At 44.8% G+C, this 72,089-nt stretch overlaps 1 protein-coding gene and 1 long non-coding RNA gene across 2 annotated transcripts; one reads left to right on the forward strand and one right to left on the reverse strand.

Moving 5' to 3' along the window:
- Window positions 1–2,447: 2,447 nt before the first annotated feature.
- LOC124964983 (uncharacterized) lies at window positions 2,448–8,250 on the reverse strand. Its single transcript, XR_007105050.1, has 3 exons — window positions 6,956–8,250; window positions 4,146–4,269; window positions 2,448–2,500 (listed from the first exon to the last, which is right to left on the reverse strand). It is a non-coding gene; the product is annotated as an uncharacterized LOC124964983 (long non-coding RNA).
- A 2,647-nt stretch (window positions 8,251–10,897) lies between these two features.
- Window positions 10,898–37,495, forward strand: Tnfsf8 (TNF superfamily member 8). Its single transcript, XM_047523676.1, has 4 exons — window positions 10,898–11,359; window positions 20,622–20,664; window positions 32,526–32,597; window positions 34,068–37,495. Exons 1-4 carry the CDS (start codon window positions 11,165–11,167, stop codon window positions 34,460–34,462), a joined length of 705 nt encoding a protein of 234 aa, XP_047379632.1. The 5' UTR covers window positions 10,898–11,164; the 3' UTR covers window positions 34,463–37,495.
- The last annotated feature ends 34,594 nt before the right edge of the window (window positions 37,496–72,089 follow it).

Raw genomic sequence — 72,089 nt, forward strand, 5'->3', positions numbered from 1 at the left:
CTGATAGTTGACAAAGGTGCCAAAAACACATGCTTGAGGAAAGAGCCTTTTTAACAAATGGTGCTGGGAAAACTGGATATCCAAATGTAGAAGAACGAAACTAGGTCCCTCCCTTTCATCCTGCATTAAAAAGACAACACAAAGTGGCTCAAAGACCTAGAATTAGACCAGAAACTTTGCAACTTCTAGAAGAAAACAGAAGGTCAACACTCCAACACACTGGCTCAGGGGCCAGCTTCCCTAACAAGACTGCTATGGCAAGGGAAACCGAGAAGAGCATGCAGAGACCTACAGAGTGGGAGAAGGTCATTGCCAGCTACTTCTCCTGCAGGGGATTCATATCCGGAATATATAAAAATGACTCAAAACACTTAATACACAAAAAAACAACTCTGTCAATAAATGGGCAAAAGAACCAAACAGACATTTCTCAAAAGAAGAAATATGAATTGACAATAAAAATATGAAAAATGTCCAATGTCACTACAATCAGGGAAATGCAAATCAAAGCTACATTGAAATATCACCTCACAAGTTAAAATGGCAACTGTCAAGGATGCAAATAATAACGAATGCAGGCAAGGATGTGGGGGAAAGGTACCCTCATATATTGTTGTAGGACTGCAAATTAACAACTTTGGGAAAGCAGTATAGAGATTCCTAAAGAGACTGGAGATGGAGCCACCTGTGACCCAGCTATCCCACTCCTCAGTATTAGTGGAAAGAACTAAAATCAGCATACTGCACAAGCACATCAATATTGATAGCAGTGTAATTCACAGGAGCCATGTTGTGGAACCAGCCCTGGTACCTATCAACAGAGTTGTGGAACCAGCCCTGGTACGTATCAACAGATGAATGGATAAAGAAAATGCGGTCTGTATACACAATGGAATCTTACTCCGTCATAAAGAGGAATGAAATTGCAGTATGTGTTTGGAAGTGGAGACCATCATAAGTGAAATGAGCCAGACTCAGAAACTCAAGGGTCAGATGCTTTCTGTCATCCATGGAGGATAGAGCAAAATGAGGAGAAGGTGGAGGCTTCTCTGAAAATAGAAGGGAGATCAGTGGAGTAAAGGAAGAGGATGGGGAGGAGGGAAAAGGGAGGAACTGTGGAATGGAATATCAAAATCATGGTATGTACATATATGAACATACCACAGTGCTCTTCGCCTTTATGATGTATATCTATAAAGCGTCAATCAAGAAAACAATAACAGAAGAAAGACCAGAAGAGTAGAGGAAGGGGAAGCAGGGGGTAGGAGAGGGAGTACGGGGAGAGGGGGAGGCAGAGAGGAAGCCCTGGAGACTGAAATGGAGCAAATTCTCTTCCACGCATGTATGATTATGTCAGAATGAACCTCGGTGTTATGTATAACCCTAATGCAATCCTAAAACATTTTTTTAAAAAAGAAGTTATGCTGAGAAGTGACTCACAGTCCCCATCACATGCCATTGCCTCAAACTCACTACCTGGCTCTTTCCTAATGATAAAGGAGACCAGTGAACGTAGACTTCCTGGTGCTAGTGTGTGCTCAGGAACGAAAACCACATTGGTAGCTCTGAGGAAAGTCTTAGCGAAATGCTTTCTCCTTCTCTAGGAGAAAGAGACTGTGGGTCAACCATTGCCTGAGAGTTATGGATTGAACTCGGGTGTTTAAACAACCCGAGCTCTTTTTATTTTATTTTATTTTTTTATGTTGAGACGGTCTCTATAAATTGCTTAGAGCCTGGTTAAGATGCTGAGGCTGGCTTTGAACTCAGGATCCTGCTGCCTCAGCCTCCGGAGCCTCTGGGATTACAGGCAGGCATGCGCCAACATGCTCAGCCTGGAATGGCATTGTAAATGGCAAAAACGACCTCTGAGTGATACGCTGTGAATGAACTGTGAATACCCAGGGGGAAGGAGTAGCTTCGAGCTTCCCACAGTGCAGGACCCGACCCGGAAGCTGTGACAAGGCACACTCGTTCCTGAGTGAAGCCAACTGCGGCGTGAGTTGGAGTGGCTCTGCTTGCAGCTTCGCCCACTGCAGGTCCCACCCAGACCTTCTGCGTCGAATCTCGGTTTCACCAAGCTCCCCAGGCCATGCCAGGCACAGGCGAGTTTGAGAGGCAGTGGTAGAGATGGATCAGCACCAGAACCTGTGGTCCCATAGAACAGGCACAGCAGTGAGTGAGCCAGTTTCTGATATTCTTAGAAGCTCTTACCCAATGCCAGGCAGGATCAATACGTATGCACACATTTTCTTTTTATCATTTCTAGCATATTTTCACATATCAGTGGGACTTATTGTTAGGCATTCACACATGCACACATATAACAGCATAAAGTAATTTGGCCAACATCGCTCCCAGCATTTCCCCTCCCTCCCGCCTCCCACCCCTTGGTCCCTTCCCTCTACTGATCTCCCTTGGATTTTTAGGGGACCCACCCCATCTTTACCTTCTTTTGTTTCTCTGTCTTAGTCACAGCATTCCTGATGTTCTCCAGAGGAATCTGTAAATAGAAATCAGCTCCTTCTATTTAAACCTATTATTAATTGACTACCTCTCAGTCTCAACGCGGCATGGACGAGTTTCCCCGATGTTTTGAATTTATTCACATCTAGGCTTTATTTTTCTGACCCTAGACGTGCTCATCAAGCTCTACTATGTCGAAGCAAAGCAAGGAGGGAGGAAAGCTGTTGGCCCCAGAGTTGGCAGTTCCCAAGGTCCACTGAGCCAGGAGGGCCTGGCCTTCTGAGGGATGTGCATGGGACTTTGGAAGAGAAGCTGGAGGCCACAGCAGCCCATCCCAGCCATGCCCAGGTACTGCTCTCCGAGGACAGAGGAACCCACTGGACAGCTGGGCCCAACTGACAGAATGAGCCCCTTGGACTGATGGCTTCTTCTCTCTCAGGCCCGTGGAGGGTTTTCAGCCACACTGACATCTGAGCTGAGTGACATAGAAATCAGCCGGGAAATCAGCTTTACAGAGAAAGCAGAAAAGGATACCCAGAGCTGAGTCCACCACACCATGGGCTGGTTTCAGAAGGAGAAACTTAATTTTATTTTTTATTTAGTCTACATTCCCTGGAAAGAGGTAGTGAAAGGTATGCAAACAAGGAAACACTAGGTTTTCCTATGACACATGGGAAACTACGTCTATTTAAAAAGAAAAACAGTCTAGCCTAGATTCATGGGTAGGGATCCTGGGCTGTAGTCCCTTCTATAACAAGGAACACTGTCATTAGAAAGAACCTGCGACTGACACAGTGGTGGAATGCAGAAAGAAAAGGAGCTCAGTGCACTTGGTAGAATTGGAACTGGGGAGTCAGCAGAAGGGGCACCGGACCCGGGGAGGGGGACAAGGTCAAGTGAGAAAACAAGGAGGGAAGAGCCTGGAAGCCTGGGAGGGAGGGAGGAAGGGGCTCAGGGCATCTTCGGAGCCGTGATTGGGGAGGTAGGTGAGGGGGATGTGTCCTCTGGCTCTGCAGCCCTGTGGCTCATTTGGTAGCTCGGTCTCTAACACGTCACATGGATGAAAGCAAGGCTGGAATTCTTTCAACAAATGTAAACCAAGGGTCTCTGGGCACCAGGAGGGGTCCCAAGGTGTTTAACATCCATCTCTTAGCCACAGGAAAGGGGAAAATGATTGTCGCCATATTACCAATGAACTCTACTGAGACTCCAGGTGACTAAGCAGACCCCCACCCCAGTGTGCAAACCCCCACCCTACTGTAGACACTCACCCAATGCCTGATGTGAAACAGAAGGAAGGGGGTTTGCACTTCCCAGATACTTCTCTGAACTCTCCTCCAAATAGCCACTGTCTTCTAGAGCTTCATTGAGGACACATTCCCTAGGGAGGCGCTCCACCCCCAGCTTGTCCTTTTCCGCCACCCCGTGGTCCCCCACATTGGCTGTCCCATCTCTCCCCACTCACTGCCCATGGACATCAAGGAAATGCTCGTATGTGGGCATTTTTGGTCTGCCAATCTCCACCTCCATCTTTTATTTATTTATTTAATTTTTTGTGCCCCTGAAAGTTTGATGTTCAGCAGGTAAAGTTAGGTCAGGACTTTTTTGTTCTTCTTCCCAGTAAAAACAACTACTATGAAAAATGAACTGGTGTATTCTGTTGGAGTTTCAGCTTTGCTTACCCATCACAACTGAAAATATGTGTCGTTGCACAGTTAATGTAGCTGAGGAGTCGACTCAGTGTCCAAGACATTCAGGAATAAATCAATTTTTACTTCCCATGAAGACTGCTGGACTTACAACTTCCTAGAAATTAAAAAAAAAAAAAAATCAGCCCACTTTAAGGAGAAAAGATCGTTTCCTGATTTTGCTAGCATCAGGAAACAATGCTTTAGGGCATCTTCTAGCGCCAGTCTCCACCTTCAGTAAAGTTCCTAAATGTAGCACAACCAGAATATTCAGGCCTGGTCCTACATGTAAAAAGTTCTGTTGGACACCTGTTGCACAGGAGGATCGGGAGCTCAAAGCCAGCCTCAGCAACAGTGAGGTTCTAAGCAACTCAGTGAGACCCTGTCTCTACATAAAATGCCAAATAGGGCTGAGAATGTGGCTCAGTGATCGAGTGCCCCTGAGTTCAGTCCCCAGTACCCCCCCAAAAAAAGAGTTCTATTGAGCAATTCATAAATGAGACAATCTTCTTTTCAAAAAGTCTCGGATCCAGAACTTCTGAAATATACTCTGATCTTTCTCCTCCACTTCTCTCTTTCTCCTTTTTTCAAGGTAACACTTGTTCATCCAAACCTTTTGCACACCACTTATGCACCAGGGACCATTCCCAGGAGGTGTCAATTCCCTTAGACAGTTGTGTGCCGTGGTTTCTGTCTGTTTCTATCTTGAAGACATACCCGTGTGCGTATATGTAAAAACAAGGACTGGGATGGGGAGAAAGAGGAATTTTGAGGCTAAATGGCGCTTATGGGATGATTGCAAATTGAGTGAAGCAATGAATGTCATAGGGTTGCCACGTAATACGAGTCACAAAATGTAGGCAGTGGTCGAAACCACACAATAATTATTATTATGGATGGGAGGTCGAAGCGTGCTGTGAAACCCAACAGAGAAGAATCTATTTCTTCCCAGAAGCTTGAGATGGGAAGGCAGAGAAGAGACAATAGTTGAACAGCAACTTGTAAAACATATGAGTTGAACTGCAAGCATGCTCTGTGAGAGAGGGCAGAAGATGCGAAGGTAAGACTGCGGCGGAGCCAGGGAGGGATCTGCAGGCTGGTGACCAGGGGAGAGCAGTGGACCTGGAGCAGAGAGTGGACCGGAGCAGAGAGTGAGGCTGAAGAGGAGCTCGGAGGGAGGCCAGGGAAGCTTTGCAAAGAAACAAGACCAAGCTTCTGCGGGCAAGATGAGAGTTTGAAAGATTTGGAACTAAAAGGGAATAAATGATCTAAGAATTTGTGGTGGATTTAAACTGGCTCAACTAGTGTAGCTGTCAAAGAGCTGCTTTCAAGGAGCCCAGAGAGAATGAGGATCAGCTGAGGGTCCCCACTGTGTGCATGTAACACTGAAGCATCTGCCTTCCTAGCGATCACTTTACATGACAGTGACTTATTTAACTGCCCCTCTGTCCACAAGCCTCAGGAGACCAAGGGTGTTGTTTGTGTTATCTCAGCAGGGGCCAGCACACAGTAGGCTCTCAGACATCCAGGGGTGATGCCTTTCCCTGTAACAATTGTTTATCGGTTATCAGTGTGTAAGGACCTTTCCTCTGCTTTGCAAAAAAAAAACCAACAAAAACTCACTTCCCTCTCTTTTCTTGGAACAACAATGGGGTTCTTAAGGACCATCTCAGTATTTGAGTTTTCTAGTTCTTCAATTGTATTGCAAGCCCCTGGAGGACAGAAAAGTAATTCTATTTTTTGTTTGTTTGTTTAATCTTCCACTTCCATCATAAGTTCTGCATGATTGAAAATCATAAATCTGCTCTTTTTAAATGGGTCAGCATTTTCACTTGTTAAAATTAGATTTTAACCTAATTCATTGCTATGGCATGATTTATATTCATAGATTACAATTGGCATTTCGAAATATATATTTCAATATATTATTGAAATATATATATTTCAAAGCAGCAAAGTATTTATTTTTTCCTTTGAACTCATCTGCTTTTTATGATGAAAGAGTTATGCAATCCCATGTATATCCTTTTTTGCTCTGGTTACCAGGAAGCTCATATGTGCACATGTTTTGCTTGAACCCCATAACTATCTTCAGCCAGGATTTCTTAGCACGTTCATTTTACTCTCTGCATTTTTATCTGGGTTCCTTTCCGTTACCTTATGCTAATGGTTTTCATTGTAATACCTGTACATTTATTTTTAATTGTCTCAAAACCTTTATAAAGTGTTATGTGTAACTTATAAACACATGCACACATATACCCAATATTTAAAATATATCTCTATCTCCCAGAGATTTCTGCCCCACCTCCCTTTCAGCTCCTATGTTCTCTCCAACAGTCTATTTTTATCATGCATCAACTAATACATATAATTTTTCTACAATTAGTAAATAAAAAAAATATTTTTACACTAAAGCAATGAGCTAACCATGTAGGCACTGGTGAAGATTCTTTAGAGCATTCTTCAGAAACACATTCTGTTATTTCCCCAAATCCCTTTGGTTATCTTGCCTTGAGTTTCTTGAGTACTCTAAATCAGGGGTCTGCAAACTTCTGTAAAGAGCTGAATAGAAAATATTTTAGACTTTATAGGCCCATTGCAACAACTCATCTCTGCCACTGTAGTGAAAAGCAGAACAAAATGTTCATTACTGTGTTTCAATAAAATTTTACTTACAAAAATTGGTGACTCCCAGATTTAGGCCACGAGCCATAGTTTACTGACCCTGCTCCAAACTGCCCCCCTTCTTTCTCCACCCCCTCTTTCCTGGGGCCTCTCAGAAAAGTGTCATGGAAACTCACCTCCAAAGTCCATTCTCCTTGAGTCAGTCCCAGCAGGACTGAGGGCTCTCCCACCTCAAAAGTCATTTTGGTTGCGTGTTTTGTTGCTTAAACACACCCTGGGTGAGTAGGACCTTCTCTCATAGGCACCAACAGTGTTTTTAAATATTTCTTTCTGCCACATACAGTGATTGCCACAAGGGAAGTGTTGATGCATAAAATCACCTCCATCTTATTCCAGATGCATCTCCATCTTCTTAAGCACCAGCACTCTTAGAGCCCACAGCCATATCTGAAGTTAGAAAGATGACTCGGTCGAGGAACAGAAAAGCCCGTCTTCATACCAACATTGCCCAGCCACGCGACCCTGGAGCGTAACTGTATTGTGCCTCGGCTTTCTCATCTCCACAACGGTGGGGTAGTCTACCTGACGAAGACCAGAGTCTAGATGAGAAGATCTCTGGGAATAACGTTCTGAAATTCAAACAGGCTATTTCCCTAAATCAGCATTTTTCAAGTGGTTTCAGAATTCCTGAGGTTCTTGTTAGGATTCCTTGACCTCAGCCTAAGTTGCTAATTCGGTATTTCTAATAGGTCTTGAAGTTCCTTCAAGTTCCCAGCTGATGCTGTTGATGATGCTGCAGGCCCAGGGCCCACGCTTTGGGAAACACTGGTCAGGATGATGGACATCTCACAGCCCACTCTATGCAGAAGCTACAAAAGGGGGTCCAGAACTGGTTTCTCTGCAGTGTTTCAAAACAGGGTTCCCTGGTGAGGAGATGAGAGATCAATTTGGTTTGTCCCCTAAGTGTCGGGTGCTGGCACCACGGCTTAGCCACAGATTGCAGGCTGAAAGGAGGTGGGTGGTCAACCCCACAAGGGCATGCTGGAACTGAAAGGCTGGTGGCAGCCAGGTAAGCCATCTGGGGAAGGACAGGGAAGAAGGGGAAGTGGAGAAGTGAGAGGTAAAAATGCCATCACACAATTAATTCCTTTGTATCCACTCTTCTAGAACTTTCCCCTTCCAGAAACACTAAGTCAACACAAGCATTGACTGAGCGTTGGCCCTTCATAGGTTCAGCACCACATAATGCAGAGCGGGATGCAAGGAACGGAAGGCTGAGAAGGTGCAGAATACTTTCGGGGACTTGCGTCCTCTAAGGAAGGCAAAACTCCCGTGCTCACAAAACAGACAGTCCTGTGTTGAGACTAGCGGATAATGAGACCGTGAGGTGATGTGGCATGGAGATGGCGGGCTCCCCAGGGCGTACGGGTGGACTGGAAAGATCTGGGCAGGTCCTCCCGGAGGAGGTGAAGCAGGCGGGTAGGGGCCTGCAAGAATCAAAGCATAGAAAAGTGAGAAAAGCAGGCAAGGAAGTCCAGAGGAGCCTGGGATAGTAGCAGAGAGGCCCGAGAAGGAGCAGGGGGCACCAACTCCCCGCTCTCCATTGCCTTGTGAGCTCCCTCAAGTTACTCCCATTTCTGTGTCTCAGTTTCCTCATTCGAGAGCTGCTATATTTAGTCTAAATTACCAATTTCCAAATTTCATTCATCTTGGAGAGACTCCAGGCCAGGAGAGGATGAATGACCAGACTGTGCCCAGCCCTCCTCCCACACTGCCTCTGCCACAGCCAGACCAGTTCTGCTTTCTTACATTTTTTTACACTCCCTGCCTGGTTTTGCTTCCAGAAAGGATTGGAAAATCACTCAACAAGAAACTCTGTAAACACTCCTTCCATTTGCACATCAGTTGACTTGAGCCCAAAAGGAAAGGAGCCAGTGAGCAATGGGGATGGACTGCCAGATTAGCTGGGCCAGGTTCTGGCTGGACAGAAAGGAGTTTAGAATAGTGGGGGCAGAGAATAGGGAGCCATAGAAGGTTTGTGAGTAGAGGAGGGCCAGTGCAGAAGGAGCAAAATCCGGCCCAGAAACCACCAGAGACTGATCTGAAAATCTCAACTGTTCAGAAGGTTCTGAGTAAAAACAAAGCGTGATTTTCCCCCTCGTCAGCCCTCCCTCCCAGGACGCGGTACTGTATGCAAAATGGGTAACTGTAAGAGAACATATTTTTCCGCTGCCCTTCTCAGCCCCACGGGTCTTCAGGAAGACCTGAACTTCAAGCAAAGCCTCTTTATTTTTCAACACCCACAGCTTCTATTCCACAATCACAAGTTTTCCACTTTGATCAAAGGGGCCAAACAGAGAGGGCCACGGGAGCGGCCTGTTCTCAGCAGCCCCAAGCAGATCACAGAGGCCCAGCTGCCCACTCACTGTCCGCACCCACCAGAGGACACAACCTTCCCCGCAAACCAACCAGGTACACTGGCCTGCCTCATTCCCATCTCGACTACCTGGCGAATGTGGGCACGCACATCTTCCAGGCCAGAGTGGGCTTGAGGGGCCTTGGCTTCCCCGACTACGCGGGGACGTGCTGCTCACCACTCTGTTGAGGCCAGGAAAGCTCTTCGGCAGTTGCCCTCTCAATCCCTCTTCTGTCTCCAGGATTTTTGATGTTATGGCTGCCTAGGGAGAATGTCCACACCAACTCCTAAGTCCAAACTGACTCAGGGGTGTTCAGAGGTTAGGAATCCAGGCAAGGATGGCCAGGGCATTTCCTGAGGGGATTCTGGGATGTCCTCAGGCTCTGGGAGATAGACTGCCACCAAAGACTGACAGAAAGGGCAGGAGCGCCTCAGAGAATGGGCCCCCTCCAGGTTGGGAGCAAATGGAGCTTTCAAAAAGCCACATCGGCAGGCACTGCGATCACATCCATTCCTATCAATGTTTCAAATGGCAGGCTGAAATGGAAATCATTCTCGCCCACAGCTGTGACTCACTGTGTCCCGGGTAGTCTGTCCATCGTATCTGAATTCCAGACTTGGCCCAGGGGACCACCGGAGCTGTTTAACAGGAATTGCCCGACCCTCTGCCAAGCCTGTTCCCATTCACAAAGCTCTTACATCATCTCGCTGGGTCGTCGAGACGGCCGTACTGCAGGGAGGGGAAGGAAGGACCAGGACCCTCGTGATTCACAGGAGGACACAAGGCCAGAAAGAGGAAAGACTCAGATCCGACCACAGGTTTTCAGCCTTCAGGTCGAGTGAACTTGAGGGGTTTGAGGCAGGCTTTGGGACCAGGCAGGCTCTGACAGGCAGCCCACTTCTCTCAGAGATTAGCATTTGCAACTTTGGCTAAGAAAGTTTTCACCCTTGCTGAGCCTCAGTTTTCCCATCTGTAATGAAGGCATATTATCCAAGTCACAGGGCACAGGTGCAGGTGGGGTGAGGCCATATACAAAACTCCAGGGACTGTGCTGGGACAGGAGGTTCAACTACAGTAGACACACACACACACACACACACACACACCAAAAAAAAAAAAAAAAAAACCCATGCAGCAGCACACCCCAACCACATCACACCACAGACCACAAACACACCCGCACCCCACACACCACACACTCCTCCCTTCCCCGCTCTCCTCACTAATTCCTTCCCCTTTCTGCGAGTTTTATGACGGTTCATAAAACAATTTCATCTGCAAGTTTAAAGATCCCAAAACACCCGGAGAGAGTTTTTGCTCAAAAATTCAATGTTTCCAGATTCCCATTCTCTGGATCTATCTGCCCCAAATTTCAGGTTGCCACGAGTTTGTGCCCCTTTGGATAAATCTCTGTGTTGATGGGTTTCTCCTTCCCAGATAATGGGTAGCCTTTCCAGTTTTCAGCAGTAGCAGATACTATCACGCTGCACCCTGTATTGGGCAGAGGAATGCAGCCTCCCTGGGACCCTGCAAAGAAACTCCATCTGAGCCAAAGAGGATGTGCACCCTCCCTGGCAGGAAGGCGTTTGTGGCTAAGTCTAAATGAAACAGAAGTCGCTTCATGCCACACACACACACACACACACACACACACACACACACACATTAGGGGAACCGTCATTTTCCTACGCACCCTCTGACATCAGCCACCTTCTCTGTAGCCACGGTTTCTCTCTGCACTCAAATTAATCCCGGGCCATGAAAAATGAACCTCTCCCCCACCCTTGCTGCCGCCTCTTGCCTCACGCCCCCAGAGAAGAGTTCCTCCGCCAGGAAGCCGGTGAAGGTTTTTTTCCAAGTCACATGATCCAGGATGCAGGGGGAGAATCCTTCTTGGAACAGAGATGGGCCCAGAACCGGATCAGATGAGCAGAGATAAGGTGTGATGCGGGGCAGCCTATATAAAGAATGGACCCAGGGTTACAGCCAGCAAGTGACCCCGGAACCCCTTGCCCAGACCCAGCCATGCATGTGCCGCCAGGACCTGTCGCCGGCCCCTTGGGAACCACGACCCGCGGCTACTTCTGTCTCACCACCGTGGCGCTGGCGCTGTGCCTCATCTTCACTGTGGCGACCATCATGGTGCTGGTGGTTCAGAGGACGGTGAGTGGACTGGCTTCCTTGCTTGCTTCTCCTTCCTGATTGAAGTTCAGCTTCCCCCCAGCCCCAGGAAAAGAACTCTGGGAACAAACTGATACCTTAGCTGGGAGCAAAGAGTTGAAAGGAAAATGCTTAAAAGTAGCCATGTCTTATGTCGCGCAACAAAAGGGAGGGAAAAAAAAAAAAAAAAAAACAGGAACTTAACGCCCTGAAATAATTTGGATTTTGGAGAGAAACATTATTGGACCATCATCTCAAAACTTTCCAGACCTACATGAGCCAAAAGAGTGGAAAGAGCTATTGGCCTTGAGAAGTTAGGATTTAAATCCTGCTGAGCCAGAGACCCATGGTATCAAGGAAGGAAGCATTTGCCTGGCTTGGTACTAGGTGTTCCCAAGGCTCAGTCCTCTCAGTGCAAATATTCCCCAGGTTTCTGAAACCTCATTCATTGCTGGGGTTATTTGTTGCTGTTGTTTTTTGTTTGTTAACAAGGAGCTACATTTAGAGGCCAGAGTCTAGAAGGAAGCAGGACAGGCAAGAAGGCTGAGACGCCGAGAGCGTTGGGCATTTCAGCATTAAAACCACAGAACAAATCGAAAGCTTCCTTGCAAGCCGCTGCTTTGAGGAGCTGAGGGTGTGACCAGAAACAGCAGAGAGGCAGGCAGGAGAGGTGTTTTTAACACCTGTTCCCCTGAGATGCCTCAGAACTGGCCGGGGCACACGCTGGGCAGGGTCCAGCTGTCTCAGGAGATTTACTTTTCTTGGAGTAAGTGGTAAAGATTTGTCCTTGAAAACAGAAGGGATAAGGGAGAAAGCTCCTTTCCATTGTAGAAAATCAGTGTCAACTGAGACTCCATTAGTAGGTAGCATGTAGAACATAACCACACTGATAGTGTATATGGCTCACAGATTTTTTGAAGTAAAGATTTTGTGAACTTGGGTGGTGTAAGAACTGTACCCATGCACATGACATCCTACCGAAGCGAAACTGGGTCTGTTACTTCATAACTCCCACTTTCCATGGTACTACGATCCTGCAGAATTCCTTCTGGCTTTCCTTCAGCCGTCTCAGGCCACATGCTCTGTAACTTATCAGTTGCTAAAAAGAATGGGGCTTTCAAAGGCTTTGGCACTGAGTTCTCAAGTGTCACCGCGTTTTGAGATTTAACTGAAGCTTTGAAGCTCAGATCTCCATAAGAGCAGGAAGAAGGGGCATCGCTCTATTTGATTTGGATGGTGGATTTTGTAAAACTCATCATTTAAGGGACTTGGCCACATCCACTGAGAATAACACTCCTAGAAACATTCTAGGGCAGCCTTTCCTCTGCGTGACTCTACAGTTTCTGCCACTGTCATTTGGAGTAAACCAGAAGTGTGCTGTTTTATAGCAATAGCCAGGGAAAAGAAACTGAAGGGTCCTGGAAGGAGTTCCTTAGGAAAAGATGCTGGTAGAGCTGTCGGGGCGTGGGAGGTGGCCACGGTGGGGTACAGGTGGCAGTGGTGATGTAGGAAGCCAGAGAGCTCCAGAAGAGCCCTCATACCGAAGCCAGCGTGGAGCCAGAGGATTCCTTCTGTGAAAGAACTGGAATGGATCCTTCTGCCTCCTTCCGAAAATCCAGAGAACAGGGAATGGAGAGGGGACAGGGCTTGAGCGGAGCCACCTTAGAGAGCGTGTTCTCCGTGAGAACTGGACCGCGGAAGCTCCTGTCGCGCCCTCCTCTTGGGCGCTCCTTCCTCTCCACACCTCTTTCCTTGGCTTTCCCTCCATGCTCGGGTCTGATGAGGAGGTGCGCTTCGGAACCTGATCTATGCTGTGATTTCCTAACGTGAAACTTCAGTTACTGAATTCCAAGTCAAAGCCGTAGTGCAGCAGCTGTGATGTTAAGTGTTGGTTGCTTTACACATATCATTTCCAATAAATTTCTCAGACATTACCTGCGACGGGAGTTGGAAAACATGATTCCCAGGAGCCTGAACGATCAGGGAGGCATGGATAGTGAGAGGGAAGGTAGGCTGACTAGCGCAGGGGGTAACTGAGAAGAGTGAGGGCCTCAACTGGGTCTCTGGGGAAGAAATCAGAGGAGAAACCCCGGAGCTCAGATCTGCAGTCCTGTTCCCAGCAGAGGAAGGGGCTGGTGGCCGCATGGCACTTGCTAAGTGTGCCAGGGACAGGGGAAGAGAAGGATGAGGATGACTTTATTGCCATAAGAAATCACAGCTCTAGGTCAAAGGGCACATGTATCCAGCACATTTAGAACAGCTAAGTCATAACGTGTAATAAATGATACAAGGGAGGACGTGGATTACCAAAGGACCCCAGGTTAGGGAGAGAGGGTATTTCCCCAGCAGACTTAAGGAAAGCCTCCCTAGAGATGGGAGTTTCAGATCTGCGTGAGAAATGTCAAATGGGTGGAGAAAGGAGAGCCAAGGGCAAGACACTCCTGGCCAGCGAGCGGCACAGGGTGAGGAAAGGGATGGAGGAGAGAAGGTACAGGGCAGGCAGGACATGGTGTGACTTGAAAGAGCTCCAGCGTCAGACTCCATGGGAGAGATGAAGGAGAAATTCAGGTTCAATCGCAAACATTTATTGAGCATCTACTCTCTACGGGACCACCTTCTCATCACTACTCAGTGTAGCTAGCCTTGAACAAAACCAACGAAAGCCCTGTGTTTGCATGGCTTATGAAACTTTCTTTCTAGTGAAGTCTTTAAAACTTCTGTGACTGTTGCAGTTTTGTTTTGCTTATATACACCAGTACATTTATTACAAAAGATTGTGTTTACATCATTTAAGAAAAGTAACCAACAAATAAGGGAAAAGAAAGAAGCACAAGAGCTTCTGACACCCTCCCCAACCAACCACCAATCCCTCTTTGCTTAGATAACCACCATGAGCAGATTCTTATGTGTCCTTCCAAACATCTGTGCACCCACACCCGTTATTCTAACAGACCTTTAACGCTGTACCTGGCCTTATTTACTCGACAGTGCATCTTAGGGAACCTTCCATGTCAGTATGCAGAAGTCCATTTCATTCTGCTCAAGAGTCACGCAGTGTCCTCTTGTACCAATACCTCATCATCTATTTTATCTGTGCCTCTTGAGAGACACTTGTCTTTTTTCCTCTAGAATTTTTGCCTTCTGTGCACAGTTACAACTGTTCGATATATTCCTAGAGGTGGGAATAGAACATGTATTTTCACTTCAATAAATGGTGTCGCTCAGCCTCCACAGAGATTGTATCTGTAAGTTCCCGAGGAAATAGAAGTCTACCACCCAAGAGGCACCTCCTGACATCAAGAGGGAAAGAAAGAAAATTGATATATTACTGAGGAAGCCCAAGTTTTCATGCAGGGAGGCTGCAAAAGACTATAGAGCCTAGATAAAATGTTCACACAATTTATAAAAAGAAAAAAGAAAGTCAAAGAAAAAAGCTTAACATTTCTCTCATTCCCTAAAGAGCCAACAGAATACCATGAGATAGGCTCCGGGATCACAGCAGAGGGAAGTATTTACATCCCAGAGTGTCTTGAGACCCTGCACCTGAGGGACATCTCTGCCCCCAAACCAGGAGACAGGACTAGTCCAGCCCCAGGAGAAAATGTAAATGGCCACATTCCAAATGGAAGAGCAAGGGCTTAGGACTGTTGGATTTTTAAGTACTGTAGACAATTTCTAGAAAGAGAAAGCAGCAGCCTCCTTTCTCTTTATAAGCAAATATATTTGTTTTGAAAAAAAATGTGACCTCACAGTTCCCCCTACCACCCACCAAGAGGGAAGCAGAGCACCTGTTCAAGGGTAGCCAATGTTGGCAGCCACAGTGTGGTTTGGGAGTTGTTTTTAAACTCAGATGCAATCAATGCAGAGGTGAGTTGACCTCCCCACACAGGATGCTTCCCTCTACCTAATAACCTTCATCTGATATCCTAGTCCACTTAAGAATAAAAACACAACATCCTCTGGAAATGTTGTAAGGAGCAAGCCGGGAGCCAGGCTGGGAGGGAAGGAGTTCTGTGGACCAAGCAGCACCCTGACTTCTGGGAACTTTCTGCTAAACTGAGGAAACAAAACCCAGGAACTGGAGTTCGAGGCCAACCAGCAGAGAGGGAGATGATTTCTGTGTGGGATTAGGGAGGTGTTTGTAGGAGAACTAGGCTAGAAGCCAGGTCTCTGAGAATTAGAAAGATCATGTCTTATGCCCAAAGTTCTGTTTGGAAAGCTTTCACCTAGACTGACCAAGAGTCAATGCTTTCTCACATTTGTGCTATTGAAGTACATGAAAGTAAGGTGCAGATGGTGTGACCTCTCCCCCACCCGAGCTCCAGTACCCATCTCCCACGTACCCGTGTCATGACCATGCTCAGAGAGCTCAGGGCGGCTCAGTGGTGTCACCTAAGGGTAACAGGACACAGTCCATGTTCACATTTCCCCTCCTTCCCACAAAGGTCTTCTACAGCTGTTCTGTTCAATTTTGTTGAGGGACCTAGAATCCATTCTAGGGTCACATTGCATTGTAAGCTAGAAGGTCGCCGTTTATGAGTAGTCCCAGGAGTTTGTTGGAAACACAGAATCGCAGGCCCCACCCAGAGCTGCTGAATCGAATCTGCATTTTGACATGTTCTCCAGACAATTGTGCATACAATCATCGTGCCCTTTCTCATTTGTTTTTCATGACACTGATTTTTTTGAAGGGTCCAGGGGCATCTTGTCGTGGCACCGTACATGTTCTGGGTTTGTCCTGGTGTTGATTCATAAGTATGAAATATTTCTGGCAAGAACAGTACTTAGGTAATATTACCTGCTCCTTTTTGTCACGTGGCTAGAAGCACAGGTCAGGATGCCCCACATCTGGAGGTCCCATTGTTGGCGATACATTCAGTTGCTTGATTAAGGCGGCAGTCACCAGTCATCCCTTTTCTAAAACATTATTTTCTTCCTTATTAGTAATCTATGGAGTAATGCTGTGAAGACATGAGATTCCTTCACTTGACCTTTCTTGATATCACTTGTCTGAGTCACTCCGTGGGCTGAGGGTGCAGAGGATGCCCATTCTCCTTCCTTCCACACTTCCTGGCTGTGTTCTTCTGTGAAGTAGAGCTCTCCCTTGGCAGGAGGCTGGTGGGCAGAGGTGGGCAGGGTATTCCAGATGGGACCCATGAGCAGAGGCACAACCAAAGGAAGGCCAAACTGGGTATGAGGAGAGGATCGATGGGGTCAGAACAGGGGTTGGTCCAGACTCAACAGGGAGCAGCAGGAGGAGATGCCAATCAATTAATAATTTTAACAAAATCAAAAGTACCGATAGAAGAGACTGAGAGGAAGCCAACTCTGTCTTCAGCCCAGGAAGGTTTCCTAAACCCATATCCGAATCCAAACCCAAATCCAACTCAATCTCCTAAGGTCATCTCTCAGGACCTCAAGTGTTCTAGCTGTCCCCGGAGTAATGTCTCCAAGCTCTTGCTGCTCCAGGTGGGGTCCGTGGCCCACCAGCATTGCCATGACCTGGAAACTCACCAGAACTTCAAACACCTAAGGCCCCATCCCAGATCTGCTGAACCAGAATCTGCATTTTGTGAAGATTCCCCCAGGTGATGGTAAACCCCTGCAAGCGGAAGAAGCACTTTCAACACACTCTGGCCCAATCCCCACCGTCACAGACCATGGAAAACCAGGGGCTCTCAAGAAAAATGCTCCTCTCCCTAGGGATTTGATGTGATCGCCATTCATTTTCCCAGTGGATCTCAGAAGCTTTCTCCTGCCCTACAGATAACAGAGCAGTGCCCTCAAAGCCAGCATATCTGACTTTGAGTCCATCCTCTCAATTTATCACCGGTGGGACCTTTTGTTATGAGGAAGTCACTTCTCTAAGTCATAGTCAACCCTGAACTCTTGGGGTCAAGGTAAAGGGCAAATAAGATAAAGCGTTTAACTTCAGGAGTAGCCCTCCTTAAGTGCTTAGTCATGTCAGCTTGAAAATGACAGTGATCTTCATGGACCAGGAGCCAGAACCCACCTCACCAGACATACGAGGCCAGGAAGGACGGGAATATAGAATCACCCTTGTCATGTTCCAGACATTAGCTACCTTTGGTCATTTTCAGTCACAGAGGATATTTTGTGTCAAAAGCAAAATCGGGAGCTGATTGCACCTGCACATCATTGCTCTGTGAAAAGAAATGAGCCTTCAAGATATTTGGGAAAATGAAGCACATCAAAAGGCTGTCCCCAAAATAGCCACCATTTTCCAGCAATTGTTAACACTTCATGTACAACAACGTCTCATTACATCTGCAACAACCCCAGTGGAAGGACAGTATATAAGGCACTCCAGGCAGAGAGGATGGCTGGGAAGGGGGTCATTTCACCTGGGTTCAAACAGGCTGTACATGACCATTCTTCCCTCCATACGCAGAGACGTCTTAAGTATTGCCTGGACACCCAGGAGACTTCCACAGAGGCTGGAAAAAAAAGAAAAAGAAGGTATGCTCAAGGAAGCGTAGCAGGTTGGTAACCATGGAGATGGAGTTTCCTGAGCTGCTCACTGGAGCTGAAAATGACCACCTGCGAGGGTCCACTGGTTTGTATCTGGGCCAGACCTATGTACTGTCTCGCTCAACACCATGTTGCTGCGCTGAACAAGATAGTATTTCCCCAGCCAGGGTCCAGGAAAGATGTGGGAGAACACTGGGGACGCCTTGCCGAAGAAGAGTGATAGACAACCCTCGGCATGGTGCCTTGGGCAGAAACAGCCTTCGACAAGTGTCAACAGTCACCATCTCTTTAGACCTATGTCCCCACCCTCGAATGCGAGGAGAGCGCCTATGCAAGGGGAAGAGAGAAAGGAATAAGCGGCCCCATACTTGGTTTCTAAGACAGGGTCTCTCCTGAGGCGGAGGACAATGCATGGGAGAATTGCAGGGCAGGGTCTGCCTGACTCCTGAGTGCCCGGGTCTCCTGCCCTACAAACCAGCTGGACGGTTTGAAGTGTCTAGGTTCCTCTCCAGCTTCGATTCTCTGATCTTGTCTCCTGTGGGCAGCCAGGGGGAGCTGTAGAGATCTTGTGCTCTTTTAAACAGAGTCCCACTTGTGTCTTGGATTCCCTGGGCCCCGGGTGAAGGTTTAAGCAACAGGACCCTCTGCCACACGGAGATGCCTTACCTTTGACATTCACCTTTCTGAAGTTAGGAAACCAGGAAGCACTCAGAGGACAGAGAAGGAGGCCTTCCCTGATGCCTCTTTCCTGATCGAACTTGCTGCTCCCAGTGTTTCATGGGCTAGGAGTATGAGCATCGCCTGGTAGCTTGTCAGAAATACTGAAGCCCAAGCTCTACCCAAACCTGCTGAACCAGAATTTGCCTTTTGACCAGATCCCCAGGTGATGTGTGCACACATTAAAGCTTGAGAAACGGTGTCTTAAAGCACTCTGATTTTTTCTTTCCTAGCTCTTGCCACCAAGTCGTCATTCTAATTATATATCTGTGTATTTTAAATGACTGCTTTAATGATTATATCCATAGCAGGTCCTTCGATGACTAACAGTACCTACCACTGGCCAGGTGTGTGATTCTCTAGTATTCCCCCGCTGGGATGGCTCTGCTGGTTTTGCTATTCTAGCATTCTCTCCTTGTCCTTGGATAGGCCCTGGGTGGCTGATGGATTCAAACCATGTTAGCACCACATTTAAATGTAAATGTTTCTTCTTGGTTCATTTGCATATCATACTAATCCACAGGCCTACTTGGCAGCAAATTAGTTGTGTATCAAATTTTGAAGTGCTAAGTGTTGTCTCACAGAGGCAACACCAAGGGGAATTTTGTTATGTCAGGTTTTCCTATGCTGCATGTGTAATCAAGCGACCACAAACGAATAGCATCGTTGGCTCAATTAAGAGCTTTCATCTAAGGTCAAAAAATGTCATAGAATATTTCAGTGGAGACTAAAAGATCTTTCAGACCAAATTCACTTCCTTTCCCCTGAGAGACTGAGGCACAAAGGTTCAGACTGACTGACTTTCCTCATCTCCAGTTCAGTGTGAGGCCCAGGCTTTGACTCCCGGAGACAGCCTGGGTCAGCAGCAGCGAGAGTCATGAAAAGAGACCCATTTATCACAGAGGCGTCCATGGAAGGCAGAGGACTGCATTCCTGTGACATGGTGGCATAAAACAGCCTAGGCACTGGTAGAGAACATTTAGAGGATCACATGTGGGCAGCTGCTAACCTAACGTCTCGTTTTGGTAGAGGTTGGGAAGTTGGATTTCCTCCAGGTAGGCTTCTCTGTCCTTCTGTAGGTCTTTATTAAGATTTCAATTCAATGCACTGCAGGGGATCCCAATCAACCAGTGCAGGTGTAAAAATGATTAGGATACGTCCGTCCTTCCTGGTAAGACACCTAAGAGGTGTCTCCATGGCTGACAGGGAGGAAGGGAGGCAGAACAGGGGAAAGAGTCTCTGAGAGGTTCACTGGGGACAACAGTGCCTTTCCGTTTCTCTGGACTATTAGCTCAGAGCACCTGAACTCGGTCTTTCTTTTGCCCCAGCCCAGGTTTTCACAAACCTCTTACTTATGTAAGCCGTTATGTATATATTTGTTAAATAGTGAGTAATATATATGTGAGTGCATGAAGTCATATTGATTTCCTGTATTTATAAATATTTGCATGTTATAGTCAGACATAAATGTGTAATAAATCCATGAGGGCAGGGACCCAGTTTATTCATGGTATCTTCCCAACACTTGGCATATAAACACCCAGTTCAGAATTTCCAACCACAGGAGAGAGACATGTGCCTTCCAGGTTCGTTTACAGCACACTTTCACGGATGAATCAAACGTGGAAAATAACCACATTATTTATATACTTCGCTCAATTGTTTTTATGTTAACCACAGGGGAAAAAAATCGGCACACGTGGTGGGGTGAGCACTGGACTGGCAGGCGAGCGCTCCAGCCGTGCTTCCTGAGCCTCACAATCTTACTGGGTGGCCCTCGGCCAGCCGTTCTGCGTCACCCATTCTGTCCCACGCTTCTCGCCTGGAAAGTGTGGATAGCAGTCCCTGTCTTGCATTTCTGACGGGCAGGTGGCTAAGCGAGTGGATAAGAAGCCCATTGTGAACTAAGTCAGCAGACCCATTTCTTAAATGGAAGAGTCAGATGGAGGGGGTTCTAATGGGCACCGTACTTTGACAACCACCAACATGGAAAAGACAAGAAGTTGTTTCAACTGAATGCTGTCCTCATCCGGCGCTTTCCTTTCTTCTCTTCCAGGACTCCGTTCCCAGCCCGCCTGACAACTTCCCCCTTAAAGGAGGTAAGATCTTGGAATTAGGAGTAAAGTTGTAGCAAATCGCCCAGATGACACCATAGGGTGCCATCATCAACCGGAAACGCTGGGACGGTGCGGGACAGGAGATGGGGGGGTGCAGGTGGGGCAGCTCAGGGTTGAGCTCGTGCACCTTGATCACCCAGGCGACCCCATCAGTGGTCGCTCCACTCAAGCTCCCGGTCCCTGCCACACTCCCGCTAGCGAACACTCTACGTCTGCAGAGGCCATGGCACAGATGCCAACAGGCATGCAAAGCAGCACGCTCTCTCCAGCTTGAAACCCTGCTTTGTGCAAATGGGGGTATGACCCTCAGCCCCCGGGAGCCTCTGCGTCTCATCTCTTACTTACGTGGAAATGACAGCGCGTATGTCACTGAGGTACTGGAGAAGCCACTCAGACCCGTCTGTAAATTGCATAGCATAGCAACCGCCACATCGTAATCCTTAGATAACCGGTCATGGCCAAAATGCATAATGAAGTTGAGGATTTGTGTAGACAGACTTTCTTCTCTTCACTCTACATTTCTAGTCCCTGGAGTTATTGCCTCCATCAGCCCCAGAGGGGCAACAGGCAGGGTTCAGTTAACACTGAGGATAAAAATCGTTGAGACCACCTGACTAGTGTTTTCACTGCTCAGAGGAGTAAAACTAAGACGCAGAGAGGGGATGTGAAGTGTCCCTAACTGGCATGTCCATCCTGTAAGCTTAGAGCTGGATAGCAAGCACAGCCACATAACCAGAGAAAAAAGGAAGGGAGAAGGGGTGGCAGTCATCACAGACACCAGGGTAGGGACCCTGGAGCACCTGGGGACCAGAGGTCACAGGTGACCTGACAGAGCTCCTCACCCCACACATCACATGTGGAATTTCCTTCTGGACACCCTTGACCTTGACTTTTCACCTACAGAGTTAGAAAGTAGGGGCAAAGGGTCCCTGGTTCTTTCAGGCAGATGAGTAATAACAGCTTTGTGAACAATGTCTCGCTCGGTCTTGGCTAGAATCACTTAGCATGTGGTCCCAATTCCCATAAAGCCTGTAAATCACTGTAAAGAGGAGCAAGGTAAAAGGCAGAGGTAAGAAACCTCCTTTTAAAAAGGCCCACATAGAAGTGTCTTAGCTGTACGAGCCATCTCCGCACCCAGCTCTGCCGCTCCAGTACTGAGGCAGTGAGATGGGTGTGCACTGAGCAGCATGCTGCGCTCCATAAAACTTGCTTTGCAGGACGAGGCGGTGAGCTGGATTTGGCCCACGGAGCAGAGTTTGCTAACCCCTGTCCTGGAGACGGTGCAGCTTTGGCGTGAGATGTCTCCGTCAAACTGTAACACATGTTCCTATGGAGCTTTGCAAGAAAGAAATGCACTGAGGATGCGTAACCCCCACACCGTGCCCCTGTTCCACCACCGCCGCCACCCAGAATTTCCAGGCAAAACCAGAACTTTCCTTTTTTTTTTTTTTTTTTTTTTTTTTTTTTTGAGAGGAAGCAGAGATCTTTAACCTGGACTGGTCTCAAGGACAAGGGCAGTTTTAATTAGCAATAGGCCTCAGCCAATGCACCACTCAGTTGCCTTACCTGTGGACACTCCAATTGCAACCTGCCAACGCAAGCATGCTGACCAGTGGTTCTGGCCCCATAATGGAGTTTCCCTCAGTCCACAGTGAAAAGGGAAAAAGAAGGACCAGTATCCCCTCTTCACATAGCCAGTGACATTTAATGAAGGGCACACTTCCTCTGAGCATGAATCCTTTCTATGTTTTTTAGGGTTCAAGTGTCCTTTCATTTACAAAACAAGTTGATGCAGGTGCAAGTTAACTTGGTTTGTCTTCTGTCAATCATTTTGTTTTGCTTAAATGATCACAATAGGCAAATTTTTTTTTAAAACTGCCTGTTTCACATTGATCTCTGAATTTTCATTTGTGGCGGAAATTTGTTTGGTTCACAAAATCCAAAATTTTGTGCAGTGTAGACCAGACTCCTTACCTGGGCCATGACTGGTGATATGGGAACAGGTAGTAGTCCAAAGCCAACCTAAGTTTACAATTTGATATTTCTGCAGCCAGATTTTTAAACATCTTAATAACAATTCCCACTGGGGCTGCGACACTTTCTGTACCTCCTCTGTACTAACTTCATCCCCAACCCGAGAGCAAGCAGCATGAGGATTAAAACTCACACGAATATGTCCACATACTGTGAAGAGCTGAGGCCCAAGGAGTCTGGACAGTATTATCAAAAACCATCTGAGGAGTTACTGACAGAGCAGAGGAGGATCCAGGGTGCATCCCTATGCCCCTTGAGATGCCAGGGTGCTCCTGAGTGTGGTCCCTGACTTTCTCCTGCTCTCCATGCAAGTCTACACTTCCCTTAGCTCAGCAAACTAAGTGTCTGTAGCAGGGACAGGTGGAAAGAACATCTCCGTGGGGCAAGTCACAGGTTCCAAAACTGGCCTCCACCCCCGCCGTCTGGGTTCTCTGGACAGGTCTTTTCTACTCTCTAAGCCTTGTCTGTAGCTCAAACACAGTGTACTAAATTAACTGAATGAGTCTCTTCAGCTGGGACACATTCTGAGACTGTGATTCTCTCATCCAACATGTAAAGATTAAAAAATAAAAATAAAAAAGTCTAACAATTACCTAGAGGGAATCTGAAACCAAGGACCTTCCCCAAGAAGCTCATCTGAGACCAGCACAAGCAGCAACCTGTCTATTTTGGGAAACAAACAAAGCAAAGCAAAACAAAAAAACCTTGCATGATATGCCAGGCAGAGGAGAGTCATGTTCCAGAAATTTCAGGGAGGAAGCTGCAGGGACAACGTGAGGCTTGTGGCTAGAGAGGGCAAGGGTGTAAGCCAGACAGCTTCCAGGGAGCCCTCTGCTAGGGTGAGTGTTGGAAATCTTTCACCATCAGCCGGAAACGAGCAGTGGCCAGAACCTGGGATGCAGGGCTGTACCCAGGCCAAAGTGACCTAACACAGGATACGCTTAGCTGCAGGGAAACCACAGAAAACCAGGCTGCCTCGGTAATGCGTCCTAACACAAGCCTCCCATTCCTGGCCATAACAGCCTCAGCCAACTGCCTCCTCGCACCCACCCCACTTGCTTGGGATGCAGGGACCATTCCAGAGGTTCAGGTGGAGCTGTATGCCAGGAAGAGCTCTGGGAGGAGAACCTCTTCCATGCCCTTCTCCTCTCTGGGTCTTATTCTCTCATCTAGAAGATGAAGCTAATAATGGTTCCTGCACGAAGCTACCGTGAGGATGAGCCTGCATCCTTGGGGCATGGGGTCCACCCTGCTCTTACACAGTCACGTAAATTACACCGGCTCCCCCAACATACAACCTGGAAGCAAGGAGGGTGGGGTCAAGAGACATCCGGGATTTTACTTCTCCTTGTCACTTCCGGTTCTGATTTTCTGCTTCCATGAGTTGAAAATCTCAGGTGCACACGGTGTGTGGCTTATTTGCCCAAATCACCGAACACAACCACGTTGCCTTGATTTGCCCAGAGTCCCAGTAGCAGCTCACATTTGTGTACAGGAGCTAGGGCCGCATATGCCAGCCCAGTACAGCACACACCATGCAGAACTGAATGGAGACCCTCCGTCTGTAAGGCCTCAGCTCTTCCAGCCACTGGGAATCCTCCAAGAGCAGCTGGCTCTCCTCCCTGCGGCCCAGGCCCCTGCCACAGGGCGATCCCCACTCCTTCCACCTCTTGTTATATCCTTCTCCCTATTTCTGCCCACCCCCACTTCCTCACAAAGTCTGCAGAAATTTAAATCCTACTGACTTCCCTTTGAAGAATGATTTTGGTCCTTTGGGCTCACCCTTAGACCTTCCCAATGTTCCCTGGGTCTTTTCATAACAAAATACCTCCCTCACCAAAGGGTTCTGGCCTGCAGTGGAAGAATTCTGCAGACCACGTTTCAGACAGCTCCTTGTCCCCCACAGCAGCTGTCTGAGGCTCTGGTAGAGAAAGTGGTGACAAAGATGGGCATCCACAACAGACTCAAAACTGTCCCCATACTCCATGGAATGCTCATTCACTCCTCACAAGTCCCGTTTTATATGTCAGGAATCAGGAACACAGAGAGGGCTACTGACTTGCCTAAGCTTTAACAGCAAGTAAGCGGTGGGGCAAGACCTCAGATCCCGCCTAAGCCTTGTGCTTGGTCAGGACTGGATGGTGGGACGTTCCCTGTGGTTGAGTTCTGGGTCCCAGAGGACCGCTGCAGGCATGCGGGTTTGTATAGTGGGGAGCTGAGGGATCGTGCGACCGGGGTGAGAGCAGCCTCACTGCCTGTCAGTTGGGAGAAATTTGTCTTCCCTGCAAAATCACAGAACCTCTATACCCGGAGGTTCCCGAAGCCCCAAGGAGACTGAAGCAGTAGGTAGACTAGATGTGGGTCCTGACAACCCCTTCAGAGCACCCCACCCTGGCCTGATTTCTGTCTCCCACTAGAGTCAGGCATCGAGGACAGAGAACAGGACTGGAATCTGTATACCTCCGTTCTAGTCCCACCATCAGCAGTAGCTCATTTTCCTCAGAGACTTGGATGCCGCATTTCTGAAGTATCAGGTGAGGGGACTGAGCCAGGTGACCTAACACCGGGATGGATTTTGCTTTGAGTATCACATTCCATATCAAAGGAATCTTGGGCTTCCTTGACTATGTTACTACGCTGACATTGACATTTGCAGGGCTCTGCAGGCTACTCTCCTCCCCTCTCCCCTGCTAAAAAGAAAATGCGACTGGGCGTGGTGGCGCATGCCTGCAATCCCAGCAGCTCGGGAGGTTGAGGCAGGAGGATCACGAGTTCAAAGCCAGCCTCAGAAAAAGTGAGGCACTCAGCAACTCAGTGACCCTGTCTCTAAATAAAATACAAAATAGGGCTCAGGATGTGGCTCAGTGGTCAGGTGCCCCTGAATTCGGTCCCTGGTATCCACCTCCAAAAAAAGAAAATGTGGATAGTGAAGGAGACCAAGAGAGTCTGGCTGTCCAATGAATCCCGAGGAAACAAGAAAAGCTGCCCCGTGAAGGCAGAGGATCTGAACCCAGGAGGCTGGCTCCTCCCCAACACCAGCTGTCCCTGATACTCTGTGGCCAGGACCAAGGTGGCGGCAGCCCCTCCAGGGCGGAAGAGATGAGGTGGGGGAACAGCAGCCTTCCTCTCCCTCCACCCTCTTTCTTCCCCTGACACTAGCAAGCAAAGAGCTCACTTCCAACAGGCGACTGACCTGGACCTAGAACACCCAAGTCACCATGGCCTCCTTCTCCCGGCTCCCCCCTTCTCTCTCTCCCCCCTTCTCTCTCTCTCTCTCTCTCTCCCCCTCCCTCCCTCTCTCTTCACAGCAAGAGGCAGCACTCCTGCTGTGGGGTAAATTGGTTTCAGATAGTCACAGGAGCCCATTGGCTTCTCCATTTCCTTAGGCATCCTCACCAAAGCTCACCTTAACCTCACTGGCTTTTTCTCAAGGCAGCACTAATGGAAATCAGGAATCACTGTAGGAGACATAACTAGGAAATGAGCCACTCGGAACACCGTGGGATGGGGTCCCAGGAGGCCATCCAGCGTTCTGTAGTCATCTGCTCCTAATCCCCACACCCAAACACAGAGAGGAGGAGGAAGAGGAGACGCAGGGGAAGCGGGGAAAATGGAAAGGAAAAAGTCCCTGAGATACATGTGAAAATCTGTATTTGAACTTAGCACATGAAAATCACAAGTCTCTGAATCGAGGGGAAATCTCGGGGTTCACCATCCAAATACGTAAGGAAGAAAACTGAGAGAAGAGGGGAGAGCAGGCTGGTTTCGTGAGGTATGTCACTCAAGCCCACTGGTCGACTTGAGTGCACACCAAGCACACACACCCTGGACCAGGGAGTGAGAGCAACCACTGTTGGCTACGGTTTTGGTGGAAGACACCAGACTCCTTGCTATGTACCATCTCGACCTTCCTGCCAACTCTTAAGGTAGGATTATTATTACTCTCACTTTGGGGAAGAGGAAAGGACAGCGCACAGAGGCGGGGAGACTTATGCAAAGTCACACAACTAGTAAGTAGCACAGGTGGGATTTGAACCCACGTTTACCTGACGCCAAGCCTAACTTCCCAGCCTCCTACTGTACTTCTGCATCACAAACAAGCTCAGGGATGGGGGCGGGGCTGTGCGTTATTTAAAATGTTAGTAGATTTCACTGTATGATTTCAGACTCACTTTTCTTCTAAGTTAAAGATTTCAGAGGTGCTTCTTCAACACCCCCAATAACGTCAACTCAATCTCCTTTTAGTAGAAATGAATTCCAAGAAAATACCTACAGAGTCGATAGGTTTATCTTCTCTATTGCAACAGGTCAGGACTGAACTCCAAAGAGCCTTCCAGGGATTTGTGCCTGTGGATGGCTTTTCATGTGCTTCACCCTGAGCAGGCTGAATGGGTGTTCCCCACTCAGTCGTCCTTTATTTAATAATCAGCTCATCCCGCAGCTCATTTCTCCATCGGAAGTCGGCCTGGTGGTATCAAGGCAATGGTCAAGCTGCAGCCCTTTGAAATGAGCCTTAGGTTAAAGATTCACGTGGATCCCAAATTCCTCTGAAAGGGGTGGGACTCCTCCAGATGTCACTGTTAAGACTTTCTGGGATCATCTCCTAGGAAGATGGAAGCCCAAATGCAGAGTCATTAGGATGATCCCTTTGCTTAAAAGGATTAAAATATTTTCAAGAGCTGAAAGGAGGATTCTGCACACTTTCCTAGAGTCATCAGATGGCTTCAGACTCTTAGGTTCGTAATTAATTGAGAAACTCCAATCCATCAGATAATGTCATGAGCTTCATTTTAATGAGCATTTCATTAGCCAAATCACTCTACTAAATGACACCGCTAAGCTGTGCCACTGTAACAACAAGGAAAAGAGGCCCAAGGGAGAAAGGAGCTACATTTGCCCAGTGTCCCCTCTGGCCACCTGCCACGCCAGTTACTCAACATCAATAATCTCATTGCATTGCCAAAACCTGCACATGTCGGCCTGGATCGTTACTAGCCTCGCAGTAAGGGGCTCGGTAAGGGGAAGGGATGAAGCCAAAGCTCAGAGCCCAGTCCTGAACCGGGGTGCTCTCTTCTGAGATGCGCAGCATCTGCCTGACTTTATGTCAGAGGTGCTGTGGAGCCGGAAGGGACCTGGCACTCAGACTGTGTACCATCTGGCTGGAATAAGCTGCTGCTTTTGCCATGGTAGAGCTGCCCTGGCAGTGTCTAGCTTTATGGAAGCCGGATTGCCCCTGACTTGCCACCTGGCACGGGCCAGCACACAGGCCTGAGTCACCTGCTGGCATGCTCCCACAGGACGGGACCAGAGAGGCTCATTCGAACTTGTTTTCCAACACCTCCAGCTGTCTCCAGTCTGCAGCCTGTGGTGGTTGCACTTAACTCTCCCTTCTCCATGGGATAATGAAAAGACAGGGACAGAGCTCCGGACAGAGTCAGGAGCCCTGAGTTCTGAATCCAGCTCTACCACTTACCTACTGTGGGGTCTTGGGCCAGACCCTCAGTCTCTCTGTGTTCTGTCTTCCCATTCATAAAACTAGGACCTCTGTGAACAGGGCCTCTAATGGTCCTCTCTATCCCTCATATCAATCTCAAAGTGGGACCTAGTTTAAGGTTGCCGTGTCCATGACCTTCGAGAGCGTGGTTCTTTCAACCTCTTTGAGCAATCTCTGTTTCTCCCTCTCTCCTCTGCAACTGACCAGTAGGGATTCCTAGGCACATCTTTCTCACCAACCTTCCAAAGCCAAAGGAAAGTCCATGATCCCTTTAGAAGAGGCTGGAGTTTGAAGACAAAATACAATATGAAAGCTTCATGCAAATGAAGACTGTGATCCTCAGAGGAATTCACAGAGTGCTTTGCTTATCTGAAAGATAAGTCCCAGGAAAGGCGTGTGGGGCCCTTGGCTCTGGTCCTGCCTGTCAGTAACTTACTGGGTGAGCTAGGACCAGCCTGTTAGAGGTGTGACCTTAGGGAGCTAATGAGTTATGTGCTTTCAAAGCTGGACCAGGTGCCCCCTCAGGGAACTTTCATTTCTAAAAACCATGCAAATTCTAACAGAACCAGAGTCTTCATGACTTAGATTGCCCCCAAAGCTAAAATGCTCTGTTCTATCACGTCTAGGATCTGAAAATTTCAATGTGTGAACACAGCCTCTTACCTTGGGTTGAGCAATATGTCCACAAAGAGAAACGGAAGTAGGGCCGACTCCCTGTGCCCAGCCCCAGTGACCCCCCACTGCGGCCTGGCAGGAGAGAGCTGAGATGGGACAGCCTGCTAGAAAGAGCTACAAAGTCCCTTCTAGATCACAGTCCACACTGCTCTCCCTCTAGATCCGGACACAGAGCCCAGAAAGAGGAATTCTGGGAGTCGAACTCCCAGGCATGGATTCAGCCACTCCCTGCACACAGTTCTCATTCCCCCACCCTGGTTTTCAAACTAAACCCCTGCAGACATCACATCCAGTGGGAATCGAGAGGCTGTGTTGCTCCCCACCCTCCAGCCCTCAAGACTCCAGGGACATTGCCAGGTTCCAGCTGCATGAGGCACCATCTATTGATAAGCCGCTCCCTCTTGTCTTTATACCAAAAAGAAAGTCCCCTCATGGACCCACATGGTGACAGGGACACAAGCCACAGGACTGGTGACCCGCAGAACTTACCTACCTCTTGACAACAGCCTCTCGACCCCCAAGGCAGCCCTGACTGAGCTTCTAGCTCTGCAACTTACAGCACGTGTCCTTTAGTCTAGGCCTTTCCATGACCAGTGGCTTTGAGAGTGACTTTGGTCGTTAGCTCAAGATTTCACTCCAGCCTTAGTGACTGGGCCCCAGAGATCAGGCTGCACTGTCTTCCAGCTGGCAGCCTCGTCAACTCTTAGCAGAGATTGTGCCCTCCCCAGGGTCTTGCCCTATACCCTCAATAGCTCCTCCGGTGTCCTGCTTGCTCTAGTAATGCCATCTGTATGTGTGTGTGTGTGTGTGTACCAAGGAGTGAACCCGGGGTGCTTAACCACTAAGCCACATCTCCAGCCCTTTTTTATTTTTACTTTTTATTTAGAGAAAGGTCTCACTAAGTTACTTAGGACTTTGCTAAATTACTGAGGCTGGCTTTGAACTTGCGATCCTCCTGCGTCAGCCTCCTGAGTCACTGGGATTACAGGTGTGTGCCACAGCACCAGGCTGGTAATGTCAGTCTTAAAAGGAGAGTTGCCTGTGTTTTTCCTTTAGCTAAAAGTCTAAAAGACGCTTTAAGAAAAACTAAAATATGACATGCCATTTGACTTCAGGAAATGCAAATGATTCAAAATAAGGGCTTTTTTTTCCCCATCCTTGGGTTTCTCAGAAACCTCAGCTGAGGTCACCCCACTATACATGTGAAGAACAAAGGGGAAGGGACAACAAAAGATCCTGCACATGTGAGAGGCAAGTCTGGGCTTGTATCTCTGCCACCGCATGTTTATGGAAGCTCACCTGGTGCAGGTGCCAGAAGGGCCATGGAGTGAGGGGCCCTTTGGCCAGTGAAGAGCCCGTTTCTGATTTGATAACGCCAACTTCACCCCAGCATGATTCTTGTCTTCCCATCTAACCTGACCTGCAGCCCTTGGAGGAATGAGGCCCAAGTTATTCCAGCCCCCAGAGGAAAAGCAAACCCAACATCCCTATCCATTCATCTTACTCATTTAACTTGTCTCCACAAAGGAAATACGAGAGATGAACTAGATGATTCGATTCGACAAACATTGACATTACCTCTTCTGGACTGGGCAGTGGCGATGTGTAAACGGTAGCCTCTGCCCTGAGGTTCATAGGTAAATAAGCAAACAGAGGAAGGGGCGGAGAAGCTGTCCTGGAGGAAAGGACCGCCGGGTTGTGTCTCAAATGGCAACTGGTCTGATGGAGGTGGGATTCAGGTGGAGGGAACAGTGGGGGCCAAGGTGGAATGAAATATTAATCTGGTGTGTTCGGGAGCTCCGCACACAGACTCCCATAGAGAAGTCAAGATCCACTCAGGCATTAGAGTCTGTGCAACCCGAGTCTGAACCTCCACCCTGCCGCCAGCGAGGTCTCTCATGGAAATTTCTCATGAAAATTAAGTGAAATGATTCCTGTAATGTGCTTTGCAGAGTACCTAGAAAATAGCCATGGCTCCACACATGTTCATTATTATTATTATTAATATTATCATCCCAGAGTGAAAGGGAAAGAGGGAAGGTGAGGGGTGAGCCTGGAGAGGTCCGAACACGAGGGGTCACGCATGCCATGCTGAGGAGTCGGGCCTGGTCCTGCAGACACGAGAAGGCAGAGAGGATTCCAAGCCAGGAGGGTCAGTCAGACCCACCTCCCTACAGCTCCTCCTCCTTTTTGTTCTGTAGCCCCCAAGAGGAGGCTGGGCCAGGGGACTCTCTTATGGAGGTGACAACCTCTTAGGAGAATGAGCAGCCCCCAGTGTTGTGATTCTGACTCTGCACACCCAAGAGTGAGGCTGTGGGCCGCATCGGGACTGGCACACTGGCTGAGGGATGAGCCAGGCATGTGGTCCAGAGATGGTAGCTGACCCACCAGCCCTTGCACCAAGGGGGCTTTGGGCCAGAAGCTCTGTGTGGGAACTGGGGGATTCTCTAGCAGTGAGCTTGCTCAGACGGCAGAGGGAACTCTCCACTTCACTTTAACCACTTCAAGGCCCCACAGAGCTTTGAAGAAGCCAGCAGGGACTTTCTCAGGCCTGAGCAGAGAGGGCAATGGAGAAGTTCGTGAACCCAAATAGAATACTCAGAGATTCAGGGGGCAAACACACCAGGGTGTGGCCACCCTGGGGCCAGTGGCTGCCTGGGCTCTGATGGATGGACTGAAAGGTTATCTCCGATGACCTCGTCAAAAGACGTCAATGTCAGTTTGGAGATCTCCCAGTTTTACAAAGTGGGGAACGGAGGCTCAAGAAGAGAAGAGATCTGCTCTAAATAAGTTGAGTTTGTGAGTCATGGAAGGAAATGTTTGGTTTAGTTCTTTGTATCCAAAATAGTTAGTAGAATAAGAAAAAGTTAAGCTATCATCTCTGATAAACATATTAAAAATATTTTTATTTCTTAAATACCATAATACCTTAATGCCATAATTGCTGTTTGCCCCTGTCAAGGAAGCTCCTGCTAAGATATCTTTAATCCTTTTCCTTCTTAAAATTGAGCAAAAAGATGTTTTGTCTTTATTGTCTAGCAAAATGACCCAGAATAGGAAACTTGGCCTAAACTTGGTCAGTCAGATGTGGAGAATGTCGACATTCCACAGGCTTGCTTGACCATGAGTCTATCCTTGACCATCATCAGGCAACATGAATAAGTCCACAGGGTTAGTCTGAGAACCAGATTAGATGATACCGATGAAAGTACACAGAGCAGAGTCCTGTGCACACACAGTAGGTCAGATGGAAATAATCAGTATCAGTATTTAAGTTCTGATGGCCACTACCTGGGTGAGTGACATAGGACAATGTATATCATGGATCCGATCCCCAGGGTTTTCCCATCTGTCAGAGGCACTTACGAAGGTCACTTTCATGGAGTTGATACAAAGACCAAACAAGCTGAAGTACAGGGAAGAATGAGAAGGGCCTCCGTCCCATTATGGGAACTCGGGTCCCTTCGTTTCCTTCTCCTGACTTTCTACAGTCTCCTGTAAAAGCCCAAGAGGCAACCTTCAGTAAAAATAAATTTTAGAAAATTACAACTCCTAAGATACTCGACAGTACAGGGTCCCGGGAAAAGATCCAGCGGCCAGGGCCCAGAGCAGCAATTCACGTTCTTCTCTTGGTTTTTAGGAAATTGCTCTGAAGACCTCCTGTGTATCCTGAAAAGGGCTCCATTCAAGAAGTCACGGGCCTACCTCCAAGGTCAGTAGGCATATCCGGGGTTCTCGGCCACGTGGAGGGCACTTCCTGTGGCCATTCAGCAACTTCTAAGCAGAAGTTCCAGTTGAAGTCCAGTGGCTGGTTCAACGTGACCTGCAGCCTGTTCCGTAAGGCCTGCACACAAGACCTTTCAGCATTCGAATTTGAATGCCTTGGGGAAAATGACAGTGTTAAGCTCCAAAGCCACAAGACTCCTCTTTCCTCAGCCCTTTATGTTACCTACCTGGGTCTCTGAAGGCACTTTTGTCCCTGTCTCCACCTTCCCCACCATCACCCCTCTCTATTCAACTAACTACCAGTTTCAGCCAAGGACACAGTCCATTTCCTATTGCAAGGGAAGCCAGCTCCTAAGCTCTGCCTCTATGAAGCTATTCACAAGGGAACCACAATTTTGCTTTGTCCCCAGATTGACAGCTTAATGAATGTGTTGGCACAGGGCCTGTTTGCATATTGCAGCATGCTTTATGTAAGAGGCTCCTGATAGATGAAACAATAAGAGGCACTTACACTGCAAAAGAATGAGATATGGAGGAAATGGCCAAGATTCTCTGAATGCCTATTTTGCTCATTTAAAAAATTCAATTTTGCAGTTAGATTAGTTCTTACCTTTCAATTGAATTGCAATGAAATTGAAAGGAAAGGTATATAAGCAATTAAAACAAATGTGTCAGCTTCCCAGTTCTAAAGGCACCCTATCAGTCAGTGCTGGCTTTCATCTGTTAGGACCCAGAGACTTGGCTTACAACATAAATGAGTCAGCTTGGAGGGTCTGCTAATCCTCTGCTTCTCTACAAATCCCAGATGGCAGAGCTCCTTAATGTACACATGAGGGGTTCCTTAACGTACACCTGCAATTAATTATGTTTGGCTACCCTTTAAAGAGAGGGGACATTCAAAACTTCAAATAATGAACAGAAAAAGGATACATCTTAGTGGAGATTCTCTTGGTCAACTTGATACCTGGATTGGTCATTAACTGCATGATATAGAATATCCTGTCTCTGACATTTTCCTTTAATGCCTTCCAAATAGTACTCACACCCTAACTGCTCATTCATGATAAATGGACATGACATCCAGACCTTCCGCAGAATATAGTCTAGGAGCTTATCGTCTAAAAAGGGAAAGATAATCATAACAGCATCGTAACATAATATGATAATAATTAAGGGGGGAAGCTTTCTATAGGAGGTAGATGTGCACTACTAGAGTGTTGTTACCCTCTAAGCTTTGAGTTTTGTACTAAAGGAAGAGAGGCAGTTTTCTACTTATGCCTTGAATAATAAGTAGACCCTAGAAGGAGTCACATGGAAGATATTCAGATGACTAGGACAGCAGGCAACATTATAGAAAACATGGGTCTTGAATGGGAACCTTGAATAAAGACAGAGTTTTCTAATCTGTAACCTAAAATGTGGTTAATAATTCTGTCTTTTATATGTCTCTTCTCAGTGTCCAAGCATCTCAACAACACCAAGTTGTCTTGGAACAAAGATGGAATTGTCCATGGGGTGAGATACGAGGATGGGAATCTGGTGATCCAGTTCCCAGGTTGGTATTTCATCCTTTGCCAGCTGCAGTTTCTGGTGCAATGCTCAAATCATTCCATGGACCTGAAGTTGGAGCTCCTCATCAACACAGAGGTCAAAAAGCAGGCCCTGGTAACAGTGTGCGAGTCTGGAATACAAACCAAAAACATATACCAGAATCTCTCCCAATTCTTGCTGGACTACTTACCGGTCAACACCACCATATCAGTCATGGTGGATAAATTCCAGTATGTGGATACAATCACCTTTCCTCTTGAGAATGTGTTATCTGTTTTCTTATATAGTGGTTCAGACTGAACAGTTTCTCTTGGCCTTCAGGAAGAAAACGACTCTCTACAGTACTTCCTCCATCCAAACACTTGGGCAAAAAGAAAATGTTAGAGCAAGACTGAAACCACAAAGCGTATTAAGTAGTATCCTTCTCCTTCTGTCTGTTGGGAAGATACAGCTCCGGGGTTAAAAAAGTGAAGTATCTTTCAGATGGAAGACAAGGAAGCCATGCAGTGTGGTGGAAAGAGCCCTAACTCTTTGGGCATTGGAAGGGATTGGGTTGCCCCAGCCAACTGTTCATTCACTAGTTAACCTTGAGCCATTCTTTCCCCTCCTGGAACTCAGGATCCAGGTCTGAAAAATTAGGGGACTGGATTTGAATCTCTCCAAAGTCTCCTTCACCTCAGAAGATCAGACCTGTGAACTGAAATTCCAGGCAGAGATCTGGAAGTTCCCAACCAAAGGAAGAACCCACATACCAGTATGAAACTGATGGTATCAGTAACATCTGACTGCATGTCATCTCAGCAGGTCAGAATATGGGGACAGTGTTCACGTGCCTTGCAGAATATGCCATGTGTCCAGCAAACACCTCGCCAGCTTTCGATGGCCAAGGTGATTCGGTCATTTAGCCAGAGAATAGCTCCTGCCATCTCTTGCATAATATGACTGTTTTATGCTTCAAACAACCCTTAGAAAATCAGTTCCTTGATGGACTTTTAAGTCCCCACAAAGTTGTTGACAGACAATGATGATGCTAAAGCAATGGTCAGAACCCGGGAGCCGTGGCAGCCTCCTGACCTGACTTGGGCAGCCAGGAGAGCTCTCCAGCTACGTCACGCTTGGCACTCCTGTGTCACCTTTGAAAGAGCGCCTTATTTGTGGGAGAGCTTTGACAACCATTGGAGTTGAAGTGTAAGCCCCCGAGGTCAGAGGCGAGTGGGAAAATAGGACCCTCTGCTGCTGTGCTAGAGACGAGCAAAATTTGCATTTTTCTCAAGAGGGTTAAGAGAAAAGAAGATTCCAGCAAAGTTTGTCCAAGAAGCCTAGAAAAGGTCTAAAGGAAAAGGAGGAGGAGGAGGAGGAGGAGGGAGTGGAGGAGGGAGAATAAACCCCAGCGGTTGTGGTGTGGATTGAGAGGAATGTGGAAAGATGAAATGGCGGAGGGAAAGCCCAAGTCCCTTGCGGAGCAGAGTGCCTGTGCACCTCCTCGGGGGTCTCCCTGTGAAGCTCTCATAAAGCCGACAGTTCTCTTCAACTCCTCCTGTGGGCGGATTCTCCCAGAGGAGCAGGCATTGGAAGAGGGGTTGAATTCCGTGAGCCAAGTGGCACATGGTCGAAAACAGAGGCTCACAAGGCTGGAGAATAAGGGGACATCTGGCATTGTAGTTGCACACTAATGGGACAGGAGCCATGATCTTGATTAGACCAACTCATGCGTTCTTTCTTTTAATTTAATTTAATTTAATTTGTTCTTTTCAAATATACATGAGAGTAGAGTGTATTTTGACATATCATACCTACATGGAATGCACTCTTGAAAAGGTACGTGTGACCTAACTCTGTGTAAATGAAGCAAGTGTTCGGTCCTCTCATCTCTAACTCAAGTTCAATTTCATGTTCATTTTTTACCAACTGACTTTCATACAAGTGACTCCTAATCTGACTTGCCAAGCAATGCTCAGGACGTCAAAGACACAAGCAAAAAAGAATTACACATTTCATTTAAAAGAACGAAGTGCTTGCATAAATAAATAATGATGAATATTAATAAGTCAAAGTCTGGATACATAGGAAGTAGACAATCCATAGAGATTAAAACTAAATCCTATTTCTCTGGAGGGATAACCATCCCTGGGAATTTCATAGCCAAAGGACACCATCTGTGCAAGTGAAACAAATCATTTACCCAACGGGGATCCCAGGCTACTAAAACATAAGCCTCTTCAGTAAAAAGTCACTTGAGCTTAAAGACCCTTCCCTCTTCCTTTCCTTCCACGCCCAATCCCAATGCACATAGTGTACTTGCAGAATACATAGAGTTCTGTAGAGGTGAGTTGATGAACAATGCCAAGTTCAAGGTAGACCGAATGTATTCCTGCCCTTGGAAAAATATCACATAACCTCCTCCACATTCACTAACTTTATTTTCGCCTGGCCTCCCATCACCTAGCAATGCCTCCAGTAACCGCATCATCTAATTCCTCCTCAGAATCCCCCAGTCACACAAAAGATGGCTCAGAAAATGGCCCAGTGCCCAGAAAGGGTTTGATAGGAACAGGCCCTAAAGAGAGGGAGTGCTGAGGGAAGCTGGTCAGATTTACCAAACAGGGAGAACTTCCAGGATCCAGGGAATACACTGGCTGTTCCAGCACAGGGGACAAAACCCTTCAATTAAAAGGATACAGAAGTGTCATCTCTGGCATGATCCTGAGACATCAGTGCAACTCCTATGGGATGGAAACCCAGTGGGGAACAGTTGCTTGTCAAGTCCTGGCTAGATTTGAATGCAGACCCCTGTATCCTGTCTCTGCAATATTCCCCTATAGACTGTATTGGACTCCTCCTGTGACCTTCTGCAAACATGTGTGTGTATGTGTGCATATACGTGTGCATATGCATGTGTGTATATACAGACATATATTATAAATGCATATACATATATGTGTTTTTCCCCTCTCCTGTTTTACAGGTCATCTACTTAACCTGGGTTCAGGGGAGGAAACCTGATTCTTGCTCTGGGAATTGCAAAACTTATATATGCTTATATTTATTTTTAATTAAAAAGAGAACAGAAAAGAATATTTCTTCCATTCCTCATCTGCTTATTTAATAACTATTAATATTTTGCTATATTTGCTTCTGCTTCTTTTTAAAGTAAAAGAATACATATAGAGTTAAAATCCCACTCCTCCATCTATTCCCTTATTTCCTCTCCAGAGATCATGTGACCACGGCCTGGAAGTGTGTATGTCTTTCACTTGTGTAATTTTATATTTGTTTTCCCATAAGAACACATAGTACAATTTTGTGTGATTTTTAGAATTTTAATAAATGATATCACGCCTTACATAATAGTCTGTGACTTGCATTTTTATGTAACATTAGAATTTTCAGATCTACTATACATGTGAACCCAGCTCCTCCATTTAAATGCTGTTTTTCCCAGTTCTAATCTACCATTGCTGGTCCATTCTCCTAGGTATAGACATTTAATCTGATTACAGGTTTTTGTTGTTACACAAAACACTGCGATAAACACACCTTCTTGTATACCTCCCACCCTTGTTGCCATTTTTCTATACAGCAAAAATATTCTTGGAAAAATGTAGATGGAATCCCAAAAGTGCTGTCTTAGCCATGGCTACGGAGGGTGTGGGCCCACAGCTGGAGCTGAGTCTCTGGAATCTGAAGTGCTCTTTCCATCTAAGTACTGCTCTGCTCAAATACCCATTCAAAACTCATGTCCTGAGTGCTAACATGACACCAGACCCCATGCTAAATGCCAGTTGACACTCCAGCATGGTGCGTGCCTTCGAAACCTGCCTTTCCAAGGCACACTGGAGCTTCTCTGGATCCACCTCTTTCTGGAGAGTAAATTGTAGAATACCAAAGTGCAACACTTGGGGAATTTCCTACCCCAAGATCAAAGGTGCTGACTCCTTGGGATCTGGTCCCAACTTCATCTTTACACTGCCCACCATCTCCCTGGATGACTTCAGACACTACAATGGCTTCAAGTAACACCTTTCTGCCAATAACTATATGCTGCGTTTCCAGCTTTGACTTTCTCCTAAAATCCAACCCAATACCTTTTATGGTCTTTGGGCTTTACCACAGTTCTCTCTTGAGACCTTGCAGTGAAGATTGGCACACAACATTCAATGCAGTGACTTTTTTAGCACGACCCACAGAAAGAAACATCTTACATTGCCAGCAAAGACTAAGGGGGGGAAAAAACCTGATGTGAACACCTGAACTGATTTTACAATGCTCTCGTAAGTCACACGCTATGGTTTGCAAAAACACTTCTAGAGTGCTTTCCACTGCTCCAGATGTTGCAAAGCTTACTCCCTTGAAGCTCAGGATCTTGGACTGTTGAATCTGAGATGGGAAGGATCTGGGCATGTGTGTGTTTTGGTCCAGCAAGCCAGCTGTGGAGGTACTTGGTTTCTGCAGTTGCATTTGCAGAGGCCTTGGTGTGTAGCTACTAGCTTAGTGAGTAGTGGTGAGTCTGAGTGGAGGGCTAGGAGCATCCACTCTGCTAACGGAATCTGTTCCAGATGTGTACTGGTACTAGAAGCGGCAGCACTAGCATTTTCCTGATTGACCTGGTTTCCTGTTCACAACAACAGTAATGTGGTTCTAGAAGGGTCAGCTTCCTGCTTGCAGGATTATTGAAGAGACTGCTGCAACTATGGCATCCAAGTTCCCAGGAGTGGCTTTAGAAGTTGCCCCTGGGGCTGGGAGTGGGGCTCAGTGGTAGAGCAATTGTGCAGCATGCACACGGTCCTGGGTTTGACTCCCAGCACAACAAAAAAAATCAAAGCTGCTCCTGGAAGCTCAATCTGTTTCCTCAGCCCTCTTGACAATTCTGTAAGCCCTTGAAAACCCTGTGATAAATCCCTTATTAGACAACTAGCAGGCTAGAGCAAAGACTCTCCTCTGTCATTGACCCCTAATGGATCCAATCCTGATATGTACAAACTGACCTCAGAAAACTCACCTCAAACGTATCTCTATCCCTCCTCCAAATCTCATGGATGATCTCAGTCTCTCATTACCCTTCTCATTTCCTACCTATGGTCAACATCCAACCAATTCCACTAGTCCCCAGTTCCCACCAGCGTCCGCTCACTCAGTCTGCTCTCAGTCCCACCCAACTCACATCCTGGTCTCCAGCCTCCCTTCTTACAAACCCCACCTCCAGACGTCAGGAAGACTGAGTCTCCACTGTCCTGGGATTGACAGGAAGCTTGGTCATTGATCAAGCTCTTACAAGTGTTGCACTTCTCCCATACTCACTCCTTGAATCCTCAGAGCACCTTAGCAGGTGGGCATCATCACCCCTGCTCCAGACAAGGACCTCCAGAGTGCCAGACATCAAGTAGCATGGCCAACATCACACACCAGTGGGTGGCAGAGCTGGGATTCAGGACTACTGTCTGTCCCCACAGCCTGCGCTCCATCACATGAACAGAGCCTTCCTAAAATTGAAACTCTTTCCACCTGTCCATCTAGATTCTGCCCTGCTCTTTAGATTCCTTCCCATCCCACCCCCTTGAACTCTTCGCTCAGATCATGTTGAGTATTTTCTGATTCCTCAGGTAGTCCTCCATGCCCTCCCTCGCCACCCTTGTTTCCAGAATTGCTGTCCTTCTGCTGAAACTCGCCTTCTATTCTCTTTTGCCTGATTAACTCCTATCATTGATCTGACCTTCAGAGGACTCTTCCTGACAATTCTGGTCTCGCCTAATTCCTTGCTGTCTCCTCCCCTTCTCCTCCATCCTTACTGGCCTGGCACTTCACTGGTTACCCTTGGTTTTCTCTATAGTTCTGTTCTGACACCCAAACTCCCAGAAGGCAGTACCTGTCTGTCTGACTCAACATGGAGTCCTCACCGTCCAGCAGAGTTCCCGGGACAGAGTCGGTAATTGTTCAATAAATATTTCTTCAATGAATAATTGAAAAAAAAAAAGCCATATAAAACACAGGTCCACTTTAGGGACTTTAGGGAAAAGATATCACATAAGCAGACATCACAGAAACCATTCCCCCTACCCCACCCCCCAAGCAAGGGAAAGTAACTCTACAAAATAAAAATGTGAATTGAAAGTCGCCATTTTTTCCTTAGAAAAAATTTTCAGGACTAAGAAAGCAGGAATGCCAATTAAAGAAGGGTAAAACTTCCAGGAACTGAATCCACCTGTGCTCTCTGAGAATTTGAAAGGGAAGAAGGCAAATCTTCATTTACTTCACTCAAACTCTTTTATGAGCAAGGCATAGTATATCTGCTGTACGATCCAGCTCCCTTCCTCTCCCGCTGAGATAACTGTTGGCTAGCTTAATCATTTTGTGATTAGACACAATTAATGAGGATACTAATCTTAGAGAGTTTAAATCAAACTTTGGTGTATCTTAGAATCAACTGAAAGACTTTAAAATTCTGAAATCCCAGGCCCAATCCTAGACCAACTAAATTAGAATCTCTGAACCCAGGCGTCAAGATTATTTTAAACTCCCAAAGTTTAAGAGTCAGAGGTTTAAATTTTTACTACCAAATCGTGTCCTGCTATCTGGCATCCTCAGAGCTCACTAAAAAATGCAGTATCTCATGTCCAAACTGAAATAGGATCTGTATCAATAAGATCCACCCAAGACCAATGAGCACATTACAGTTTGAAGAACATTCACGTAGCCAACTTTCCTTAGTGGAGCAGACTGATTGCCATCCATTTGATTTCCCTGTCTGTACCCTCAACACCACCTAACTCACATCCTAGTCTCCAGCCTCACTCCTTACAATCCCATCCCCAGACATCATTAGTAACTCCTCACTGTCCTTGGGATTAAGGAATCAGGATCACTGATCAAGCTCGTACAAATTCAGTACTTTTTAGAGAGTCTAAATCAAACGTTGATGTATCTTAGAAGCAACAGAAAGAAATTAAAATTCTGAAACCCCAGGCCACATCCTAGACCAATCAAAGTAGAATCTCTGGGAGTTGAGCCCAGGCATCAGCCTTTGGGAAAAGGACTCTCACTTCCCTTTCTGCTGCTTATGTAAATGTCAGGGTCTCAACATTAGGGAAAGCATCATTAGATCAACATGAGGCAATTTTTTTGTAATAATCATCACTAAGTTTTTAAAATCCTGATCTCTCCCTTGGGAATCTTCGGCAAGAGCCAAGATAAGAATCTGACCAGGGTGTTGAAAGCTTTGGAACAGTCCAGACACTCAAATGGGGGCTGTGCTTTCCCTGTGGCCCACAGAGAGAGACAAGTCCAGGGGTGGCCAATCGGAAAGGACAGTAACAGTGGCCTTTGAACATTTGAGTATGAGTCCCAGCTCAAGCCATTACTAACACTCCCATCTTGGCAAGTCACAGGGACTCTGTCAACTTAAATTTCTTCAACTGTAAAATAAGAAGGACAATCCTTCCCAAAGCAATTGGGAGAACAAACGTGTATATACGAAACTTGAAAAGTACACACCTGTGGGTATTTTATTATATGTGTTATTTGAGAAGAAATTTGTGGGGAAAGGTGCAGAAAAAAAGAATCAGTGCAAGTTAGAAAGAAATGAACTTAGCTGGGCGCAGTGGCTCAGGAGACTGAGGCAGGAGGATCACCAGTTCAAAGGCTGTCTCAGCAACTTAGCAAGACCCTGTCTCTAAATAAAATATAAAAAAGGGATGGGGATGTGGCTCAGTGCTTGAGTGTCCCTGAGTTCCATCGCCAGTATCAAAAAGAAAGAAAGAAAGTGGGGGGGTGGGGAGGAAGGAACGATGGAATGAAGGAAGGAAGGAAGGAAGGAAGGAAGGAAGGAAGGAAGGAAGGAAGGAAGAAGAAAGGAACTTTTCTCAAGCTACACTGAAGTCTATTCCCATCTGCACCAGGAAAAAACAGGCATTGGACCAACAATAGTCTCCAATACACTAGGGATGCTTCCAAACAGTAGGGAAACCAACTGTCTGTTGGGGAGATGTGTATTGGTGGTCCTCTCACTGTGTCTTCCTGCAGGAGGCACTGGTCACACAGAAACAAGCACTTTGTCCCCATACAAATGAGCACTTAGAAGGTAAGAAGCTATCTCAGCACTTAGATCACGGTCTGTTGCAAAGTCAGCACTCAGGATATGTGATTTCATTGGCAATGGGAGGAGGGAATTGCCATCTCAGGCGATCAGCTAGACCGGCCTGCCGGAAAGCTGATCCTCCTCCACAACCAGGAGCTCCAAGCGAAACCCAACTGAAGCATTTCGTCATTGCATTCCCATGGCGAGGAAAAGATGACACCTTGGCCTGACCTTCCACTTGGCCTTCCACTCTACACTGGTTTCACTACCAGCTGGGCTGATGTCATCAGCATCAGGCACAGTAGTCAAGGGAACAAAGGCCACACCCATTGCTGGATGGACACAGCAACATGAGGAAACAGCAAGAAAATGTCCAAAGAGGCTTCGTTCTTAAGGAGGCTGAGTTCCTCCTGCTGAAGTTGTATTCACACCCTTGAAAACACAGCCCACAGTTGTGCTCCGTCTTTTCCTGGTCCTCCTTCCTAACTGTGGTGTGTTCATTTAAATGGCTTCATGTTACACAGGTGTATGTGTAGAGTCTCTAGCCCTCCCAAGCACTTGCTCACCAGGTTCCAGGCACACCAAAGCCATGAAACACTCTGTCCACTTCACCCTCCCAGTCGCCTTATGAGATAGAGGTCACTTCCGTGGGACCGATGGGGAAACAGATGTTCAAAGAAATGCAAGAGTCTGTCCAAGTCTAAGCAGCTGGTGAGCTGAAGAGTCAGGATGTCAGTGTTCTTGGTCTGGCTGGACAGCCACATCCCCAACCACACAGCACCGACCTGCTTGCTGCTGGGTCACTTGGCATCCTACAGACTGCTACCTTTATCCATGAGGTCCTTGCCCTAGGTTAACTTGACCTTTTTCATAAAATCTCAGCTCAGACATTATTTCTCAAGAACCACTCCAAAGCTAAATTAGACATGCAACCTGGGCCTGGGTATCCTCCCGCCACCTCCATACTCCCCACACAGCTCCGTCAGGGTACGAGACTGTCTCCATTGTGGACCTCTGGGTAAGAGCAATGTCTGCGTGCAGCACACCTCTCCTGCCAGTAAAGTGACTCTTCCTTCCAAATGATTTTCCTTCACATTATACCCCAGGCCTGGGAAAGGGACACTGCTGCCTTGAGACTCCCCAGCCCTTGAGCCTCCATGTTGGCCCAAGAAATGAGCTTCTCCTCCTCAAGTCCACCCCGCCAAGTGAAACATGAACTTGATGAGACCAGTCATGTTGGGAGAAATCCTAGTTCTTGGCTGGCAGCAGTGAATGTCTTGAGTGTGTAAGGAAAATTTGCAGAGTGGAGCGCTCCACTTTGGCTACCTAGGAAAGTAAACAACTGCCCCAAGTTGACTCAGTGTTACCAAGGGAACCCGTATGGGAGCCTGGTGATCTGATCCCCCAAGGCACATTGTGATTGGGCAAGAAACCTATAAAATGTATAGCTGTTCCCGCAATAAATGAGTTTGCAGGCTGCTTGTCACAAGCCTGCTTCCACCCAACTCCCGGAGTCTGGGTCTTGACTCCAGTCTAGGTCTGACCCAACGAAGCCAGAAAATAGCTCACCCCCACTGACGGACTCCTCCGGGCCTTTCTGGGATTTGGAATCTGGCCACAACTCTTCCTGGCCCCAGAGAGAGAAAGAAGTGTGACCATTCCCCACCCAAAGTGCCAACTCACTTCCTGCCCAGAATTAACCACTTCCCAAAATGAGTGCCTGTGTGAATACCAAGTCCCTTCAGGGGAAAACCCCACCCCCACCTACCGTAGGCTGTCATCTTGCCCTATGACCCCAACCTGATGATCACCCAACAATCCCACATTGGTACCTTTTCCAAATTTGACGTGACTCATCCCTCTCAGCACCTTGTGATTCTAGTAAAGTTCTTGACCAGCAGTGGGCATTGGATATATATTCTGAAATATAAAAAATTGAAGAATTACTATTTTAGATGTCTGTATAGTACACTCAAGTTCACGAAACTCTTCTTTCAAGTGACAGATAAGAGAACTAAGCCATACTTTCAAACAAGTGGAACTGGGAGTCCCTGGTATTCTGATTCTTATCAAGTGCTATATTGTATCGGGGATCAGCAAACTACAGCACAGGGGTCTCTGCCTGTTGCTGTAAATAGTGTTACTGGGGCACAGTTGTATTCTCCACTGGTAGTCCCTGGATGGTTTTGTGCTTCAGAAGCAGGGGTGAGTAGTTGCCCCAGAAGACAAGACAGATTCCACGTGTCTTCAAAGTCTAAAACAGTGATTAACTGTCCTTTATAGAAAGGGCTACCCAGCCCTGCTATATATCATTAGTGACCCCATGTGTGTTTAGACATCCAAGCCTAATGCACACACACACACACACACTTACACACCATAAACTCAAACACAAAGAGAATCGTTCAACCATTACTTCTTTCTGAATATTTCCCTATATCGTCAGCTGTGGCTGGGAAGTATGAAGTTTGTTGGAATGGTGTATGAATGCGTTTGTGAGTGCGGAGCTTGAGGTGCTCTGAGCTAACACAGGGGGACTTGGACCATGGACTTAGTATCTAACCTAAGAATATGAGAGAAAGAAAGAAAGAGAGGAGCGGGGAAGGGAGGGAGGGAGGGAGGGGAGAGAGAAACAAAGGAAGAAGAGAAAGAAAGAGAGAGAGGGAGGGAGAGAGGGAGCAAGGGTGGGGCAAGAGAAAGAAAGAGAAAGAGAGAGGGAGGGGAAAGAGAAAGAAAGATAGAAGGAGGGAGGGAGGATGGGAGATGGAGGATGGGAGGGGGAGGAAGGGAGGGAGAGGAGAGAGAAAGAAAGAAAGAAAAAGAAAGAGAGAGAGAGAGAGGAGGGAGGGGAGAGAGAAACAAAGGAAGAAGAGAAAGAAAGAGAGGGAGGGAGAGAGGGAGAGAGGGTAGAGAGAGAAAGAAAGAAAGAAAGAGAGAGAGAGGGAGGGAGGGAGGGGAGGGAGGGGAGAGAGAAACAAAGGAAGAAGAGAAAGAAAGAGAGGGAGGGAGAGAGGGAGAGAGGGTAGAGAGAGAAAGAAAGAAAGAAAGAAAGAAAGAAAGAAAGAAAGAAAGAAAGAAAGAAAGAGAAAGAGAGCCTCCAAAGTAAGTCCAACATAAGAAGTGAGAAAAAAAAAGAGACAGGAAAACCAAAAAACAGAATTTTAAGATCACACCATGGACCTGTGGGCTCAGGTGAAGCCACACCGACCCTGTGACGAGGCGATTCTGCTTGGCCTACAGATCTCCTGTATTGACATTATTCTTCACCCTGATGACTTGGGTTAGAGAAAAAGCTGCCAGGAGCTTCCTAAGGCAGAAGCTTGAATCAACCTTTGAAGACCAAGAGCTCTTTTAATTTTGGGGAGCCATGATGAGGGTCCTCCCGGTATGTAAACACAAAGATTCTGTTCTAAAGTGAAAAGGTCTGCAGCGCGGGTATTTGAACTTCTTCATAATAATGAAAAGCCTTTTTTTCTAGAAATGTCTCTTTCTAAAATATGGATGAAGAACCGAGTGCACCAGGAAAATCATTGCTCTTTCTTTGATGCACAGGTTTTTCTTCAGGTACCAAAGGAGTTCAGATGCAGAGACCATGGGGTGCCACAGAGAGACAGATCTGCCACTGACACTAGCAAAGGGGACTTCAGTGACTTCTATGTGAATTCTAAAATTCTGTTTATGGCTGTTTTCTTGCCAGAGTTACTCATATGTCTATAAATATGCTATCAGACAGGAGGATGTGCTCAAATATCAGACCAAACCACATCACCATGGGTGAGAAAATGTGGTCGATGACCATAGAAAAAGATACCATTATTATCTCTCTTTGAATCACATGGCAGGTAGTTAAGAAATAGTTTATTTGAATAGAAGCTACAGTCACTATTTTCTTAAAACTTCCCTAAATTTATATTTTTCCTTTTGATTCAATCTCTTTTTGAGTCGAAAGTGTTCTATCCGAAGGCTCAGTAAATGAACTTTATATATTCAATATTTTAAAAATAATCAACTCAAGGTTTTGTTTACAGAAAGGATCATCAAGAATAGGGTTCTATGTGAGAAAACATGAACTACACAGGCAAATTAAGAGGCTTTGATGACCATCTTGTGAATCTGGATTATTTCAAGCCCTCATTGTCTCTGAGACTTTTTTGCAACTCTGAAAGTCATAGAAAATTGATAGCAATATAAATAATTCTTAAGGGTTAATTGTGTCCAGGGCAATGTGAACTGATTTTTCCCTCTGTAGATAACCGGCCAGCTTTTCAAGTTTTTCATCTGTTTGTAAAGTCTGTCCCACCTAGGAACAACTATTAGAATCTCTAGAGTCTTTTCTTGATAAACACTGGTCTGTACTCATTTCTGCAAATGTCTACCCAACAATGTCACACCCACACATACGCAAGCACCAAGTGCACACAAATTCACACACTACTAGTGATTGCAAAGTTGATATATAGTATTATAATGGTTCAGCTTTTCAAAGTCGTATTTTTATTGAAGAAGTACAATTATTCTGTCAATCTTAATCTGAATATTGAAACATGCGAGAAAGTTAAATACTGCATTAACAATGAAACATCATTGTCCCCCTTTTATTGAGAATCAAAGGTAAAAATCACTTAACTGATGAATGCATCAGTCATCAAAACTGCAAGCAGATTTTCAGTTTGCATACTGTTTCTTGAGAGTTTTCTTCAGCTCTTTCTCTGAACATTCAAAGAAGATCTGTGTATAATAGAGACACATCCATTATATCTAGAATATTGGCACTTCAGAAAGAATTGGGCTATTCAGTATATCAGCAAGAGAGGTGGAAAAAAAAACCTGAATTCCAACATTTTGTTTCAATGTGGTGTTGCAGACAGTAAATTCAACCAGCAAAGGGAAATGAAATAAAAGGACGAGACCCAGATGTGCTTTTATAGAGCTTAAAAACTAATTTAGAAAATAGGTTATGTGTACACAAACTACCTGATAAGGGATGGAATGATATATTTAAAAGCCCAACAAATGTAATAATATCAGCTCATAATAATAGCTAACACATAATGAGCTTACCACAAGCAGGCACTCTTCTAAGTACTTTTACATTCAAATAACTCTTTTAATCTTCATAGGTATCCTGTGAGGCTGGTCCTATTACTAGCTCCAATTTAAAGAGAAGAAAATGAGGCCCTGAAGGGCTAATTTAATTCAGGGCACACCATGGTAATGGCTAACTAAGGGGTGGGACTCCTGTGGAGAGCCAGGGAGCAATCTGTAGGATTCTGCTTTGGAAGGCCTCACTCTTGGCTAGTCCAGGGACAGGGGGGATTCATAAGAGAAACTAGCTACACAGACAAGACAGTTTTGAGGGGAATGTCCAGGGTTCCAGAGAGGGGAAGGGTGTTGTGCACTTTTTTTCTGTCAGGATAACTCTTGGGTAAGGGATGGCTAGAAAAGCATGAAGTAAAGGATCTCGGGAAAAGGGCCAGAGGAGCAGAATGAGGAAGGAGGCTCGCGTGGCCCAGGCAGATCACATTCTGAAAAGATCTTATATGGGTAGATTTCTAAAATTCCTGGTTCACGTTTGCCTTATTTGAAAATACTATAAATAATAAAACAACAAAAAAGTAAAAGTCATCCTTAGTACACTGTGGAATGTTCAGGGATGGGAAGAAAAAGATAAATAGCATTATTGAAGAGTATCTGACTTGAACAAATTGAAGATGAAAACAAAGATCACCAACTGTGTGACTGTGAAAGTTAAGGTGGAACCTGGAGCCGAGCTTCAAGACCACAGAGGCCACTCGGCAGGCTGAAGGGCAGATCTAGATGGAATGGCCTGCCATAGCTTCACGAGTCCTGGAAAGAGCAGGAATCTCCAGGAGAAAGATAAAGAGAGCCATTGTTGAGAGGAACCTGCTCACACCATCCCCAGAGTTACCAAGCAGGGAAGTCATTCCAGGCTACCTTAAGCAGAATAAACCAAACAGCCAAGAAAGACCATGTGTCATATTAACTGAGCTTCCTTCATGTCTGAAAAACATGAAAAATGGAAGCATTCCTCCCAATACCCATGGCTTTTTAAAATATTTTATGCTAGAAACAAAAGAACACTATAAAAATCTACAACCCTCACCTACTCAGTGGTGAAATATTCAACTTTTTCCCTCCAAATTGGGAGCATAACACATCCATTAACACCAATTCTTTTCAACACTGAACTAGAAGTTCTAGCCAGAGTAACAAAGTAAGAAAAAGAAATGAACCACATAAAGGTGGGGGGCGAGAATGAAGAGTTTTATTAACAGATGACACAAATAGAGTTAAAAATTTCAAGAGATTACATTTCATATATGTATAGTCTACCGAAATGTATAAATGCAGTCTACTGTTGTGCACATCTAATTATAACAAAAAATAATAAAAAATTGCAATAGATTTACATACAACTTGATGAACTTAGCAAGGTTGCTAGATACAAAGTCATATAATATGTTAAAATCCATTCTATGGTTTATGCTATCATCAAACAATTGGACAACAAAATTCATAATTTATAATAGTAAATAATAGCCATTTATAACAGTACTCCGAAACATCACAAACCTAGGGATAATTCTAATGAAAGATGTGGAAAGGCCTCTACACCAAAAATGACAAAATAGTACTGAAAGGAAAGACCTGATGAAGAGAGATTGAAAGTAGATGAATTGAAATATTAAATATATAATAATGTAAATTCTCCACAAATTGATCCATAGAAACAGTTAATCCAACTAGAAGTCCTACAGGTGTAGGACACTGGCACACACTTGGGGTGTAGCTCAGTGGCAGAGCATTTGCCTATCATGTGGGAGGCCCTGCATTCAACCCCAGCACCACACAAAGAGGATAACTAAGAAAATAAGAGAAATTGACAAGCTGTGAAATCTACTTAGAAATGCAAAGAGCCTAGAATAGCCAAGGCAGCTTTGAAGAAAATGAGCAAATTGCAAGACTTGCCATCAGATGTCAGCTTTCTGTATAGCAAAGGTGATCACAGCAGTGTGAGGTTAGCATAGAAGGGGAAATAGGCCAATGACATAAATCACACGTGTGAATATTTGAACTGCGACAAAAACTCAACATTCTCTTTAGTGAACAATTTCAGAACAATTGGATATTAGTCTAAAAAATTATCTTTGACTCTTTCACCTGATACCAAACTTAAAATTTATTTGAGAGAGCTTTTAGACTAAAGCAAACAATAAAACTTCTGAGGTAAAATATAGAATATCCTCATGATATTGAGGTAAACAAATCACCTCTACAGTATATGAAAGACAGAAACCATAAAAGAAAAAAGGATTAACTAGTTCTCATTAAAAGTGAGAACTTCTAAGGAAACAATTAGGAATGTGAAGAGAAAACCTACAGAAGGGAGAAAATCTTTGCTAGCTCCTCTTCTAATAGAGGACTAATATTTAGAATATATTTTAAAAACTCAAAAAATAACCCAATTAACAAATGGACAAATTAATCAGATAATTTCTCAAAAGAAGAAATGTAAATGGCCAACAATTTATGGAAAAATGTTCAACATCATTAGCAATCAGGGAAATGCAACTCAAAACTATACTGATATTTCATCTCACACCAGTCAGAATGTCAGTATCAAGTAATAATAAATGCTGGAGAGACTGCAGAGAAAAAGAAACACTTTTACACTGTTGGTAGGATTATAAATTAGTGCAACCACTATGGCAATCAGGATGGAGGTTCCTCAAAAGACTAGGCATGGAACCACCACATGACCCAGCTATCCCACTTCTCGATGTTTATGCTAAAGAATTAAAGTCATCTTACTACAGTGATAGATGCACACCCATGTTTGCAGCAGCACAATTCATAATAGCCAAAATATGGAACCAGCCTAGGTGTCCATCAATCAGTGAATGAACAAAGAAAATATAGTATATATGCAAAACGACATTTGATTCAGTCATGAGGAAAATGAAGTTATGGCATTTGTAGAAAAATGGATGGAACTAGAGACCATCATGTTAAGTGAAATAAACCAAACTCAGAAGGTCAAGGACCGTAGGCTTTTCTCATATGTGGAAGCTACAGAAGGAAAAGAAAAAGAAAGATGAGGGAAGGAGGCAGGGATCTTATGAAAGTCCAAGGGAGATCAGTAGAGGAAAGGGACCAGGGGGAGGGAGAACAAAAGGAAGGGGGAAGTGCTGGGAGTAACATTGGCCAAATAATATTGTTATATTGTATACATGTATGAATATGTAACAAATCCCATTGTTATGTGGAAAACAGAAGAAAAAATTGATCACTTCTGTCCATCATTATGAAAATGAATAGAAAAGCCACAAATGGGAAATCCTTATCCACAATATATAAAGATTCCTATAAATCAATTAAGAAGACACATAATCCCAATCATCCATAGGTATAATAAGTTAATGATTTGAATAGGACTTCAAAAAACAGATTATCCGTATGTCCAGTAAGTTCGTGATTCCCAGGTAATATCATTGGTCATCAGGGAAATTAAAATTAAAACCATAATGAGATATAACTACACATCCATCAAATGCTACCATTACCAGGTGTTACTAATACAGTAAGTACTGCTAATACTAAGTGCTTGTCGGTGAGGAGATGAAGTTACTGGAAACATTGCGGGAGGAAGTGAAAGTGGTAGGATCATTTTGGAAAACTAGCAGTATGCATTAGAGCAAAACATATACCTGCTTTATGATCAAACCATTCTACATCCCGGCATATTTCCAGAGGAAATCAAGCAGAACAGAAGGAGTAGGAGGACATTTGTAGCAGCTTTTATTTGGAGTGGTCCCTAATGGAAAACAACTCAAAGGTCATCAACAGAAAATAAAGAAATAGTGGTGCATTGATCCAATGCAATACAAGGTAGCAACAAGAGAAAAATCACCTCTCTACAGAGTAAAATGAATGAATCTCCAGAACAGTTTTTAATCAAAAGAAGCCAGACCAAATAGTCCATGCCATTTGATGAACAGAATTTGTGTGTGATTTCATTTCTATAATGTTTAGAACAACTGTTCTGTGTTGATAGAAGTCAGACTAGATTTTATTTTGTGAGGAGTAAATATTGACTGGGAAGAGGTATGGAGGAAACTTCTGGGGCGATAAGAATATTTTATATCTGTTCAGGGTGGTGATTACACAGGCTTATACATCCAGAAAAACTCACTGAGCTGTTCACTAAAGATTTGGGCTTTTTTCTTTTTGGTACTGAAAATTGAACCCAGGAGTGCTCAACCACTGAGTCACATCTCTAGCCCTTTTTTATATTTTATTTATAGACAGGATCTCAATGAGTTGCTAAGTGCCTTGCTAAGTTGCTAAGTGCCTATCTTTGAACTTACAATCCTCCTGCCTCAGCCTCTAAGCCATGGGGATTACAGACCTCTACAACACTGTGCCCAGCAAGATTTGGACATTTTAAACCTAAAGAAAACACTAAATTTTAAACTATTTTTAAAAGGCAAAATACACACCCATTGTTATTTCAATTCTACCCTCAAAGATGACTTCTATTAGCTATTTGAGGTACCCTGTTTCCTATACTTACACATTTTTATCTTTCTTTTTTTCTATTTGTCTATTTACCTACCATGTTTTATTACACCTAAGTCTTTGTTCATTTTAAAATCCACCCTTAATAAATAAATTAAAAATGCCACCATCAATTAAACCATAACACAGTGTATGTTGACATATGAATATATACTACAGTCACTCTTATGTATATCCACAGGCACTAATTTAAAAAAAAACTGAGTAAACAGAAGAAATATCAGTGGTGTGGATGGAAGGAATGGGGAGCGGGAGGGGAGGGAAAGGGAAGTGCAGAGGTTGATTTAGATCATGTTATTTTCCTTACTTTTATAACTATATCAAAACGAATCCTAATGTTATGTATAACCAAAAAGAACTAATATAAAAAGACGACAGAAAATAAGATACATGTCAATTTCAGAGACATGAAACTATGACCGAAGTATGTCTTAGACTTGATGAAGTACGATATCTCTTCATATGATGTACACACACAGATACAGATACATGTATCTATGTACACATGACATCTCTGCATATGTATAGACATTACTAATAACTAGGATACAAATACATGTATCTATACACACATGACATCTCTGCCTATGTATAGATATTACTAATAACTAGGATACAGATACATGTATCTATATACACATGACATCTCTGCATATGTATAGATATTACTAATAACTAGGATACAGATACATGTATCTATGTACACATGACACCTCTGCATATATATAGGTCTTACTAATAACTATGCATTCTTTTACCAAAAATGCAATTGCTATTTATATGTATATGATATATATATTTATATTATATGTGTATATATATATTTATATATATATATATTAGTTCACACATATTTCTTAATGATGTAGCAAAAGCATCCTTTTGTGTCAGTACTACAAACCTGTCATTGGTGGTGTTGTGTTGTCATTATTGCTCATTCTTTTAAATAGTTATCTAGCATTTCTTTGTAAAGACATGATGATTTTCAAACTATAGTTCCATTGATGGAGCAGGTCATTGGCAATTTTTTGCTATTTCAACAATACTGCAGCCATCACACCTGAAAATATAGCTTTATACACTTCAAATACAGTAAGGGTTTTTTGTAGTTCAGTTTCTAGAAGTGGAATTTAATGTCAGTGGCTATGGGCATTTAAAATTGTAACAGATGTCACAAAGGATCCTCTACAAACTTTGAACCAATTCAACACCTGTCCAACTGTATAAAGTGGTGCCTCTTTCCCACACCTTCACCAGACATGGATGCTACCAATCTTCAATATTTTTGCTCATCAAAGGCAGAGAGATGATGCTGCACTGACACTATAATTGGCCTTTCTAAGGTAGCTTAGTTACATACTAAATATGTTTTCACACAAGCCACTGACCATGTAGAAAAATGACTTCTGCTCAGCAAATTGGTTGGAACTGGATACATTTTGTACAGAAATTCATTGCCCTGGGACTACCTGCTCTGTCCACAGCCCTTGTGGGAGGAAATGGCTGTGGGCAGATTCTTGGGCATAGGAAGCCTCCTCCTGTAACTAAGTCATTCCCGCATGCCTTTCCGAGGATTTGACCAGGAAGATAGGTTACCCTTGATGGCTCCTATAGACCGGCCAGTTCCATGAGTTAGACAGGTTTGCAAGGTTCAGAGGGAAAATGGCAGGTAGGTTGGACTCACATCCTTGGGTGGCTTTACACATCCCTACTCTAACCCAACCCATCCTCCACAAACCCTTCCACTAAGCCCCTGAAATCCTGCTCTGGGGTCAGCAAACACCCTCAAATTGCCAACCTCTTGTTGATAAGTCATTTTTCTACTTTTTGCCTTGGTTGAAACCTGGCTGTTCTCTGAGACACCACTTCTTTCACCAGCTCAGGAGGAAGGTATCTTGTTCTCTCACGCTCAGCGGTCACAGTCTTGAGATGGGGTGGGGTCCTCCTTGCACCCATTTCTTCTTCCTCATTTGCCCCTGCTTACTCTTACACTACGCAGTCTCTGGCCAGCTCACACCCTCTCCTTGTTGCTAAGATCTACTGACTTCCCATCCACTGCCTCCAGTCCTGAAGACCTAAACTCCGGTCTGTTTCCCTTCCTCCTAACTACCATCTCCAGCGTCAGCAGTGCCAGCACACGGGTTGAGGAATCATCCAGCACCCTGGTCTCTACTCCTCCACCATCTCAGCTACGCCTCCCCCAGGCACACGCCTGACCGTCTCATCAATAAGCCAATCATCTGTGAAATAACAGCTTGGACACCCACTCCCTGACTACCACCCCTCCAGACCTCATGCTCCAGAAGAGTCCCTCCTCCCCACCACCAACCTCCGACCTCATCCTCCAGTTGCCACCATTCCGCTCCACCCCTTGGTCTCTCCTGACTTCACCTCCTAGATTTCACGAGCAATCCTTTTAAAGGGCTCCTGGCAAGTCCCCTCAATTCTTTCATTCATATCCCCCCAACTGCGCTCCTGAGCAAACACCACCACCCTATCCCCCTTCTCTGAGGCTGTCCCCAAGCAGCACTATGATGCTAGAGAAAACAGTCACACAGCCGAGACGATGAGTTTCATGTCACCACCACAGTCCAAGGACCAGTGGGCTTGCCCAGAGAGCTGGCCGGCTTCCTCTTACAGGTGTGCTTTTCCACGCACGGAGGTAAGGACTTCCCCTCCCCATCACCCCTCAGGCCCTTCTCCACCTACAGTTGCAGCTGATGACTGTGTCCCACACTTGAGAAAAATAAAGGTTACTAGAACTAAACTGTCCACTCTCACCACCCGTGCTCAGCCCACAGTATCTGCACCCATTTCCTCCTCCTTTTATGTTTTTTTTTAAGACATACGAATTTATTAAGGTGTCTCCCTCTTTTACCAGCTGTGATGGAGGGAGTGTCCTCAGTCTGATAAAGCCACCCTCCTCTTGGGCTCTGAATCCCGTTCCATGGACCCATCCCTGCCTTCTGAAGGACCACTCCTTCTTAGTTATGTTCTTTCCAGAACATAGCTGGTCTCCTCCACCATTTCCCAAATCATTCCCACCAGCGGGAAACATGCTTCAGCACCTGCTTTCTTCAGATGGGCCAATCTGGACCCCTCCAGGGTCCACATCACTTCTCTGTCCTCTGCTCACAGCCAAACTCTCCAAGAGTGATTCACACACCAGAGGCCCAAGTCCTCACGTCACCTTATTGCTTTTTTATTTACTGTAGTATGTTACTCTAGAAATTTTAAAAATACAGACAAATAATTGGATATTCATCTACTTTTGTCTTTTCAATAAATTAAAAGAATATGCATAAAAAGCACAGCAGAGGTGGCCGCCATGGTGGGGACAGTAAAGTTCCAGTAAAAGTGTGAGACACAGGGCATTCAGGGTCACCTCTTGCTCTCAATACTCTCTACCCTGGCTCCCACTCCCACCTTTTAACAAAAACTTCTCCTAATGTCATCAGTCCATGGACCCCACGTTTCTAAAGTCGATGGACATCTCTTTGTCCCTTTCATTTTTGATGATTTTACCTATTTTTTAATATCTTAATATATTTTTAATTTGTTCTAATTAGTTATACATGACAGTAGATTGCCTTTGGATACATCATATGTAAATGGAGTACAATTTCTCATTGGTCTGGTTGTACATGATGTAGATGTAATCATATATGCACATTGGGTTATAATTGCCTTTGTCCTTTTTTATCCAATCTCTTAACTTTTGCCACAGTTGACCACCCACTCCCTGCCCAGGGTTCTCTCTCAGCATCTATAACACCACAGTCATCTGGTTTGCTCCTCCCATCTCCCTGGGACCCTTCTCAGTGATGTAACCATGTCCTCAAATTCACTGATCACAATAGCCACATGAGGAAGTGTCCACATCCTGGTCCCCCCAGTCCTCTCACTTAAGGTTCTTTGAAGGATCTTTCTCTTCTCTCTGCAATGTCTCCCTCCACTAGCTCTTCCATGACCCTTGCTTCATGTGCCAAGTATGCGCCATAACTAAGAAATTGATCTCTCCGTTCTTCCAAATTCAACTACTTCTTGATGGTTCAACATTTATGTGTCCATAAGGCTTTATCTTAACATCTTCTTTTCCCTCCTGCTTTCACTTTTCTGGACTTCCTTGGTAAGTTTTTAATCACCATCAACTTGATTGATCAAATCAGAAATCTCCCCATCACTGATGGCCAACACCCAAGCAACCAGTAAGTGATGTGTGCTTCCTCCTAATATGGCCGCCACATCGTTTTCTTCTCCTTCATCTCTCCTGCCAGCACTGCAGCTCAAGACAGCCTCTCCTGGATCCCTGGAAAGGCTCCCATCTGCTCGAATGTCTTCCTTCCTGCTTCCTGCTCACCCTGGGTGTATTCCCTCCATGAAGGAGGATGCTCTTAAAATTGGATCATGTTGATCTCTCTCTGTCTGTCTCTGTCTGTCTGTCTGTCTCTCTCTCTCTCTCTCACACACACACACACACACACACACACATAAACACACACAGGTGCACACATACACACTTTAGACCCACAATTCTTTCTTAATACCTTTAATCCTCAGAACCTAATTCAACATTGGCACATAAAATAAAAATTATAAATATTGGTTAAATGAATCAAAGATGTGAACCAATCAGGATATCCTGTGATCATCTAAAATCCAGACGTAAGCTGAGAAGCGAGTAACAGAGCCAAAGCACACATGAAGGGAGCTAAAACAATAGCCACAGGCAGCAGACATATGAAATCAAGAAAGTCATCAGATTAGAAAGTGCACCCCACAATGCCTGGGCCCCACTAGGAAGACTGATATTGAAAAGTGTTGGTGGCAGCTAAGCCATTGGTAGAATTCTGGGAAGGCCCTGAGTCTTCTGGTGTCATCTTGACCCAGTCTTTTGGGGTTGAGCCATGTGCCCGAGGGTCTATTCTTCTGTGCTTCCAGTATGTTCCTTCAGCAGGCTCAGGGATCTCCTGAGTTCCTGGGTAGCCAAGTAATGCACCAATGCTGAGGATCTCCTGAGTCAACCTACCCGGGTCACTATTCTTACAACTGGAAGAATAACAGACTCACGGAGTTTGGTCCCTCCCAAATCTAGGGTTCTGTCTTCTTCACAGTTCTGACCTTGGTGCCAGCACATGGTGGAGACGAAGGGAACATACAGAAATGGATTCAACCGATCAGAAAGCTCCAAGGAAATGATCCAATTGATTTTTTTTTCTGTAATTTTTTATGGTTTTCCCCTTTCTCTTAGAAGAAAAGAAGTAATAAATTCCAGGGAAGTCAACTTTGCAGCTAATGTAGCCTTAGAAGCAATGTGTCCAAGTGTGAAGTCAGTATTACAATATTATTTGGATAAGAGAACGAACTCCAGGGATCTTCCAATGGAACGTGGGGCGGGAGTGCACAGCACAGGATCCTACCAGATACCAGAAAACCACACAATGGGAGAAATGACTGAGCCAAGGCAGCTGTCATCCATACCCCCAAAAGGGACCTTAAGCAATCACCCAATGTGTTCCTTGTCTTACAAAGGAGGAGGCTAAAGTCCCTGAAACTAAAACAGTGCCACCCACCAAATCAGGTCAAGTATAACAGTTGGACTTTTCAATTCTCTCACCTTCACTTTCCCAGGTTTAGCCCCTGGACTCTCCATCACACAGCTGGACATCTCATGGAAACAGTGTGCCGAACAGGAAACGACCTGGGCACGAGAGCCAGAATGCCAATCACAGTCCACTTTGTTTTGAGACCTTGAATAAGACAAGTGGCCTTGCTGAGTTCCTTTCAAAAGTGTAAATAAGTGTGCCAACTTTGCAGCATATGGGAAGGGAAGAGAAGCAATGTAGGTGAGTCCCTGTCACTGGGCTCGCAGCAGAAGCTCCACACTGACAGGGTTAGGCATCCCTTACACTCTGGGAGGTCTCTTTCCTAAACTTGACTGTAAGAACTTTGAGGATAATGCTCCTTTTGTTTTTCTGATTTCTTGAGTAGACTATTTAGTTCATTTATTCCTTTTTTTTTTTTTCTTATTTAGAAATAAAAGTATCCAGGATCTTAATTTTCTTTGGGGTAAATCCCTTATGTTTGGATATATATTATTCCATAACCAATATTTACTTCTTATATATTCTGACATTGCCAGTTTGACTTCCTCTTTGACACAAAAAAATTTTAAAATGAGTATTTATAGTTTGCACTTTTGTCTTTTCAATTTTTAAGTGGTTTGGGAGTTTTTTTGTTATGATACCTTGTGCTCTTTTTTAAAAATTTACTACACTGGGGAAAAGAAATATGGCCTATAAAAGTGTTATGCAAGAGACACAGAATGCAAGCCACAAATGTGAGCCACACATATAATTTCAAATATTTCTAGCACTCACATTAAAAAAGATAAAATTAAACAGGTGTAATTAAATTTAATAATACTTTCATTTAATCCAATGTAGGCAAAATATTACCATCTGAATACTAAGCTATGTAAAAATATTAATGAGATATATTTATATTCCTTCTTTTGCACTGATTCTTTCAAATCTGATGTGTATTTTATATTTACATTCCATCACAATTCAAACAAGCCACATTTCATATGCTCACTAACAAGATGTGAATTGTGCCTACCTTAGCCCAGCCCCATACCATTTTTCTTTGAAGAAATTATTGGGCTTAAACTATAGTAAAGTTCCATTCTATGAGTGCTTTATAAAGCACTCTTTGAAGGTTCAATTTACCCCTGCTAGAGAGATTTTATAAATCATGTTCATATCCTCTTTATCTTTATCTTTCTATCCACTGAATCTGCCAAAGTTCCAAAAAGAATAATCCATTTTCCTACTGAAATTATGATTCTTTCTTTCATATTTCCTGAAGACTTTGCTTCCTGTATTTCAGTGCTGTGTTCATTAGTGTGCAACTAACTATTCATGGAAGCTCTATTCCATCAGGCCTCACTAGCTCCACCATTAAAAAGTGGTCCTTTTTCACTTCAGCAACTTTTGCTTAGAATTTCATATCCTCATATTAATGCTGTGTTTCCTCTGCACGTCGGTGGTTTCCTTGACCTGTTCACCTCTGCCCAGTCTGACAATTTGAATTTCCATGTCTCTAAATTTTGAATCTGATCTCTCAATCACTTTAGTGAACTCAGAATGGAATTTGTGGGCAAACAGACTCTGGCTAAGGAATATCTCTCTTCTACAATCACAGTATCTATCAAGCCTCAGAGAACCATAAAGTTTCTTAGTGCATTCTTGTTTAATAACTTTCATTTTCTATATGTTCATACCATACTGGAGCCTGAATATCACTTTCTTACCTATTATCCTCTTAATTGGAACACTATATTTACTGGTGTTCATCTTATGATGAATTGAACAGAAGGTAGAATAATCTGCCCTGGTACTAGAGTGTAGACCTGGTACTGGTGTAGACTAATCCAGGTACTTTAGGGCAAAACCAACCAATTCATTGTAAGGTAGGTGGAGATTAGGGGGGGATGATTCCTGCTGGGCTGTGAATTATCTGTTTTAAGGATAGAGGTTTGACCTTTCATTTATTAAGAAAAATATCGATTACACTATACACCAGGAACTCTTTTAGCCTTCAGGAGTAGAAAGTTGCATAAGGATTGACCCCTGTCCAGTAACACTCACAATAGAGTTTAGGAGTTCTCAAATCTGGCTGGTCACCAAGATTGCCTAAAACTGTTTTAAATTATAGATTGCCTGGGGCATTGTCAACAATCTTAACACTGAAATCCAGAAATCTCTATGTTTTAAAATTCCTCAGGCCCGGTTAAAGTCAAGGACACTGAATTTTAGTAAAACAATAAACTTTTGGCACACTCACCAATTCTTAAAGTATTTTTGCTTATACAGTCTTGTTTCATCCTCAAGCGACACAATGAAGAAGAAGGAATCTATATTCACTTTTAAATATGAAGATTGAGAAGTAAAGTGGTTTTCCACATCCACAATCATTGAGTGACAGAGTTGAGCCTGGAACTACAATCCATCTCTCCAAGGCCTGTATTCTGTATTCTCTATTTGCATTTCATAAAAACCAAAGAAATGAAGGGTAGTACGTGTTATGGTTTCAATATGAGGTGTCCCCCAAAAGCTCATGTGTGAGACAAGGCAAGAAAACTTAGAGGTGAAATGATTGGATTAAGAGAGTTTTATCCTAATCAGTGAATTAATCCACTAATAGGGATTAACTGGGTGGTAACTGCAGGCAGGTAGGGTGTGACTGGAGGAGGTGGGTCATTGGGGGTAGGCTTTCCTTTGGGGTTTATATTTTGTCCACAGCTAAGAGAACTAACGCTCCTCCTCCCCCCCCCCCTCTCCTCCCCTCCCCTCTCCTCCCCTCCCCTCTTCTCCCCTTCCTTCTCCTCTCCTCTCCTCTCCCTCTCTATTTTAGTCAGGTATTTCACTGCTGTGACTAAATGTGTGATCAGCACAATTATAGAAGAGGAAAGGTTTATTTGAGGACTCACAGTTTCAGAGGTCTTAGTCTATAGATGGTTGACTCCATTTCCTGGGGCTTGAGGTGAGGCTGAACATCATGGTGGAGTGTGTGGCAGAGGGAGGCAGCTCACATCACATGATCAGGAAGCAGAGAGGGAGACAATCTCCACTCAACAGATACAAATATATACCCAAAGCCACACCCCAGTCCCCACCTCCTCCAGCCACATCTACCACTTCAATTACCACTCCGTTAATCAGGGGATTTTCACTGACTGGGTTAAGACTCTCACAACCCAATCATTTCTCCTCTGAACCTTTGTCATTGTCTTGCACGTGAGCTTTTGGGGGATACCTCACATCCAAACCATAACACTCTCTCTCTCCTGGTACCATGTTCCCAGCTACTTTTCTCCACCACACCCTTCCGCCATGATGTTCTGCTTCCCCTCCAACCCAGAGCAAGTGCGTCAGCCATCTATGGACTGAGACCTCTGAAACCATAAGCCCCCAAATAAACTTTTCCTCCTTCAAATTGTTCTTGTCAGGTCTATTGGTCACAGCAGTAAAAAACAAGTTGACCAAATCAATACACAAATAAATTGCAGAGAAAAAAATGGTAACTCCTATTCTTATTACTGAGAACTGGGTCAAGATCCTAGCATAGTGCCTGGCTGATGATAGGAGCTTCATAAATGTTTTTGAATTGAATGGAATGCAGTCTCCTAGGCCTACTACCAATGGACAAAAGTCAAGGCAGATTAATATTGAAAGTCCCCAAGCCCCTGTGTAATGGTCATTGTGAGTCAGTCAATCAATGCTCACTAAATGTCAGGCATGATTAATAAATCACATCACATGTACACACACACTTTAATCCACACAGCAACATTAAGACCCATGATCAACCCCATTTTCTAGATGAGTACAGTGAGGGACAGAAAAGCTAATTAACTCAGTGAATACACAAAGCTAACAAGTGTAGGAGGCAGGATTTGATCTTGGCTAGAGTCCGTGTTTTTAACCATTTCACCACATCACCATCTGCACCATACTGAATTTCCAGATTTTAGTCATTTCCATGACTAGAATTAAATTATGACAGTTTTGTCCCTTAATTTTTTTTGATTGCACCAGAATCATTATTCAGTTAGGAAAATCATCCTTACCACATCCCCCAGGCGATGATTCCAGCACACACCAGGCTATTTCACACCCTTGGCGAGTGTCCCACCTATATATGACATGGTGTCTCTGCTTTGCTGCCTCAAGGACGTCTCCAAAACCATGCATGCTCCAGTCCTAGTCATGCAGCTCAAAGGCATTCATATCCCCAGGGTCACCCTCACCCAGAGGAGTGTTAAGAGTTGATGGACAGGTGCTCCAATCTCATGGCCCTTCAGAGGGACGATTCTGAAGTATAATGTTCAGGTTTCTTAACCTCAGCACCACTGACATTTGGGGACAGATGATTCTACATTGGGAGCAGAGAAGTTGTCCTGTGCCTGGCTGCTGGTAGCAGCTCCTAGTTTTGACAATCCAAATAGCTGCATTTATTACTGAATGCAGAAACGTTAGTCCTGGGTGAGAACCACTGACCTCTACGGACTGACAGAGGTCCTCAAAGGAATAGATCTCCAGCTGCCCACAATAGTGACCAATTCCACCGCAGACCTTGATTGTCTTTTCTCCCTTTCTACCCTCCTACTCCTTGTGGTCGCCTCCCAAATAGACCCCTCATCTCAGCTCTCCTTGTCTGAGGCTTTTCTTTCAGGGAGCCCAATCTCAGATAGTAGGTATTAGCCCTTGGAGAGATACCAACTGATGGAAAGGTATGCCATTAACCTCCTACGAGTGATGGAAGGACTCACGTTTGGTTCTGCCTGAGGACCTCACGTAGATCCTCACAGCCTGCTGGAGACCTATGGACCCACAGATTGGATGACAATCCTGTGCAAGAGGAAACTTGTTGTGTTCTCCCGCATTCTGACGAGTGGGCGAGTCCCGCCACCCAGCACAAATGGAAGCCGTGGAGGATTAGATGTGCAGTTGCCTCAGGTCAAGGGCAGTGACTCACAACTTGTTTTTTACTTATCTGACCCAGAATCCCTGAGCATGAGGTCTGGACCTGTATGTTTTTGATACAATACCTTTAGGTAGTTCTGCTGTGTGGGACTGCACACCCATCCTGACCTGCCTAGGCACAGGTGCAGCCCTGATGGAACAAGCCACTCCAGGGCCCACAGAGAAGAAGGCACTGAAGAACCAAGAACAGCTGAGTCCTGATTTCTAGGCCTGATACACAGCATCTGTGTGGCAACTCTGGATTCCTCACTGCCCAACTCCAAAGGCAGTGTTGTAGGGAAGACCCAAGTCTGGCCTGCCCTGGGAAACAGCCCTCAGTAGGACCTGAATGTTCTGTGAGTAATCTCAGTGGTTTGCAGAGAAAGTTCTTGCTCAGGAAATCTAGGTCATAAAGCGTATCTTTAGGGATGCTTTATCCCTAGTTCAAACACCCAAGTGAAGGAACTGGATCTCAGAGAATAATTCACAAGCCCAAGACCCCCCAACCCAGCAGGGAGCTGAACAGCACTTCTATAATCACTGGAGAATTAATCACCATGGTCAAGATACAGGAACGACCAACGTCCACCCATGAAAATGTCACACACACACACACACACACACACACACAGAGGAATATTTTTAGCCTTAAAAATAAAAGAAGGAAATCCTGCCATTTGGATAGCATGGATATATCTTAAGGATATTCTGTTAGTGAAATAAGCAGAAAGACAAATATTGCATGATCTCATTTATATGTGACTCTTAAAAGAGTTAAACTTATAGTATAGAGGAGAATAGTGGTTACGAAGGGTGGGAGGTGGGTGGAAAGGGGAAATATTGGTCAAAGAGTATACACTTTCAGTTATAGGATGAATAAGTACTGGAGACTCAACCTGCAGTGTGTCAACTGTAGTTAATAGTGCCCTATTGTATGTTTGAAATGTGTTGAGAAAGTAGGTCTTAAGTGTTCTAACCACAAAAAAAATGGTAACAATGTGAGACGATGGATGTGTTAATTAGCTTGATTGTGGTGATCACTTTATAATGTATGCATGTATTAAAATATGCATATGAAATGTTTGTCGATACCTCAATACATTGGAATTTTTTAATTTAAAAAGTTAAAAAAAATCATTTAAAGACAAGGAAGTAAATAAATGAATGAATGACCTTTTCTTTCTACAGGACAGCACAGTTTGCTGAATGCCAAGACTGGTTTCTAAGTCCCTGTTCAATTTGACCACATAGCAAGTGTCATTCTTTCTAGTTGCAGTTCAACCGTTTGCCTCTACCCATTAGGTGAGTTTTGTCTAAGAAGGTGCCAGGACACTGTCATGACAGTCTTGTTTTTGCAGTATTCTAGGTAGAAAGGTTCAATAGGCAAAAGTATGCCTTTCTTTAAACAGAACAGCTGAGGCCCGAGAGAGCAAGGATCACACAGCAAGGCAGTACCAGAGGCAGCCAAAGCTCATGTCTCCTGCTGCCCAGTCCAGGTTGCTTGAGGATGAACAGGGAGGGAATAGAAGTACAGCCAGTGGGCCTTTCCAATGTCTTTTGGCTCAGTAACCCTCCCCAAACTTGGAGTCCATGATTTCATAAGTGGAAAACACAAACACTTTCCCAAGTAAAATTTGAGCTGATGTTCCTGAGGTGTCCAACAGCATGTATTTCATTTTTTTCAGAAAGTTTGTGGGAACAATGAGAGCCCTGGGGTGATTTTGTTTCTCTGCTTCCTAAGTTTCCAGTTAAAGGGAGCCATGAGGACCATCTTCCACTTAACTCAGTGGATTGCTCTTAACCTTGGCAGTGACCTGGGCAAGCAACTCAAATGTTCCCTTCTTCTTTTCCAAGGCAAGTTGTCATTCCCCCATTTCCGCTACCACCAATTATCACCTCTCCAGTTCCAAGTGCTATGCTCTTGGCATCTTAAACCAGAAAAATACCAGTAACGACACCAGCTCTAATTTTCCCAGCTGAATAATGATTCCATAGGGAACACGCGTCGATGAAGAAACAATTACAGACACAAAACCCTCACAACAGAATTCTGATCATTGCCGTTTTATTTTTGTTGTTATTTTGCTGTTGTTAAATTAGGTCACTGTGGGTAGGGCCTGAGCAATGGTAATTTTGTAAGTTTCCAAGTGTGCAGCCTCAGGGTTGATAATGGGTTACAGTAGCATTTCCCAAACTTGACTGTAATTAACACACACACACACACACACACACACACACAAATCACCTTGGATATAGGTGATGTGAATACAGAACCCAGGCCCCTCCCAAGATCAGCAGATCCTGAATGGGGCCCTGAAACCTATTTCCTTAACAAGTACTTCCAGTTATTGCCTGTTATTTGGGAAAGTTTAGGATCTGGCAAGTTTGGGAAACACTGAATGATGGCATAGATTTTTAAGTACACCCGAGAGAGACATCTACTTGCCAGCCGCCTTGAAGACATAAGGAAGCTTCCATCAGTGACAGAAAAACCCAGTGCTGGACTAGGAGTTCCCCTCCACAGCTCCCTCTCTCCATCTGGGCAGGCCCCTGCCCTGCCCTGCATCTCTCCCTCTCCAAGGTTTCTCACCCAGCCCTTCTGCTGACCTCAGCTTCCTGGCCTGTTGGTTCTTTGGAGTTCATTTCCAGTCCCAGATTCCATTATCAGACCAGCATGCACCCACCCTCCCTCCCCCGGGCTTCTGCACTGGGGACACAGCTGTCAGGCTGGAACTGCACTAGTGTCCGCGTGCGTTGTGCCTCCCTGGAGCAGGAACGCCTCTGGGGTGGTGCGAAGGCTGAAGCAGAGCCTGAGCCCAGCTTCTGAAGGGAGAAGTGCAGTGAGGCTTCATGAGGGAAGACTGTCTGGCTCCTCATTTTGAGTCCCAACCTCAAGCCCAGCACCCAGCACATGCCAAGCTTCCACAAATATGCCTCCAGCCATGAGTCAAGCATCGAGCCATCTGAAGCAACAAACTAAGGTGCATTTCAAGCTATGAATATTTGAGCACATACACAGAATTGAAATCATGATTTAAGAAGCTAACCTAAGCCTAGGGGTATGGCTCACTGGTGGAGCACTTATCTAATTTGCAAGGTCCTGCGTTCCATCCCCAGCACTGCAGATAGAAAAGAAAGAAAGAAATTAAACTAGTTGCAACTCAAGACTGGAAACTATTTTGGTTTCTCCACATAAGAAGTTCTGCGGCTTTTGGGCCCCTTTACCCTCTTAAAAATTATTGAGTAACTTAATATTAATGCTATTAATGTTATCATTAAAATCTTATGATTAGACTTTGGTTATGTGGCTTGTATTCATCAATATTGACAATATGGAGGATAAACATAATTATTTAAAATATTTATTTATTTTAAATTGGTAATAGTAAACCCATTCTATGCTAATAGGCTAACACAAATAATGCATTTTCATGAAAATAAGTATTTTTCCAAAATAAAAATAATTTGAGGAGAGTGGTACTGTTTTCCCATTTTTGCAAATCCCTTTAATGTTTTCCATGATAAAGTCACTCGGTTCTCGGATCTGCTTCTGCCTTCAATTCATTGCCATATCATACAAACCACATACATCACGTAGGTCCTCGACACACCACCATGTACTCGTGGAAGAGTGACAGAGGAAAAGCCAAGTAAAGTCCTTATATGATTATGAAACTGGCCTTGGTCTCCTAGACTCCCTGAAGGGTCACAGGGAACCCCAGGGGTCCCCAGATCACACTTTGAGAATTGTTGCTCCCACATGTCATAATACAAGTTCTAGACACAGTAGGAAAAGTTGATTAAAGAGTTAGTTTTTCTGCTTGGAAAGAGATAGATAAGGGTTTAACATGTCAGGATCTCATAGCAGAGAGCTTTGAATGCACATTCTCACTAATTGATGAAATATCACGGGTGTTAAAATTCACAAATCATGTATCTTCATGAAACAAATTATTCATAGTAGCACCACAAAACCTTAGATTCAGTCATGTTCCTTCTGACTTCTATCACAAAGTGTGATCTGGGGACCCCTGGGGTTCCCTATGAACATTCAGGGAGTCCAGGAGACCAAGTTCATGAAGATACAAGATTCCATGAGGCTTTCCCACTCTTTCATGAGTCCATGGTACGGTTTCCAGGGGCTACATGATTTACATGATCTGTGATTTGGCAACAAGTGAAGGCAAAAGCAGATCTGAGAATCCAACTGACTTCTGCTATGGCAACCTCAAAGAAATGTGCAAAAATGGGAAACGGTGCCACCCTCTTTCTGAACCTTGGAAACTCCAAACCTTCTGGATCATCAGATGTTCCAGCCAGAAGACCAAGAGTGGCTTAGGACAGCAGCTGAAGATAATCAGGGTACCTGTACCTCAGAGGTGCTAAGAGGAGTCATCAGTTAATACGCATGGAACGCTTAGGAAAGCCTGACACCCAGCAAATTGACTTTCACATCTTTTGAAGTTTCTTACAAACAAAAGTAAATTTCTACAGTTGACCTCATTCCCCTTTAATTTAGCATGACTTATAAAGATCTGTTTGTAGTACTAATTTTAAGGCTGCATTCGCTAAAAATAGCTTTACCAAAAAAGGATCAATTAATCGAGGTATGATTACAGACCTGCCTCCTAACAAATCAAAAATGAGCCTTGAAAATCCATACTACGAACAGACTGAAAATACGTCCTTCCCTGCCAACGCTGTTGTGCATGAAGTGGTAATTAGTCTTGTTCTAGCAATTGCTAAATGACAATTAAGTTTAAGTTGACCCCTGGGTTAATGATACACCAAGAATTTTTCATGTTGAATGTTTGCTGAGGGTTAGCAGATTCAACAAACACACTGAGCATCCACGACATGTAAGCCCCGGGACAGACGAGGACAAAAGCAAAGACTAGATAAATGTCTGCCCTCCAAGAACAGCAGAGAGCTCTGCAAGGGTGGCACAGGAACCCAGGCAAGATGCCCTGCCTTCTCAAGTACAGACAATGACAATGCCCACGAGAGAGAAGAGAGAAGATCTTCTTGACTTGAGTCATCTGGGAAGACTTGGCCAACGTGACCACCTTGGAGTTGAGCATTAAGAAATGGGTGGAATTTCTCCAAGAGGACATGGCAGAAAGCAGTGGGTCATCCATGCCTTGATTTTATTTTGATAAAATTAGCCTCCCCTATTTTATGCAGGGAGGACAAAAAAGAGGCATTTGAGGGAAGAAAACCAATGAGGAGGACACAGCAGTTGTCCAAAGGGACTGATTGGGGTTTGCAATCAGGAGAGGAAAAGAGGATGCAGCATTTATTTTAAAAGAACGATCCAGAAGATTGAGGGTGTCAGGAGATAGCTATTCGGTGGTGAACCAGAGCTGTGTGAGTATGCTCCAATGTACCCAAGGAATCAATGGAAAATGGAAATTACAATAGGTTTTGGACTTTCCCAGTCCAGCCTCCAACTAAATCACCACCCTTCTTTCCTCCAGGATCTTTGCTCCAAAGCTCAAGTTTCCATTTGGCACCAGCTGGGCCTTGTGAGATTGCAGAGTCATGTTCTTTCCCCATGGGTCCCAAGATGGGTGACTCGCCAAAGGACTCAGAGACACTAATCCTGAGAGGGGACTGAATCTCCACCCAGGAAATCTGAGAAAGGCCCCAAACTGATCTGAGCAGGAGAAACCCTGCTTCATTCTTCCCTGGATGTGGCAGCAGGATGTGGTGGCAGAAATCCAACTGGGAAAGTCTGCTGGGAATGGCCTCTGGCCTCTTTCATCACTCAGGTTATTTGTTCAAAGCGATCTGTTAGAAGTTGCAGATTCCACTGGGAAAACCACATGCACTTCACTTTCTGCCTCAGAAACACTTCTTTCTTGTGACATCCTCAACATTGGCATTTTTCTCTTATTATTACTGCATCATTAATTCTCTTGGATTTGCATTTGGATGTGAAATATACTTGGCCTTCTCTCCAAATTTAAAATTCAAATGTTAGCTAACTACTTAGGAACAAAAGAAAGAAGGAACCTTACTCAGGCTGTACATCAATAAATCCAATGGCAATAAAAAACTGGGGGTTAAAAAAACATAAAGCATAAAAACGGTAAGAAAACTGTAATGAAAATTCATAATGCCCTGTACTAGCAATATATTTTCTAAATATGGCACTAAAGGTAGAAGCCATAAAAGAAATGATGAATGGATTTGCCTATAAAGGCATTTTAAACTGGTAGGATAAAAACTGAAGAACAGAGATCAGGAGTGAGAAGGTGTTTAATTTGTTATTGTCTCTTGTGCTGCTTGTATGTTTGTGGCTTACCTTCTCAAATACAAAGAAAATAAAAACTTTCATCATCAATCAATCAATAAATAAATGTAAGACAAGTGATAAACTGAAAAGAAAATGTATTTGCAATGTCAATCATATCTATCTCAGACAAAGTTATTTTATTTAATATATGAAGAATAAACATTAAGAATATCATGTAGGCTCTTATTCAGAAAATGGTGTGTAGAAGGACAGCTCCACTGCACCTTCCTGCCAACTGTAGGACTTGGACCATGTTTTCTCTGTGCCTCCGTTTTTCCCTCTGCAACGTGAAAATAATGCTTTCCAGGAAGCCATGTTGGAAAAGATAACACACACTGGTGTCAGGAGGAAACAAGAACTGTGACCTCCTCACAGATTACTTTAAGGAGTAGATAAGGGAACTTAGTGAATAGCAGGTCCAACGAAGTATCAGTATCATCATTGCTGAAAAAAAAAAAAAAAAAAAAAAAAAAGGAGAAAAGAAAAATCCACCATTTAAAAAGTGGGCAAAGGAAGTCAACTGGCATTTTACAAAAGAAGAAAAGCAAATGACCAGTCACAAAGTAGGATGTTCAAGCCCATCAATCAAAAAACTGCCTTTTAAAATAAAGATCCCACTTTCTACTCATTCAACTGTTAATATTAAAAGTATGGCAGCCGGCATGGTGGCGCCAGCAGCTCTGGAGGCCAAGTCAAAAGGACTGCAAGTTCAAAGCCAACCTCAGCAACTTAGTGAGACACTAAGCAACTTAGTAAGACCCTGATTCGAAATAAAATATCAAAAGGTCTGGGGAGTTGGGGTTGTAGCTTAGTGGTAGAGCACTTGCCCAACGTGTGTGAGGCACTGGATTCGATTCTCAGCACCACTTAAAAATTAATTAATTAATTAATTAATTAATTAAAGGTCTATTGACAACTAAAAAATATTTTTTTTTTAAAAAGGGGGGACTGGGAATGTGGATCAGTGCCCCTGTTTCAGTGCCAGGGTTCAGTGCCCCTGGCTTCAATCCCTGGTACCAAAACAATAAAAAAAAAGAAAATGGCTGGGTAAATGGTATGAACTTCCTCAATGACAAAGAGGCATTCTGCATCAAAAGTCTTGAAAATTACAAACATGCTCCTTGACCCCCACTCCAGATGGTCCCTGAGTGACTATACACATTCAGGAGAAACTGTACAGGTGGCCTCTGTGTCCATGAGTTCTGCACTCACAGATTCAACCAATCATGGATCAAATATAATATCCAAGATATAAACTGGTCTGTACTGACCACATACAGGCTTTTATCTCTTACCATTATTCCCTAAATTATACAGCATAACAGATAATCATAGCACATTTACTTTGTGTCAGCTATTATAAGTAATCTAGAGATGGTCAAAAGTAGGTAAGAGGATGCACCTAGGTTATATGCAAATACTATGTCATTTGCATAAGTGACTGAAGAAGCCATCAATTTTGGTGTCTGAGGAGGTTCCTGGGACTGATTCCCATCAAATATTGGGTCAGCTGGGCTTTCTTGAATTTTGATCTTTTCCAGGACTTCCAATAAGAGAGCATGACAACTCTCTGACCATGCTGGGTGGCAGCAGCAAGCAGAGCCGCTGCCCAGTTAGCAATGCGCTCGCAGGGTAAATAACCAGTATCCTGCAGTGTACCAAGCCGCTAACTTGTGATGCTCCAGGGTTAGTTATCAGGACATAGCCCAACAGAAATGGAGAAGCACCTGTGTTTTATTTCAAGGAATGAATTCTAAAGAGGGAAAGAAAAACATAAATGTGCAGAAAAAGCTAGCTGCATTGATGTTCATTATGGCCTTGATCATAATAAGAAAGAAAAATTAGAAGCTGTCTAAAAGGCCTACATCCAAGGAAATCACTGAACAAAGACAATCTGATGATGATTCATCTTCAGTAGGACACCATGCAATTACTAAAACCAAAATAGTTAATGGCAGGAAAGATTTTCACAATATAATAAGTGATTGAAAGTACTTTATTCATGTTTGAAATTGCAGACACTCATATTTAGATAAAATGTGAAGGTATGTGTCAAAATATTCAGCGTAATTATCTATAGGTGACAAAATCATAGAAGGTGTATTTTGCTTCTTATCTGCCAATTTTAAACTATGTCCAACAAACACTCATTACTTTTGAGTAATGTTTGAGCAATAAACTTCTTTAGTGCAATTTTTTCTAAGCTGTTATGAAGAGTAAAAATCTTTCAATAAAATTCCCTTTAAATTGTTCTAAGAAATTAAGAAAACAATTATTCAGGCAGATCTTGGCCTCCTCTCAGGTATTTTACTCCCATATTTATTTCTTTATTCTTTCCATCTTTACACACTCATCATGATCACTTGGGTTACTGACACAAGTCCAGTGGAGTCCCTGCCCTCAGTGAGTGTCCAGCCCACTGCCAATCTGGGAGCCCAGGACAACAGAGGCAGACAGAATCCAAGAAAGTCATCCACAGGGTGGGGCAGGTGAACCTGGTGGAAAACTGTGGGGAAGAGCCTGCTGAGCCTCATTCAAAGGACAGCCGGTGCAGGAGGCAGCCTGGAGAGGGGCCTGTGGCAAAGGGCAGCCCAGGTGAGCAGTGGCTCTTGGAGGTTGGCCAGCAAGTGGGATAAGTCTAGGGTTTGGGTGGACAAAGGAGGCTTGTTCAAGAGCTTATTTGGCTTTTTAAAAATGTATAAAAAGAAGTAATGAAATGATGCACCCTTTTCATGTTTGTGACTAGTGTGAATATGATTATCTATACAAAGTCAAGTAGCCCCACTTCCCTATTAGCCGATGGTCACAGAGAAGAGCCAGGGAGGCCTCAGAGTCTGCATCTAGCTGGAACCAAATAGGCAGCTGGATCCTACAGGTTCCTTCTCTCTTACAAATGTTAAAGGCACCCGGTTCTCTGGCTTGTTAAACATTCTATGCACATAGAGTCAACCACTCAATTGAAAAGGCAAAAGCCACAAGTAGAATTTTTGGCAGAGACGTACTGCACTAAATGCAAAAAATATTGCACAGCACTCCTCCCTCCCCTACCACTGCCCCCACACCTGAACACAAACATTTTTATTCCCGTGGGGGAGGGAGTCAGGGGATAGAAGTGAGATGGAAGTTGAAACAAGCACCAAGAGTGGGTAGCAAGGAGAAATGACTGAAGTATCTCGGTCAAGGATGGGGGGCATCCCCCACTGGGACCATCCCTGTGACTCCCTCAATCTATGCACTCAAACCTGGGCAGGGCTGAGGTTCGTCACTGTAGTTGGAATCTAAAGAATGACCCCCCCCTTCACCTCCACATCTGGCCCTTGATGGCCAAGATGTGCCCAGCACTGTTCCAACTAAGGCTCGCTTCTCTGAGCTCTCTGGGTATTCAATGAATAACTTCCAATACCTCAACTGCCACCAGTGGGTAGCTTC

The sequence above is a fragment of the Sciurus carolinensis genome, chromosome 14 (assembly GCF_902686445.1).
Source record: "Sciurus carolinensis chromosome 14, mSciCar1.2, whole genome shotgun sequence".
Lineage (NCBI taxonomy): Eukaryota > Metazoa > Chordata > Mammalia > Rodentia > Sciuridae > Sciurus > Sciurus carolinensis.

Coding starts and splice junctions, on each gene's coding strand:
- Tnfsf8 (XM_047523676.1), top strand. CDS start 11,165: ATGGACCCAGGGTTACAGCCAGCAAGTGACCCCGGAACCCCTTGCCCA. Junction 11,360..20,621: donor TGCTGGTGGTTCAGAGGACG/GTGAGTGGACTG, acceptor CTTCTCTTCCAG/GACTCCGTTCCCAGCCCGCC. Junction 20,665..32,525: donor CAACTTCCCCCTTAAAGGAG/GTAAGATCTTGG, acceptor CTTGGTTTTTAG/GAAATTGCTCTGAAGACCTC.